Genomic DNA, 72,089 nt, shown 5'->3' with positions numbered 1-72,089 from the left:
AAAAGGAAGTTTCTCCTGAGAGATGAGAAGAACATGCAGCCCAAGGAAAGCAGTATCTTCGGTTCTTAATCATGAGTGATTGAAAAAATGGAATGCGAGATCACTAGGTGGACTAGGGTGGCCACTGCTTCAGATGCTTATGATGAAATCTCTAGAACTCTCACAAGCTCCTAATTTATCAGTTGTGCAACCTTTAACAAACATTAACCTTGCTTCAGAGTCAGACTGCACAGACAGTCTGTGTTTAGCCTTTAACCAGTATGTTAAAGTTCTTTTGGCATATCCATTTTTGATCATGGTGGCCACAGCAGATCCCTTATGGATCTGCATGTTGATGTGGTGCACATTTTATGCCATATGCCCTTCCTGTTGCAACTCTGCATGGAGAATAGGCACAGGGGGTCTTAAACTGGGAACCTTCTGTTTTGGAAGGAAGTACAAGTGCATGTAACTCATAAAAATAGCTTGCTGGACTCATGAATATTTCCATAACTTATAGTAAAGGGATGAAAACTTATGCATGTAGCTACACATTTGTGTTTTACATTTGCAGTATGGGAAAATTCAGATTTAAAACAGCAATGTACTACAATACATATGCCTTTGTCAACTAATTTTCAACTTCAGAAGAAAAGCAAAAATGTGTCATAGTGCATCGCACCATCCACAGATTTTACCATACAGGTTAATGCGAACAACAATTAATGTAATCGATAGTTATGCATTAAACTGACACACTGTCAATGCTGCACGGTCATGTGACGGTGAAAAAGTGAGCTTGCATGAAACATTTCCAGCTATTTAAATAATTGCAGAGGCAGATTTTTATTGTAATGGCTTGTTTCCTTTTGTGTTGCATTTAAAGACCTGAACTAAAATGATTCATTTCACTGATATGAAATGCAGACGTGCAGTCTATATATTATTTTTAATTTCGAGCCAATCTGCAGTGAATGTCACGTTGTGTTTGTTTGGGCTGATGATACCTTGCATGAGTGATTAAGTTCAACATGGGTGTGTTTAGAGCAAAATACTTTGTTCCCTTTGAATGCTATCACCTTGTAAATGGTAAACAGACTGCATTTCTATAGCACATTTCCATCAGCATCAGAAGCTCAAAACACTTTACAATTATGCTTCACATTCACCCATTCAAACAATGTCAGGGTGCTGCCATACAAGGTGCTCAACACAAACCGGGAGCAACTAGAGGATAGGGCCCTTAGTGATTTCCTGGTCTGGCTGGGTTATGAACCGAGGATCGTCTGGTCTAAAGCCCAACGCTTAACCACTAGATCATCACCTTCCTTCCCAAATACAGAATATACAGGACCACTGACTGTGACTTTGTGGGCTTTTATTTGCATGAACTGCTTGACTCTTTACAAACACAAACCACATAAGCCTGCACAACACTGTTTTGTTTTTGTACCGTTTGAACGCCTTCTAATTAACAATGACAGAGCAAATAAATGCGTGTAAATTACTATTTTGTCAACGTGGTCTCCTTTTAGCAGTCCACACACGTGTTCATCAGGAAACATACCACTCATCCATCCAACAAACTGCTTCCCAACCCCATCTAATATCTGTAGTTTGAGGTAGTTACGGAAATAAAACTGTAGATTTAATTCTAAACTAATATTGTCGTGGAAACGTCTGGGCACAAAACGACATTCAAAAGTTGCTGTTGTAAATAACATTAAACGTTTTGTTTACATGACGCGGTTCGAAATGCCTTATGGTAAATATAGTCCTGAATGGAGGGCTAGCACTGTAGCCACAGCTAAAATGTGTTCAAATGATGGTAGTTTCTCCCATAGCATAGTGGCAAGTTGGCGATTTAGTAAACCTGGCACACGTCAACTTTAATAACAGCTCAGTTAACGAATAGTTACACTGTGCTGTCATCCAGCTGACAGAACTACAGTTAGCTTAAGCATGTGAGTAAATGACTCACAGTACGCCAACAACAAACCACGACTATAAAAATGTTCAACGCCCAGATATGTCAGCTTACTGGCCAAAATTGTTCTTCAACCACAGTTCAGACACATTCGCTAAATAAGTTACTGCACCACATTACACAGCCATGTGGCCTACCTAACTAGCCTGTCAAAAATGACGCTAGCGTCAATCAATTGATTAGGTAGCACGAATTGCTAACCGTGTCTCGCCCACACACGCGATCGCTCGATATCATTTCCAAACTCTAACGAGCTGGCGGAGTTTTGTATTCCGACATACACAACGCAAAACACTATCACCGTCCGCCCGCGACATCTGGAGTTATAATTCACGCGTCCCTACTCGGAAAACGGAAAACATTGGCCTGCTTCTCTGGCTAAGGGAAAAAGAACGGATTTTAACAAAGTGGCACACTTGGCTGTGACGTTCAAGGAGCTTACCATTTGAAGTATCCTTCTGAGCATGGCCTAGATGATGTTTGTTCCCACTCAAAATTTTAAAGCCGTTTTCCAAACGTGGAGTTTAGGTCGCTGTAGACAAGCACCTGACCAAGCCCAGACAGCAGCAGAATGGGCGGGGCCAGAAAGAGGCCGTTCGATCAAGAAAGTCTGTTTCTACACATTTTAAACAAGTTTCACTCTTAAAATAAAAAATAAATAAAGTACAAAAACTGACCTGTGTTCAACATCATACATTTTAAACAAACAAACAAAAAAATACACTTAAAAAACACACATACAAATAAGACGCACATATAAAACACTCAAGTCCTAGTAGCGTGGATGGTCTTTTTTTTTTAATCATTGGAAGACCTCATACACAAGATTGTATAGAAGAGCCGTTTCATCTTAACAAAAACCGTCAGTGACTGAATGGTTTAAAATCCCTATAAAGCTACAGTGTGCAGGATTTAGTGTCATCTAGTGGGAGGTTGCAGATTGCATTACACTGTCACCAATCACAGTTTTGATTCCCTCACATTTTCACTTCTTTGGAGACATGGAATCAGGCCCAATTGTCTTCCATTATTTTAAGCAATATGTATGATCTGCCATGCCACAACCGTGAGCGTTCTCTACCAGAAGTTACGGCTGACTCCGCTTCTTTTATGTCTGTTTTCCAGCTGTCATGCAAAATGTGAATGAGGCCCGCTCCCATGCAAATATGAAGAGCTCATTCTAAGAACACACATTGAGCCATCGTTACAGGTTTCTGTTAATAAAAAGTAAGTCCCTTTGGCTGCTCCATTGTTTTTGCACTCAGGAATTGGCACAGGTTTTACACTGGATGCTCTTCCTGACGCAACTCCACTTACATGGAGAAATGTGGCAGGGGTGGGATTTGAACCCGGAACCTTCTGCACTGAAACCAAGCGTATTAGCCACTTGGCCACCACCCCTGCTTACATGTGATGTCTTAGTTGTTTATTTTTAATAAATTAGCAAAAAAAATGAAATTTATTTTTTATGTTGTCATTATGGGTTGTTGTGAGTAGAATTTTGAGGGGGAAAATGAATTTACTCCATTTCGGAATAAGGCTGTAACTTTACAAAATGGGGAAAAAGTGCTGTGGTTTCTGTTAATGAACACCCCTAAATTCTACACAGTGTAGCTTTAAGTAATTTCAAAAATGGACTTTAAACCAAATGGTGCCAGTCTTTGAGGTTAAAAAAAAAAGACTATATTTAAATAATTATGGTTCAAGGCTTAAATCAGCTTTTTATGTTGGCTACAACTGCCATCAACATCTACTATAGATATATAAAGTTAAATTTAACAAACACTTAAGCACCTGTGTGTTGGATCATGATCAAAGAAACATACCACAAAATGAAAATGTATAGCTGATGTTCTCTCACAATGCAAGAGATACACCTTATCTGAGTGACCCAATTCAATTCATTACATTTATACAGCGCCAAATCACAACAAAGCTGCCTCAAGGCGATTCACACAAGTAAGGTCTAACATTACCAACCCCTAGAGTGACCCAAGAAGCCTTTTCACTTGACAGTCATTCCAGCAGCACCAAAGGATTCTCCAAAGAGACCTAGTATCAAAGACATCCCACCGTAGCCTTTGGTTAGAGCCCGAGTCTCACAACCACAGAGTAAGGCAAAAAACACCAGGACAATAAAGATTTGGACCTCCATCCATCAACCTAAATGGTCAATGCAATATTTTTCTTAAGTCTGAATTAAAGCTAAATTTCAACAGTATGCACACTTCTGAATTCTTTCAACTTTTTGTGGTGTAGAGGTAGTTACAGTAACTACTATTCAAACTACCAGTGGACCTGACATTTTTTTATTTTTTTCCAGAGACGCATATTCTTTGCCACTGTTGCAAGTAAGCACTTCCTCTGAACATATGAAATTCATTTTTAATGCAGCTCATATATGATGAAGCTTACATGAATTTTAACTGCCAAAGAGTAAATGTAAAGTCTCTGTGACTACAAGAAAACTAACAGATGCGGAATATATAGAAATAGCACTCCACTGGACATTCGTTTAACACGCACTTTAACGTGATGCTCGCTTTAATCCAGCAGATGTCACTATTGAGCAGTGTTTTAAAGCTTCGAACACGGAACCGTTTTTGGACAGACTTTAATAACCGGAAGGGTGCTAACTAAACATTTAACATTAATCTTAAAATTCTAAAGAGTGCTGCTTGTGTTCACACAGAATACATTTACTCATCAATAAACACGCACAGGCAACCATATAACATATTTTATTAACATAAAAAGTACCTTTCCCATAACATTCTCAGAGCGGGAATTAATTTGATCAAGAGATAAAATATGGATTTGTGAATTGAAATACAAAAATAAAACAGCAATCATGATAGACGAAGAAAAAACAAAACAAAACACATTGATTGTTACAGTATGGCTGTAGTAAATGTGGATCAGCCCACCACCACCCACATCAAACCATGAACACTTTAAATATGTCTATGTGAACCAAATGCTATGGAAAGGACAAACCACTGTCTTGTAAAACTTTAATATAATGACAGAAATTCATATTAGTAACGTTACAACAAGTCACATGTAGATTTTTAAAATATTTATATAGATAACCACATGTACATGGCAAAAATAAAAAGGGAACACCAAGCTTTTTCAACCTAGTCTCTACTTTAAGATGTTTGGGGGTAATATTTTCACTCAGAAGAAAAGCAAATCTGTGCAATATCGTCTGAGAATGCAAACAGTCACAGGCGTTTTTTTTGTGGACGAAATGCCAATATGATACAAAAGTTTTACAGATCCGCCTAAACCTGTGTCCAATTGGACAGGGTCTAAAGCAGGGGGGTGGGCAATCATGTGCCATGAAGGGCCAGACACTGCAGGTTTTCCTTTCTACCAATCACCTCAGCAGGTGATTTCAATGATGATCAGGTGTTTTCAATGATGATCACGTGTTTATGTTCAGGCGAGAAGCTTATCAGCAACCCACCTGCTGAGGTGACTGGTAGAAAGGAAAACCTGCAGTGTCTTGGCCCTCGTTGCCCACCCCTGGTCTAACCTATTGTATGTTATTGGGCAGGGCAATTTATAAAAACAGGTAGACCACTTCTTGGCACCTCTGCAAATGAATGGTTCTATAAGACACATTGCAAACTGTAATGCTTCAGTGGACAGCAGTGAGGTAAACATTCATGTTTACCTGTAAGGATCCCCTCCATACTGCCAGACACTTCTAATGGCATTTTCAATTTGGTGTATCGATGGTTTGGGTCACTGAGCATATTTAAAATGTTTTATTGCGCATTTAACAGAATATTCACATTTCTTTATCTACCATTTAATATGGGCAGAAATGCTCTGGATACAAATATTTTGTCGTACATGGCCAATTCATAAATGGGTAAAGGAGTAGCGCATAGGCAAGCCCCTGTGTGTCCTGGGCAGGACAAATGAAACCCAAACACATCCTTTACACACCTACTCATCAGGCTAACCTGGGTTCAGGTGTTTTATTATTAAAGTATATTATTTTGGACTGGGTGATTGTTTTCATGAAGGTTTACCTGGATGTGGGTATTAAAAATCATGACCTTCTTATTACCTCACTATGGAGCGTTAGGCTTAGTTTGGAGTTAGCATCAGCTAAGCTACAGCACCTGGTAACACTGCGAACAGTTCAAACAACACAAAAATTTCACTCAATGCAAATACTGTAGCACATTTTAGATGATTATATTAGGACACTTAACTGCACAATAAGCTATATTATTACATATAATTGTAATAAAATGCTTATAAAAGGACAGACAGTTGGTTCATAACAGCTAGCAGCCATTGCTAGCAGTCTGTGCAACTGAAGGTGGAGTTTGGAGTCAGCTGATAACACACTGTCTACAACATAACGTGACCATGCCCCATATTATACATAACTTTACAGCTTAAAACATCTTAAACTAAATAGTTACAATAAAAAAAAATAATAATTCTAAACTCACCCAACTGACAGTAGTCATGGAGTAAACTTAACTAGAGAGACAAAAATACATTTTTGTTTTGTATTTCACCAGGCAATAAACATGTATCCTTCTAAAGTTGGACATTTTAACATGAAATTCTGGCAATGTGCTCCTTTTGCAGCCATTCATGAAACTGCAACTTTTTACATTTCTGGGGGCTTTGTGTATATCAGAAATGTCTATGTAATCTCATGCCCAGGCACACTGCTAGTAATATACAGCCGATGAGCCAGCAATGGTGCTTGCGTTTTAAATCAACATCGCACCCATTAATTTTGTTTTTGTTCCTGATGAAAAGAGGAACCCCAAAACATCTATAAATACACTTTTGTTGAAAAATTCTGGATATCCCCCTTTAAGAAAAGGTCCAAGCAGTCACACAACACACGTGACAGCACAGGCTAACTTTTGATTGGTCAAAATTGTATTTAATAAAGCCAAACACAATTACAAAGATTTGTGATTGTTGATGTGGCCTGTTGTGTCACCTGTACAACTTCAAACTGTATTGTATATATACAATAGACCAATAGGATGTAGCCGTTTAAATAAACAGCAACACAAAGAACAATATTTAAAATAAAGAAAAATGTCATATTGCCCACATCTACCCAGTCATTCCTCAGCACCTTACACCTAAAATATGGAATGTAGAATACTCCCTCAAAAAGCACTTTTTTGATGCAGTAGTTGAAAAGAGCTCTTGGTAGAACAGGGAACTGATTTTACACTCAGTTTCCACATGCTGGTCCTTTTTGCACTGCTCTACTTCCAGCATACTTTCTGGTCCATTCCCTGGCTGCAGAATAAAAACCAGAACATGAGTTATGTAATGTCTCTGAATCACAGTTATATGGAAACCACTTTAGTGGCTGTGTGCAGGAGAACCTGCGCCCGCTCAGTTGTGTCTCGCAGCAGACTGACGTGTGCTCAGTCCGTGTGGCGCTCGTCAACACAAGGTCACTCACAAGTAAGACTTTCATTTTGAATGACTTTTTCTCCAGTCGTGATCTGGACTTTCTCCTGTTAACGGAGACCTGGTTGAAAATAGCGCCTTTTCTGAGCTCCCCCCCGCCCCCGGCTGCTCATTTTTCAGCTCCCCGCGAGCATCACGTCGAGGCGGGGGTGTGGCCACGGTTTTTAAAGACAGCTTTAAATGCCGATTTTTATCTTCTAATGCCTACTCCACTTTTGAACTTCAGTTGTTTGTGATGGAGTTCGACTGTCCTGTGCTCTGTGCTGTTGTTTATCGTCCACCAAAATTTAATAAGGATTTTATTCAGGAGTTTTCTGAGTTTCTGGCAGATTTTATCCCAAAATATGATACATTTTTGGTCTGTGGTGATTTTAATATTCATATCTGTTGTCCTTCTAATCAGCTGGCTGATGATTTTAAAAGCCTCCTGAACTCTTTTGGTCTAACACAAGTTGTGGATGGACCAACACATAATCTTGGACACACCTTGGACCTGGTTATTTCTTTTGGGCTCTCAGTTTCACTTAAGGATATATCAGACATTGCTATTTCAGATCACTTTCCTGTTATTTTTGAATTTATTGCTCCTCCATCTGCTAGTAAGCCACTTGTTCCTGTCTCTCGCCACCGTTTGGTCACCTCCTCGACAGCGGGGGACATTACTGCTGCCTTCACGGACTCTCAGTTTTATGCCATGAATGGACTGGTTTCTCCATTACTCCCAGATAACATCCTCTCTTCTTTCCACTCTACATGCACAGTAATTTTGGACTCTGTTGCACCGATGCGTTGCAAATCCAGGAAATCAAAATCCGACCCCTGGTTAAATGCCACGACCCGTGCCCTCAGGCAACGCTGCAGACAGGCGGAGAGAAAATGGAAAAATGACAAACTACAGGTGTCTCTGGGTTTTCTGAGGGACAGTCTGACTGACTATCAGAAGGCTGTGAAGGAGGCAAAAGCACAGTATCTGTCTCATATTATTTCGAGCAGTTGTCATCGTCCCAGTGTGTTATTTCAGACTATAAACTCAGTTGGAAATCCACACACCTCTGTTTTGATGGACGCTACAACCACAACCTGTGAGGAGTTTCTTCAGTTTTTTATTGATAAGGTTGATAAGTCAGACAGAACGCTGATCAGAACTGTAATGCTGAGTTGTCTGCTCCTCGTGCACATTCTGCTGTGCTCGAACAGTTTGAGTCCATTTCTTTTGCATCTCTCGCTGATGTTGTAAAACACATAAAATCTACAAGTTGTCCTTTTGATGTTGTTCCAGCTAAGGTGCTGAAGGAGGTTTTTAATACTGTTGGGGCGGGTCTCCTAACTTTTATCAATGCTTGTCTTAGATCAGGGTCTGTTCCAGCTGCTTTTAAACATGCTGTGGTTCGACCTCTTCTTAAAAAACCTCACCTGGACTCATCAGTTTTATCCAATTTTAGACCTGTGTCTCATCTGCCATTTCTATCTAAGGTTTTAGAAAAGGTTGTCTTTTTACAGTTACAATCATTTTTAGAAGACAATCTCATCCTTGAAAAATTCCAATCTGGGTTTAGATCGCGACACAGCACTGAGTCAGCACTTTTAAAAGTTCATAATGATATTACTCTGTCGGTGGATGCAGGGAATCCTGCTGTGCTGGTTCTGTTGGACCTCACAGCAGCCTTTGATACTGTGGATCACACAGTACTTGTTTCCCGGTTGGAACATTTTATTGGCATTCATGGTACTGCACTTAAGTGGTTTAGATCATATTTGGCTGAAAGGAGCTTTTCTGTCATGATTGGGGACCTTTCCTCATCAACTGCTCCTCTGTGCTGTGGAGTGCCGCAGGGATCTGTCCTTGGGCCGATTCTATTTTCTTTGTACATTCTGCCATTGGGGTTAATTATAACCCAGCACAAGCTGTCCTTTCATTGTTATGCAGATGATCTGCAAATCTATCTGCCAGTGAGGACTAATGGGAGTGATGCTTTGTCATAATTATTTAATTGTATTCGTGATGTAAAGCAGTGGCTGTCCCAAAACTTCCTTTACCTGAATGATGGTAAAACTGAGATCGTGGTGTTTGAGCGCACTGGCATACCAAATGTGGTAACACCAAATTTTGGTGCTTTGGCTAACTATGTAAAACCAGCTGTCAAGAATTTGGGAGTGATATTTGACAGCTGTTTGAGGTTCGATCAACAGATAAATTCTGTTGTCAAAGCTATTTTTTTCCAACTTCGCCTTTTGGCTAAAATAAAGCACTTTCTCAGTAGACGTGATCTTGAGACAGCCATTCATGCTTTCATCGGCTCCAGACTTGATTATTGTAATGCACTTTATTCGGGCATTAATCAGTTGTCTCTTGCACGTCTCCAGTTGGTGCAGAATGCTGCTGCTCGTCTTTTGACAAACACTTTTAGACGTGAGCATATTACGCCGGTCCTGTACTCACTCCACTGGCTTCCAGTTCGTTTTAGAATTGATTTCAAAATTTTAATGTTGGCCTTGCACCTCCCTACTTGTCTGAAATTTTAACTTTGCGCACCTACAGTAGGACATTAAGGGCGTCTGGCCAGCTTTACTTAGATGTTCCAAGGTCAAGATATAAACGCTGGGGTGATCATGCTTTCGCGGTAGCTGGCCCGAGACTGTGGAATGAGCTACCTCTTCAGTTACGTACTATTCCTGACCTAGCACTTTTTAAATCTAAGTTAAAGACTTATTTATTTAAACTGGCTTTTAACACTTAGTGGGGAGCTGACATGTTCTGTTATTTTTATGTTCTTTATGTGTTGTTTTAAAATTTTATTTTATGTGTTTTATTTTTTGTAAATTTGTGTTTTTAATGTTAAGCACTTTGGACACCAGTCGGTGCTGTAAAGTGCTTTATAAATGTTGATTGATTGATTGATTGATTGACTTTATGCCTTTAAGTGAATTCAAGAAAACCTTTGATGCAAGGTAACTGGAAAAACAACCACAGTAAAACTTGCCTAAAACGCCATCGTATAAACTGGATATTTGCACTCACAGGACAAAAGCAATGCTTTTGAATGGTTTTCCATGTAATAAACACTGTATAATCACAGATTTTGTATAATGCATTTTTGCTCACATCAGACAAAACATCACGTCTGTTTGCAATGTATTTCCATTAAAAATCCCTCAAATATACCGGACAGAGCAGTTTGGGCGTGCCCAGTAACAAAGGTACGAAATGAAGTTCAGCACACACAGTCGCCGAGTCGAGGAAAGTGAGTACCATATTTCCATGATTAAAAGGCCAGGCTTTTTTTTTTAAAACCGTGCTCAGACCGCACCTAAACAAGGCAGGGTGCAATTCAAGGTCGGCGATTATTAACAAAATGCTGCTTGCTGCTTTCACTGTAATATGGTGGTAAGTTTCACACATAATCCTGAGTGTGGTGAACCAAAGGCAGCCACTTTAGATCAGAGCCCTCTGTAGCGCTGTGAACTAGGGCTGCCACGACTAGTCACAACTACGTCAACTATTGAAACTGTTGACAATTAATTTAGTAGTCGATGAGTCATTTATTTTATTTAAGTCTTTGTTTTTCTCTCAATTCATAGTTTTAGGCAGCGAGCCATCCTGCGGTCATTTGGACGTTCAAATTTTGAGAAAGATGGCCAATTAAAAGGGCCATCAGTGGCCGCCTTGTTCAAAGTCATCTAATGAGCAGTTTACCGAAGGAGCTGTTTGTCTATGTGTATGTGCGGAGTCAACTAGCTGCAGACTGCGAGGGATGGAGCAGATGGGGGAGGGAGATTCCAGAGGCACGAGATGTTACATTCTGCTAAGAACCATCAGTGAACGTGAGACAACGAGCGCGGAGCGGAGAGAGAGGATTTTAACCTGAGTGAACATGTAAAAAAAAAAAAAAAAAGTGGAGCTGCCTTTACTTGTCTCTGCTCTTTCTCTACCGGTGCGGGTCCGACGGCACCGCCCTGTTCACACCATGTGTGTGTCGTATACTGAATTTATGAGATCATGAGATGAAATAAATGGTCAAATATCCTTCAAAAATGACAATATATAAATGAACTGAGCAAAAATTACGCATACACGGGTTTAAAAAAAACCTGCTGTGGAGAAGCTGTGCAGTGATGTTCAGAGGCACAGATCACTAAAAGCAGGTGAGAACTCCGAACTTTAACAGCTGTTATTTTCCAAAGGTACGCATTTGCTCAGTCTTGAGCTTAAGGTAGTGTTCAAGCACAAAACGTGACTGATGAGGAGAAAAAAAGGATGACTTTATAAAACTAAAACGAACTCGAGCCAATAAAAATACAAGCTGCTGATTTTTGTTATTTTTCAAAGTTATTAAGCTGCAACTATATGTTTTAATTATTTCAAAGTCAGTTACCTCTTTTTTATTCTGATTTATTTATACAAAAAATACGGGGATTCAAATCAACCTGCATTGTTCTGTTCAGTTTATATCAAAGTTTTCCTGCACATCTGTGTATTTTTCCTTCTTTATAAGAGTTTGGTGTTTGCTTTTGCTCCAGAAAGATTTAAAACAATAAAATGTTCACACTTTTCTTTATAGCAGTTCTGTAACTTCAGAAATGCAACAGAAACAACCACAAATCAGAAAAAGTTGGAACTATATGTAAAATGAAGATAAAAATAAAAATGTTGCACTATTCCCAGTTTCTCCACTCACAGAAGCCAATAGTTCTTCCAGAATTGTGCCTTGGTGGCTTCCCTCACTTGTCTCCTTCCAGCATGGACATTTAGTTTTTGAGAACTGCCTACCTGTCACAGATTTACTATAAAGTACCACACTGTTTGTATTTCTGAATGAGTGATGTAAATGACGTCTCAGAAATAGTCACTGATTCGGAAATGTTTAAGTTTTCATCGTCTGACTTCTCTCGGAAAATGCTGCAGGCCTTAAATTTAGGAAATTACGTATGATCCGACTAGTCGACTAAACGCAAAAATAATCATTGACTAGTCGACTATCAAAATAGCCGTTTGTGGCAGCCCTACTGTGAACCCTTCTTGTAGCCCGACGAGCACCTGCTAAACTTACCGAAACCACAAAGGGCTGTGATTTTTCCGTTTTACATTTTCACTCCTTCCTCTCCCGTCATATTTTAAAAGTTTTTGCAGTGTGCACGCTGATTACATTTCGATCATGGATCAAAAACGTTTGACATTAAAGTCTACAAAAATGATCTACTTTGCAACACAGAGTCAGAAAAAGATGCTCAAATGACCCACAATTCATGGAGGAAATTGTACATACCTTACAGTTAATTTAGAGGTTGATGATTGTATAAAGAAGTGGCGCTTGAGGGACAAATTAATCTAGAAAAAGCATCTGTTCCAGTGGCAAATTGCATAAAGACGTGACAGAGAACTTTAAAAGGGTCACGCGCACATTGACGTCATTGAATGGCCACAGAGTTATGGAGCTGCAGAAGCAAAAATCTGGTTTTAGAATTTTATGGTCCCACTCGGCAGTGAACTTAGAAAAAAAAGAATAACTCAACAAAATGTAATCTTTTTTAATGCACATAATGTCCGGAGCTTATTTAAGGTAGGCGTTTATTTTTTTCAGACAAGGTTTTAACCCGGTCATTACATGAGGCAGGTCCCATTTCAAAGTCAGGCTTTTAATCATGAAAATATGTAAGCCTAATTGGTGCTGGGGATTGCCTGTAGATCATTCGGCGCCTCCTGAATGTAACTAATCTGTTAAATACATATAACAGATTTTGTCCATTTTACACGTATAATGGATTTGCCCGGTTTATACATAGAACAGATTTAGATTATAATGGACAAAATTCACTAGACCATCACTGGGGGAGGTGATGGTCTAGTGGTTAAGAGTTGGGCTTGAGACCAGAGGATCCTCAGTTCAAATCCCAGCCTGACTGGAAAATCAGGGCCCTTGGGCAAGGTCCTTAATCCCTTAGTTAATCCGGGTGTGTAGTGAGCACCTTGTGTAGCAGCACCCTGACATCGGGGTAAATGTGAGGCATTATTGTAAAGCGCTTTGAGCATCTGATACAGATGGAAAAGCGCTACATAATTGCAGTCCATTGACTGGTCCACCTGAATCCATTATATGTGAGTTTTATTGTACATAGTATAGAAGAGGCATTATACTCTAGCCTTATAAATATGCTCAGTTCCATTTCTCTCAGTATTTGCAGTTTTCTTGATGCAAATTTCCTCACGTATGAAGTGCAAAAGTCAAATGGGACCCTTCAATTTTCTCATTTCATTTGATAAATACTGGACATATACAAAAACCTATTTCTAACATTTCTAGATGTTCTTTGAGTCACTCCTGTTTAACTGCGCTCTGGTGCAGTACAGTGGATATGTAGAAAGTCTACATGTCTTTGGGCTTTTACACATTATAATTTATTTATGCCATTAATTAAAAACAAACAAAAAAAAACCCAAATGAGAGTCTTGTCAAAAATTTCCAAACAGGGAAGTATTATTATTCGTATTATTATTATTATTATTAAGTATTATTATTCGTGACGCTCACAGACAGTTTTCTTTAGACATGTTCGGGGATGAATATGCTAACATTTCCAAGTCATTGAAAGTGTCCCTCCATTGTGCCCAACCAGACAAAAGCAGTCTCTCACCTGTCATAATGGCTCTGGCTTCATTGTGTTTCCACATATCTGCGACATCATTGTCTAGGGGATCATCAGGGTTGGGTGCGCTTAGTAAGGCCTGGATTGATAACAGCACAGTTCGGATCTGCAGAGCTGGAGACCATTTATCTGTCAAAAATGGCAACAGAGAAAGCAATTTAATGAAATACAAAGCTGACCAAGAAAAGCAGGAACTTAAGACAGAAAGCATGCTTAAAAAAAAAAAAAAAAAAAAAAAAAAAAAAAAAGGAATGGTAAGAAGACTGTGTATTTTAAGTACCAATGGCAATAAAACAATGGTGTCATGAAGGGAGCAGTACAAATTTTCAATGAGATGTTAAGTGAAATACCAATGAAAAATTTTAAAAGCACAAGTGAACATGAAGTCTGCCATTCCATTCACAGATCAAACACGACATTTCAACGCCCACAAGAGCCTCAATTATGGACTTGGTCCCAGCTACGCATAGTATGACCCTTCAACACCACCCTCCAAAGAAAATACCCTTGGTGTCTGTGGTGGTTTATTGTTTTCTAGAGATGAGGATCCAATCAGCTTCCCCACTCTCCCCCTTTATAATTATACAGTCTTCCGATGGAAGGCAAATCAAAGTTCCAGTCCTGCCACCAGCCCCCCAAACAGATGGTACCTGCAGGCTGGAGGTACGCCTACCATTGCTCTAAGTGTCTTCACATTTACTTCTTCAGCCAAAGCAGACACCCATTTTTACAGCTGGGTGGACTGGGACAATGCAGATTAAGTGTCTTGTCCAAGGATACAGACAGGTAGCATGAGCAGGTCTCAAATACAGGTCTACATATTGGCATACCAAGCAGTCATGCACTGCAAATGGGCTGCAGTGTTCAACAATTCATCATTATAGGTGGTGCATATTTGCTTTCACAAATCCTGTTTTATAAAGTATCCCATAAGCTACAACCCCAATTCCAATGAAGTTGGGACGTTGTGTAAAATGTAAATAAAAACAGAATACGATTTGCAAATCCTCTTCAACCTATATTCAATTGAATATACCACAAAGACAAGATATTTAATGTTCAAACTGATAGACTTTGTTGTTTTTTGCAAATATTTGCTCATTTTGAAATGGATGCATGCAAACACATTTCAAAAAAGCTGGGACAGGGGGAACAAAAGACTGGGAAAGTTGATGAATGCTCAAAGAACACCTGTTTGGAACATTCCACAGGTGAGTGTCATGATTTGGTATAAAAGGAGCATCCCCAAAAGGCTCAGCCGTTCACAAGCAAAGATGGGGCGAGGATCTCCACTTTGTGAACAACTGCGTGAAAAAATAGTCCAACAGTTTAAGAACAATGTTTCTCAATGTTCAATTGCAAGGAATTTAGGGATTCCATCATCTACAGTCCATAATAGTAAGTCCCCTCGGCTGCTCCCTTGTTTGCACTCGGGGTCACCACAGCAAATCCAAGGTGGATCTGCATGTTGAATTGGCATAGGTTTTACGCCGGATGCCCTTTCTGACGCAACTCCACATTACATGGAGAAATCCATAATATAATCAGAATATTCAGAGAATCTGGAGAACTTTCTACACGTAAGTGGCAAGGCCGAAAACCAACATTGAACACCCGTGACCTTCGATCCCTCAGGCAGCACTGCATTAAAAACCGACATCATTGTATAAAGGCTCTTACCACCTGGGCTCAGGAACACTTCAGAAAACCACTGTCAGTTAACAGTTTGTCGCTACATCTACAAGTGCCAGTTAAAACTCTACCATGCAAAATGAAAGCCATACATCAACAACATCGAGAAATGCCGCCACCTTCTCTGGGCCTGAGCTCATTTGAAATGGACAGACACCAAGTGGAAAAGTGTGCTGTGGTCTGATGAGTCCACATTTCAAATTGTTTTTGGAAATCATGGACGTTGTGTCCTCTGGACAAAAGAGGAAAAAGACCATCCAGACTGTTACCAGCGCAAAGTTCAAAAGCCAGCATCTGTGATGGTACGGGGGTGTGTTAGTGCCCATGGCATGGACAACTTACACATCTGTGATGGCACCATCAATGCTGAAATGTACATCCAAGTTTTGGAGCAACACTTGCTGCAATCCGAGCAACGTCTTTTTCAGGGACGTTCCTGCTTATTTCAGTAAGACAATGCCAAGCCACATTCTGCACGTGTTACAACAGCGTGGCTTCATAGTACAAAAGTGCGGGTACTAGACTGCTTGCCTGCAGTCCAGACCTGTCGCCCATTGAAAATGTGTGGCACGTTATGAAGCGCAAAATACGACAACAGAGACCCCGGACTGTTGAACAACTGAAGTCGTGCATCAAGCACGAATGGGAAATAATTCCACCTACAAAGAGTGTCCTCAGTTCCCAAATGCTTATTGAGTGTTGTTAGAAGGAAAGGTGATGTAACACAGTAGTAAACACATCACTGTCCCAGCTTTTTTGAAACGTGTTGCAGGCATCCATTTCAAAATGAGCAAATATTTGCACAAAAACAATTATGTTTATCAGTTTGAACATTAAATATCTTGTCTTTGTGGTGTATTCAATTGAATATAGGTTGAAGAGGATTTGCAAATCATTGTATTCTGTTTTTATTTACATTTTACACAACGTCACAACTTCATTGGAATTGGGGTTGTACACAAAATGTTCAGATGAAGAAAAGATGAGAAAAAAAAATATAATATAACATTGTTATCATAAAAGTGACCTGACATCTTAACTTACCTTTCAAAATATCCAAACATATTCTTCCCAACTTGTCTACATTGGGATGATATATTTTGGTTAGGAAGCGCACTTTTGGAGCCCCCATGGGATACTCTTCTGGTAAAAAGAGTTCAAGTTTAAATGTGCCCCCCTCAAATGGTGAGTCCTGAGGTCCGGCAATAACCACATGAAAGTAACGGCAGTTGAACTCATCTGGCCTTGCTATAATACCCGGGGCAGGCTCACGAATCAAACGCTGTGTTTCCTAGTGAGGTGGGGGAGGGGGGGATAAAAACAACAAAAGTTAAAAAAGAAAGAATACAATTAAGTATACAAATACAAGGCATTCCACATTTGATAACAATTGAAAAGCAGTGCCCTGTGTGAAGGTCATTTAAAAAAAATTTCCTTGATAAAATAACCGATTACTGTTTTGTGGAAGTAAACGGTTTGTCTGCCTCTGATAATAGTTTAACAGCTGTACTAGACCATGAGCTTCCAGTGTAATGATTAATTGTACATTTAGTTACTTATATACATGACTGAGAATATCATTAACAAAAGCCATTTAAAATTACAGTAAATTATGTGAAAATAAAGCAAGTCCCCAATATTATTTGTGACCTGATCATTTTGAATGTAACTGTATGACATTCCTGAAATGTTTCTCATACCCTGCAAACAAAACCCTGCAGTGAAAACACAGACAGGAGAACCCCCAAATCCACCCACACAGGGGGCTCAAAGGAAATGAAATGAAAATATCTTAACTCTAATGCTTTTATTGGCATTGAACATACATCAAAAATTCTCGACACAATCCAAGGACCAGTGAGCAGCCATAGTCCTGTACCTGGGGACAAACTCCAGCTGCAAAGGCCCCGCTTTGGTCAAGAGCAGAGAAAGGAGCAGAGCCTAAATGAGCATGAGCACGAGCAGTGCTCATGCTCATGCTCATGTGAGCATGAGCACTGCCACATACAGTTCCCAGCACTACTGCCTTTTCCCACCAACACCAGGTTTATGTCCCGTATCAGCTAGGCTGGGACTGGGGATATGGAATCGTGCTCCGTCTGAAGTCACATTTTTCTTTTAACACCATTACGAAACATCTCGCTGATGTCAGCATGCAGGCACATCACATGCGGTCAAAGGTAACTTCTGTTCTTTTCAAAAGCTCATGTATGAGTACACACACACCCTCCTGCAGACGGCATTAAAATGCAAATAAAATATTGTTTATGACTGACTGACTGAATTTATTCTGCAACATCATTATAAACATACAGATGTGAATATATCAATGATACACAGATAACACAATAAAGCATAAACACTTATGTCTATTGTGGTCCTTGTGAAATTATGTGACAAAATAGAGGGGCTTGATTGAACATGTACAAATTGTACATAATAGGATTTTAATAATTAATGTAAATAATGAATTGGTGATACATAAATGAAATAAATTGAAATTGATATGGGCAGGAAATGGGGAAATAAGTAAGGAGACTATACATGAATCAAAGTGATCATTTTGACATGTTCATCAAATTCTCTAATGGAAACAATCAACCCTCTCCTTAGAGATGGTGAATGGAATTCTTAATTTAAACAACTGCTCCATGATAGGCTCACACACACCTGGTATTTCTAATTATGAAGCACAACTTGAGGAGCTGACATAGAATTTTGTTACTGGCATGAGAATTAAACAAATGCTATGCCTAATGCTATGGCATACCTAAACCTGTAAACTGGCAATACGGAATTCATAAGTCATAAATTTGTGTGCTATAAAGTTTCACAATAGTACATAAAAAGGACACTTCATACATAAATAGAAAGACAAAAATGGTCATAATTAATTTTAAATCAAACAATACCAGGTGAGAGAATCGCATGACTTGGAAAATGATTCCATATACGTATTGACCTGTTTGAGAAACTATACTTTTTGACATTAAGTCATACGATCATTCGTAACCTCTAAGGCTCTTATACGTTCTTGTAGTGCAAACTTGGCTCAAATGACTCAATTCCAATGATAACTAGGTCAACCCTAATTCTTGTATCTATAAATGCATGTACATTCCTAGCTCTCATTTCATCTGACTTAAACCATGCATTTCCTGCTTGGGCAGTGTTGTAGTGTAATATTCAGGACAGTGAACTTTGAATACAGTGTCTTGAGTTCAAATCTCAGGGAAACCTAAATAAGAATTTGGCGTTTTAAGGGCGCACTCAAAAGGTAATTTTGGCCATATATACGGATAGAAAAGTTAAGAGATTACCGTCAAAATCACGACCTATACGGCTAAGCTACCCGGCTAGCTCAATTAGCAAACCCAAGCCTGAGCTAGATTTTAATCATGCTTGAAAGCATATTCAATGAGGTCAATTCGTCACATACCAACTTTAACTGGCATTAATAATAATAACAAATTTGTAATCAGATTTCAGAGCATATTACAAGTACCAACAAAACGGAAGTAGCGATAGTAAGTGCAGGCTAAGTAGCTGGGCACAAAACTGTTGGCCACAACTTAGACTTCGGTGTATGTACGATCGCTGCGCTCCTACAGAAGTCACAAATACTACTATCTGAAATGTCAAACACTCACCTTTACAATTCTGCGGGGTAATGCTGCCATTTTTATTTCAAATACAGCCTTTTTGCACTCTCGGTGCCGCTTAGTTCTTTAGCATCGACAGCAGCGCTCCCTCAACTTCCGGGTTTTTGCATCATAACTGAATGATCATGACGCTCACTTTTTTCTTTTTTTAAACACACAACTAAGGGTTAGGGTTTCCATGTTTTTGTTTTTGAAAATAAAATTATTAATTGTGGCTAAACAGAACTGTAACTGCATAATTTCGAAAACATAAAAGACAGGAAGTGGTGACCAAGTGGTTTCTTTATGTAATGTGGAGTTGCCTCCGGCGTAAAATTTGTGCCAATTCAACATGCAGATCCACCTTGGATTTGCTATGGCGACGCCGAGTGTAAACAACGGAGCAGCCGAAGTTTTTTTGTTTGTTTTTTGTTGTTTTAATGGATGTAATTTTTTTCTAAAATGTTAATCAGATTGATAGTTTCAAGTTAACATCATTAAATTGTGTAAAATGTCAGCCAATGTAAAGGAACTCTCTTTCCTGAACATTCTGTTCCGTTTTCTTCGTAAATGAAACCAAAAAGTAGTGAAATGTGTACTATTAGTTGGAGTACTAATACTACAATATACTAAAATGACTAATGTGATGAATGACTAATTTGACATACAAACCACCAATCAAATGACAAGGATCTATTCAGATGTTCTGTTATGGTAAATACTGCACGACCAACTGAACAAAATGAAACCACTGCACAAACACATACTCAATAGTTTCCTCCTCAGTTATAAAAAGTGCATCTATTGCTTACCTTTGGGAAGCACCAACAAGCATTTGCTTTATCTGTGTAATATCTGTGGACAGTTTAGTACAATTGTAAAAGAAAATATAATTACAAACATGTAATTTACATTGTCAAATTATAATCAGATTCTTGTTGGCTCTCAGAGGTGCTACGTGACACAAGCAGCAGCAATGACGACAACAACAACCATAACCTGTGCTTTGACTGTGTGGATTCGAGAAGATCCCAATTGAATTCAAGCTCATGCACCCAATTCTTGTTTTTTTTGAGACATGAATGATGTACAATGTACAATCATTCAACTCTGGCAAATGAACAGTTCAAAGATATCACTAAAAGCCCAAAATTACTGTGACATTCATCCCCATAATGAGTATATGAAAATTCGGACCACAACTGTATATGTATATTCCTACACACCTTAACAAAACACACACACACACACACAAAACTAAATAAATCAAATCCCTATGCTAATTCGGGGAAACCGGGTCACGGTAAATCAAGGGGCACAGTGAATCAGTAGCTATATCTGCAAAACTACATATATATTTGCAGCAGATATGTCATATTTTTATGCATAAAGACATCCCTTTTATAAATTAGTGTTTTATTTTTAGATCCATTAAGGGTAAAACTAAGTGGCAAGTGAAGTCAATTTTTTCTATCAAAAGTAAATTTTGTGAATGTCAGTGTCAATGTATTTATTTCTCACAACAAAGGAAAGGTGGCCCAAAAAAAATGTTATTAGTTAGAAGACTACCCCGTCCAACTGATGAGCATGTGTTATGTCTTCTCCAGACTATCAGCTATTTGATAACATGACTCATGTGTGTCACATGCAGCCGGGGCACAGTGAATCAGGGCACAGTGAATCAGTCTAGAAAGTGATTTACTAAGCCCCAGTATCAAGTGGATGACAAATATTACTTGTTGAAGCTTATACATTTATTTTTCCATTAATTATTTCTATAATCTGTGTATATAAACAACTGTTTTCATGTTTGAACAAACATTATGACAGTTGTATTTATGATAGTTTCTAAAGGACTTATATTACTATATAAGACACTCACACATTACATAGCTGGTTTGCTGGATTATAGTTTGTATATGCATCAGCATATATTTAATAATTTTGAAGAATCTTTATAATCATGTGTTTTTCATTACATTATAAGTTGATTCGCTGTTCCCCTTGAATTAGTGTCACAGTGAATCAATAATTTAAAATCGATTTTAAACACCTGTAAATTACACTTGGGAGACAACACAGCCTTATAAACAACTAGAAGCACTCAGAAAGTGCAAACCTCCGCCAAGGCCACAGAGTCACTGACGCCATAACATCTACATGCCGTGGAATCATTGAACCTAAAAAAGTCTAACACTGATGTTTGCTCAGTAGTAAAAAAAGTTTCATCTGCTGTGACTGGATAGCATGTATCCTTAGCGCTTGGCATCACAGTTTATTGCAACTTGCACCTTTCCCAGAAGCTACTGTCATCTGAGCACTGATATTGATATTGCATGTGCTTATAGACAAAAACAAATGAGACAAAATTCAATTTATTATTCAACTAAACTGCAAATATATGAATTTTTTAACATTTATGAAACACTTCTCTAAACAAGGCCATAGGATCACTGACCCTAAAGAGATTCCCTCCTTGGCACAGTGATCTATTCAACAATTCAGTGTTACAACCAAAACTATGATACATACACTTTTCTTTCCTTTATATTTGACATCCTTAACTATGAAAACATACCACTAGAACTTGGAATCACTTTTATGTCTTTATTAGTTCAAAAGTTATTGTATAAAAACGATTTTTCGGTAATGGCGGTTTTCGTCTGGAACATTTGAAGCTACATCAAATCTGATGACACCTTACTGAATCAGTACAGATTCAGCGACAGTTTGGTGTTAGTTGTGCATCTCTAGCTTCATTTGTCACCTCACACTGACACATTTTCTATTTTCCCTATATTTTTGCATCTTCTGGATCACCAGATCCGGAATCCGGATCCGATCATCACCAAACGTTGTTGTTTGATAGAACATTTGACTATGTTACACCGTAATTTTTTTTCAAGCCTTTCTGCCTTGTTTTTGTGGAGTTAGAAACTAGAATGTCAAAATTCCCCCTATCCCGCAATGGTGAAGAATCCTTTAAAAAATTCCTGGATCCGGATTGTGATCCGTACGATCACCTGGGAATTTGGGACTTGGCGGCTCCAGTATTCACCAGGTTCTGGGGCGGTGGAAATCGTGTGGTTCCGGCTCTTCTTAGGACAGACGTCTTCTATCCTCGAGCCTGCCCACACGTCACCTTTGTGTATTGACTGTTATGATATTCTGAGATTGTCTGTATGTTCGTTGTGCACATTCACAACATTAAATTGTTATATTTTGGCTCATCTATTGACCGTTCATTTGCGCCCCCTGTTGTGGGTCCGTGTCACTACACTTTCCCAACAGGATATCTCGGCCAGCGTCATGGACTCCGAGGGGCGTCACCCGGCTGTTGAACGACCAATGGGAGAGCAGGGAGCGCAGGCGTCTGCAGGAGACGTGATTGGTGAGCTGCAGCACATTCTCACCGCCTTTACAGCTAGGTTGGATCAAATGACTGAGCAAAACATCCTCCTGAACCGCAGGGTGGAGGCTCTCTCCGCACAGATGGCGGCGAGCGCTCAGGGCGCTGCTGCGGCTCGTCCTCCTGCCGACCCTGTGCAGGATATAAATGTTCCAGTGGTGGTTCAACAACCCCTCCCACCATCCCCTGAAGCATACATAAGCCCTCCTGAGCCGTACGGAGGGTGTGTGGAGACGTGCGCGGATTTTCTTATGCAGTGTTCGCTCGTCTTCGCACAACGTCCCGTCATGTACGCGTCAGATGCTAGTAAAATAGCTTATGTGATTGCTCTGCTTCGGGGTAAAACACGCGCCTGGGCTACGGCGCTCTGGGAACAGAACTCACGGTTGTTATCAGCATACACTGGGTTTGTGGGGGAGTTCAGAACAGTGTTTGATCAACCTAACAGAGGAGAGACCGCTTCAACCGTGCTGCTGTCAATGAGACAGGGACGCGAGAGCGCAGCCGCTTATGCAGTCAACTTCCGCATCACGGCTGCGAGGTCCGGCTGGAATAACGTTGCGCTCCGCGCCGCCTTCACAAACGGACTGTCGTTGGTTCTGAAGGAGCAGCTGGTAGCTAAGGAGGAACCGCGGGATTTAGATGGGCTTATCGATCTCGTTATACGGTTAGACAATCGGTTGGAGGAACGCCGTCGGGAGCGAGGCGAAGGACGTGACCGGATACGCGCCGCCCCTTCCGGGTTCGAAAAGGGGCCGCCCTCCCCACGCTCCACAGCCGCAGCGCTTTGTGGGGCAACAGCTCCCCCTGCTGACGTTGTTGCACAGGGCCAAAATGGGGAGGCTGATCCGTGGAGAGTGTTTTCTCTGCAGCTCAACTGAGCACACACAGAGAAACTGCCCCAAACGGCCAAAACAACACTCGCCCTTAGAGACTGGGCTAAGGGGGGGTCAAAACATTCAAGTGAGACACACACAAATTGCCACACGACTCCCAGTCACAATCCTGAGCGGGGATTTAACCCTTCAAGCCCGAGCACTGGTGGACACGGGGTCAGAAGGGAATCTGCTAGACAGCAGATGGGCAAGGGAGGTAGGGCTCCCTCTGGTGGCGCTTCCTTCGCCGTTGCAGGTGCGGGCACCAGATGGCACCCTCCTCCCTTTACTCACACACAAGACACAACCAGTAACTCTGGTGGTGTCTGGAAACCATCGGGAGGAGATTGAGTTTTTTGTAACTCCTTCTACCTCCCGCGTGATTTTGGGCATCCCATGGATGTTGAAGCACAATCCCCGGATTGATTGGCCGTCTGGGGTGGTGGTTCAGTGGAGCGAAACCTGCCATCGGGGGTGTTTAGGATCCTCGGTTCCTCCCGGTTCACAGGCTAAGGAGGAGGTCAAAGTCCCTCCCAATCTGACGGCAGTGCCGGTTGAGTACCACGATCTTGCTGACGTCTTAAGTAAGGATCTGGCACTCACCCTTCCCCCGCACCGTCCGTACGATTGTGCCATTGATTTGGTTCCAGGCGCTGAGTTCCCATCCAGCAGGCTGTACAACCTCTCACGACCTGAGCGCGAATCAATGGAGACCTACATCCGGGACTCATTAGCTGCCGGGCTGATCCGGAACTCCACCTCCCCGATGGGGGCAGGTTTCTTTTTTGTGGGCAAGAAAGATGGCGGACTTCGTCCATGTATTGATTACAGGGGGCTGAATGAGATTACGGTTCGCAACCGATACCCGTTGCCATTGTTAGATTCCGTGTTCACCCCCCTGCATGGAGCCAAAATCTTTACTAAGCTGGATCTTAGAAATGTGTATCACCTGGTTCGGATCAGGAAGGGAGACGAATGAAAGACGGCATTTAACACCCCATTAGGTCACTTTGAGTACCTGGTCATGCCGTTCGGCCTCACCAACGCCCCTGCGACGTTCCAAGCCTTGGTTAACGACATCTTGCGGGACTTCCTGCACCGATTCGTCTTCGTATATCTGGACGATATTCTCATCTTTTCTCCGAATCCTGAGACCCATGTCCAGCATGTACGTCAGGTCCTGCAGCGGTTGTTAGAGAACCGACTGTTTGTGAAGGGCGAGAAGTGCGAGTTTCACCGCACGTCTTTGTCCTTCCTGGGGTTTATCATCTCCTCTAACTCCGTCGCCCCTGATCCGGCCAAGGTTGCGGCGGTGAGAGATTGGCCCCAACCAACAAGCCGTAGGAAGCTGCAACAGTTCCTCGGCTTCACTAATTTCTATAGGAGGTTCATTAAGGGCTACAGTCAGGTAGTTAGCCCCCTGACAGCCCTGACCTCTCCAAAAGTCCCCTTCACCTGGTCGGATCGGTGCGAAGCCGCGTTCAAGGAGTTGAAACGACGGTTCTCTACTGCGCCAGTTTTGGTGCAGCCCGACCCTAGCCGCCAGTTTGTGGTTGAAGTGGACGCCTCTGACTCAGGGATAGGAGCCGTGCTGTCCCAGAGCGGAGAGACCGATAAGGTTCTTCACCCGTGTGCCTACTTTTCACGCAGGTTGACCCCGGCTGAACGGAACTATGACGTCGGCAATCGAGAACTCCTTGTGGTGAAAGAGGCTCTTGAGGAGTGGAGACACCTGTTGGAGGGAGCGTCTGTGCCATTCACGGTTTTCACTGACCATCGGAACCTGGAGTATATCAGGACCGCCAAGCGGCTGAACCCCAGGCAAGCCCGCTGGTCACTGTTCTTCGGGCGTTTTGACTTCCGGATCACCTATCGCCCCGGGACCAAGAACCAGAGGTCAGATGCCTTGTCCCGGGTACACGAAGAGGAGGTCAAAACTGCACTGTCGGATCCACCGGAGCCCATCCTGCCTGAGTCCACTATCGTGGCCACCCTCACCTGGGACGTGGAGAAGACCATCCGGGAGGCCCTGGCACGGAGCCCAGACCCAGGAACAGGTCTGAAGAACCGTCTGTACGTCCCACCAGAGGCCAGAGCTGCAGTCTTGGACTTCTGTCACGGTTCCAAGCTCTCCTGTCATCCAGGGGTGCGAAGGACCGTGGCAGTTGTCCGGCAGCGCTTCTGGTGGGCGTCTATGGAGGCAGACGTCCGGGAATATATCCAGGCCTGCACCACCTGTGCCAGGGGCAAGGCAGTACACACAAAGGCCCAAGGACTCCTCCAGCCGGTGCCTCATCGCCCCTGGTCCCCCACATCGACCTGGATTTCGTCACGGGCCTCCCGCCGTCCCAGGGCAACACCACCATCTTCACGATAGTGGACCGTTTCTCCAAGGCGGCCCACTTCGTGGCCCTCCCGAAGCTCCCAACAACCCAGGAGACAGCAGACCTCCTGGTCCACCACGTTGTCCGTCTGCATGGGATACCCTCCGACATCGTCTCAGTTCGTGGTCCCCAGTTCTCCTCACACGTCTGGAGGAGCTTCTGCAGGGAACTGGGGGCCACCGTGAGCCTCTCGTCCGGGTACCATCCACAGACGAACGGACAGGCAGAGCGGGTCAACCAGGAACTGGAACAGACCCTCCGCTGCGTCACATCCGCGCACCCGACGGCCTGGAGTAACCATCTGGCCTGGATCGAGTATGCGCATAACAGCCAGGTGTCTTCGGCCACTGGCCTCTCCCCATTTGAGGTGTGTTTGGGGTATCAGCCCCCGTTGTTTCCCGTGGTGGAGGGAGAGGTCGGTGTGCCCTCGGTCCAGGCCCACCTGCGGAAGTGCCGTCGGGTGTGGCGCTCTGCCTTGTTGAAGGCCCGGACGAGGGCGAAGACCCATGCAGACCGCCGGCGATCCCCGGCCCCTGCTTACCAGCCCGGGCAGGAGGTGTGGCTTTCCACGAAGGACATCCCCCTCCAGGTGGACTCCCCGAAACTCCAGGACAGGTACATTGGCCCCTTCAGAATCCTCAAAGTCCTCAGTCCTGCCGCAGTGAAGCTCCAACTCCCGGCTTCACTGCGGATCCATCCGGTTTTCCACGTGTCAAACCTCATCACACTTCACCTCTCTGTGCTCCCGGACCGGCGCCCCCTCCTGCTCGGATCATCGACGGGGGGCCGGCTTGGACGGTGCGCCGGCTCCTGGACGTCCGTCGGATGGGTCGGGGGTTCCAATATCTGGTGGACTGGGAGGGGTATGGACCCGAAGAACGCTCCTGGGTGAAGAGGAGCTTCATCCTGGATCCTGGCCGACTTCTACCGCCGACACCCCGACAAACCTGGTCGGGCGCCACGAGGCGCCCGTTGAGGGGGGGGTCCTGTTGTGTGGGCCGCCAGAAGAGGAGGTACTGCTGGCCCACCACCAGAGGGCGCCCTGCCTGAAGTGCGGGCTTCAGGCACGAGAGGGCGCTGCCGCCATGGACACAGCCGGGGGTGACAGCTGTCGCTCATTACCTCTTGACAGCTGTCATCCATCTACTCAACATCTCACTCCATAAAGACCAGACGTCATCTCCACCTCGTTGCCGAGATATCATACTTCATTGGAGGTAATATCCTCAGCCGTTTTGTAATTGCAATATTTGTATATTGTGAGTGTTTGCAGGAGTACCAGTTCCTCCGTCGGTGGAAGCTGTGAGAGCGCTGAAGGCACTCTTTTCCCCTGAGGACTCTACAGAACTCTGCAAGTTATTGAGTGAGAGGTGGAGGTGGCATTCCCACCGTTGTTGTTACTGGGTGTACACACACCCACACTTGACTGTCTTTGTTCTTCGCCAGCAGTACCAGATGCGACAGTCGGGGACGGTGATCACCTGGGAATTCGGGACTTGGCGGCTCCAGTATTCACCAGGTTGTGGGGCGGCGGAAATCGTGTGGTTCCGGCTCTTCTTAGGACAGACGTCTTCTATCCTCGAGCCTGCCCACACGTCACCTTTGTGTATTGACTGTTATGATATTCTGAGATTGTCTGTATGTTCGTTGTGCACATTCACAACATTAAATTGTTATATTTTGGCTCATCTATTGACCGTTCATTTGCGCCCCCTGTTGTGGGTCCGTGTCACTACACTTTCCCAACATCACCACTAAAATTTAATCACTTGTTCCTTTTGTCATTTCCAACCACTCCACAAAATTTCATCAGTCTGTTCAAAACTTTTTGAGTTATCCTGCTGACAAACACACAGACAGACAAACAAGCGCGACCGAAAACATAACCTCCTTGGCGGAGGTAATAACTTGCTGTATTAAATCCACAAAAGAATTACCTAAACCTATGCATAATGTGTTTATGCTGCCACAAAACATTTCTGATCCAGTGTGCCACGGCTTCCCCTATAAGTAGCCAAAAAAGGTGTGTTTTGAGGTAGGATTTAAAATTTTCCACAGAATTTGACCTTCCAACATCAACTGTCAGATTAGATTGCAAAACCAAAAGAAAAGCAAATGCTCTGCAGAGTCTCCATAGTAAAATTGGCAGCTGATAGCGACGTCTGTACCATCCACACATCATCACTTACACAGCTTCATGGTTCAGTGCTGCAGAGGATTTTTCAAGGCATATTCAGTGACTTGGAAATGTTCACGTACTCATCTCCTGACTTGTTAAAAGAAAACGGGCTGTAAAAGTGATGATTTGTATACTTAGTTTGTCCATTTATTTTTGGCTTCTGAAACTGAAAGGACTGTGTATAAAAATGGCTGTCATTGCTAAATGGTCAATGTGATATTTTTGTTCACACACTTGAATAAAAGCTGAAAGTCTGCACTAAATACACATCTTTGTGTCATTTCAGTTCCATTTTTTGTGGTGTACAGAAGTAAAATAACAAATTATACCACTGACTCTAATTTTTTTTTCTTCTTCTTTCTTTCTTATAATAGTACACTGGCTTAAACTGGTAACATTTGAGAAACTGGCTTGACTGGTTGTAGTATTTTCTTGGAATGTTGACTGAACAAAACTTACTGTAACTTGTAGTGCAGCAGATAAATGAATATTTACTGAGGGATCCTTCAAATGGTGATGCAAGCACCAAATTTGGCACACGTACTCCTTAGACAATACTCTTTTGTAAAAGCACATTAGCCACCTACATTTTCAATAAGCAGCCAGGTAGGGGTCAATTGAAGAATTACACAGGGGTCAAAATTTAAAAATGCTCCAGTCATGTTGAAAGGTATTCCATATTATTTGTCTGATCATAAAGATTCTAAAAAGGTATAGTTTGGACTATCTGTGAATGAATGTTATGGAGTTAAGAGGTAAAAACTGCAAAAACACTGAGAAAGGTCAATTTCAGTTTGTACAGGGGTCAAAATTTAAAGTTGCTCCAATTTTGGTAAAAAGTGGTGCAAATTACTGGTTGAGCTAATAGGATTAATAAATGGAATCGTTTTGACTGCGTTGCGTGCTTGGTTTGCAAAGTGAAGGATAAACAATGTCGGCATCCATTGGATTCTATGACGTGACATATGCTACCCTGTAACATGATAACTAAGCATGATACATGATGCAAACTATTCCTTTTTAAAACCATATTCACTCAACTAATAATTTGCATCACCTTTTACAAAAATTTGAGCAACTTTAACTTTTGACCCCTGTACAAATTGAAACTGACCTTTGTCACCATTCTTGCTGTTTTTACCCCATAACTCCAGAACATTCATTCACAGATAGTCCAAACTATACCTTTTTGGAATCTTTATGATCAGACAAATAATATGGAATACCTTTCAACATGACTGGAGCGTTTTTAAATTTTGACCCCTGTATAATTCTTCAGTTGACCCCTACCTGGCTGCCTATTGAAAATTTAGGTGGCTAATGTGCTTTTACAAAAGAGTATTGTCTAAGGAGTACGTGTGCCAAATTTGGTGCTTGCATCACCATCTGAAGCTTTTTGTCAGTTATATGCTGCACTATTGTGTCCCTGAGAAAAAAAAAAGCAATGTTATGTACTAGCCATAAACACAAAATGATTCTGTACAAATAATCTATGGCTTGTTCGTCAATGATAATTGTTATCTGAAGCCCTAATCTTATTTTTTTAATTATTATTATTATTACACAAGCAACCTTGAAGAGTTTATAGACTGCAGTGGCTGATTAAGCTGGACCAATCTTGACTGATGCTGCTGCAGTGCTTGTGGCTTTCTCACACATTTTATTTATGCACATTCCAGGACCTGATTATCTTTGAATGAAAGCTTATTTGGATTCAGAAGTTTGCAGAAAGTAGTAGGGGTGAACATTGTTTCCCCAAACGTTTACTTTTAGACAAAACAAAGCATGACTTAATCTTATGCCTTCTACAGACTGATAACAAACCTAAGGTACAGCTGTATTTTAACTTAGAAAAAAATTATTATTATTTTGTCGCTTTCGGCTGAGCGGAACCTGTTGACCGGGCAAAGTTTTGGAGCTCCTCCTCTGAACATTTGTCTCTGGTCACATGAAAGTTTGAGTGTCAGGCCTATTAGGTGGGCTTTTTTATTGCAGCAAACGTTAATAACTTTTTGGAAAAAGATGAGCAAAATGAGGAAATTTAGCTTGGAGTACCTGCATAAATACGACCCAACAGGTTGGTACAATATTTTGTGTGTGTGTGTGTGTGTGTGAACACTTAAATTTATTTGTACAAAGTCTGCAGAGAGGAAATAAGAACTGTTGTTATTTAAGCTATCAAGGAATTTTATTGATTAGAAAAATATTTTTTCAATAGTTTGATATTGATGTGGGGAATTTCTTTTTGATTTTACAGCATGTATGTGTTTCTCACACAAAGTAAAATATTTATGTCACAATGCATACTATTTTAAAGTTTTATTTTAACTTAAATGCGGTAACTAACTCTTACATACTATTCTTTTTTTCACTCCCAATGAAAATGATTAACCCACGTTAGCGGTATATGTTCATTACTGCATTTTGGTAAATACTAGAAGAAACAAAGGAAAATGTTCTATATAAAGTCCCTTAATGTTATCGATGCCTTTAAAGGCTTGCACTCATGTAATCTGACATTATACACTCTAAAAAACTGAAATACTATATTTACTTCAAGTAGTTATGAAAATCAGTGCCACAAAACAGTTGTTTAAATAGGAAGTATAAGATACAATTAATTTTAACTATTTGACAATTTGCTACAACCAATTTTTGTAGGTCTGGTTGGGATAAGTAGATTAGTAAATATAGCATTTTCCCCCCTCAGAGTGTAGCGTTTTAAACAGTTTTAGTTTTACATATGCATCAACACACTACACTGCAAAAAAAAAAAAAAGGGGGGGGGGGGGGGCATTGCTTAAATATGACCACTGGTTGCAAAGAATGTGTCCAACTAACATGATTTTCTCAATGGACATTTTTAAATTGTGTTTCCTTTTTTCAGCGTAGCATGTAAAATTGCTACTACTTGTGAGTTTTATGTTGTTAATGTGATACTGATACATCATTGTACTCTATTTTAGTACTTATAATGAAGATTTATTTATTTAGTGTCAGAGCAGTAGACACCATGCTCCACTTCACTGGACTTTTCCATTGTTACCTCACACAGTGTCAGATGAACCAGCAGCTAATTTTGTCCTTGTCAGTGCACAGACAGAACAGACAATATCAGCTGAATTATGGATCAGGGGCATCCCTAATCGTGTTGATGTGAGGCGCAAGAGCTATCCCGACAGGGCTCAGACAGACATCATTGTCAGACTTTGAGTATACTCTCTGTGCTGTTACACAAATGCCTTTGAGTTTATTATTCAGTTTAAGGATATTAGATGGTGTAACTTATATTAACAAATTTAGTCAAAATGTAAAGTGTGATGTTTGCCTAATTTAAAACTGCAGTTTAGATTCACTCACAATTTCAAGTTCAGTCTACCCTAAATTGTTCCCATAGTCCAGCAGTTAAGGGATAGAATCGTGCACTTTTTTACAAAAGCTCCAAACTTTGTCCAGGGACTCTTTAGGTTATATTAAGTCATGTCAAAGCGGGAGACATTTGATTTTAGCCCTGTATCCTGCTTTTTTTAAAAGGGTGTTTGCATGGTTATAATACAGTGTATATTTTGCTATTCATATGACAATACGATTATTATGGTTATTATGTAGGGGGCCAGTGATCAAGATTGGACATTGTTAAGCTGTAGAGAATGGCTACTGCAACTAGTGCAAAGCTATACTGAGCTTATGTGATCATGTATCGTCCATCGTGCGGCGTCATACGTCGTCGTACATCCTTATACATTAGCAGGGTGGTATGTTTCAAAATGGAAAGAGGTACAGGACTCAGGGATCTTTAACAGGCCTCTACCTCTGAGACATAAAATTAGGTCACTGTGATCTTCCTAGCATGAAAGCTGTAGAGAGTAGTTCATTAAAAATATTCATGAGGAAGTTTGCCAACCAGGTATTTACAATGTTTTCAGTTAAAAAATATGGTGATAATCGTCTTAATGCCAATAACATAAAATAATAATGATAACAACAACAACAACAACAACAATAATAATAATAATGGTTATGGCCATAAAAACAAAATTGATTTCTTGTAATTAATAAAAAAGCATTTCTTTCCGTTCAAACACTGTTGTTATTTTAGAGTGTAAATATGTTAGAGTGCATGAGAAGCATCTTTCCTTTGCCCTATGCTCGCAAACAGCTATATTGCATAGGTATATTGATATTCACAATGAGTTAGACAATATTTAGTCACTTTCCCTAGATTAACGCTTTTTCTAAGAGTGTAAGCACACTGAAGTACATTTGAAGCATCCCTACTTAGCCTTAACACATTTTTCATAACCTTCAAGTTTATATTATGAACTTAAAAAGACATTTGGATAAGAGTTTGTCATGAATTATATGCTGTAGAAGGCTGAAAATGGTTATTCTCTTAAACCTGTTTTTAGAGTGTAGAAGTTTATGGATTCAATGTCTCCCGATCTTATACGAGGGCTGTCAATAAAGTTACGGTCCTTTTTATTTTTTTCAAAAACTATATGGATTTCATTCATATGTTTTTACGTCAGACATGCTTGAACCCTCGTGCGCATGCGTGAGTTTTTCCACGCCTGTCGGTGACGTCATTCGCCTGTGAGCACTCCTTGTGGGAGGAGTCGTCCAGCCCTTCGTCGGAATTCCTTTGTCTGAGAAGTTGCTGAGAGACTGGCGCGTTGTTTGATCAAAATTTTTTCTAAACCTGTGAGACACATCGAAGTGGACACGGTTCGAAAAATTAAGCTGGTTTTCAGTGAAAATTTTAATGGCTGATGAGAGATTTTGAGGTGATTCTGTCGCTTTAAGGACTTTTCACAGTGCGAGACGTCGCTCTGTGCTCTCAGGCAGCGTCATCAGCCTGTTCAAGCTGAAAACCTCCACATTTCAGGCTCTATTGATCCAGGACGTCGTGAGAGAACAGAGAAGTTTCAGAAGAAGTCGGTTTCAGCATTTTATCCGGATATTCCATTGTTAAAGGAGATTTTTTTAATGAAAGACGTGCGGACGGGTCCGCGCGTCAGGACGCAGCCGACGCGACGCTCCGCCACAGGAAAAACACCTCTGTTGAAAGCCTTAAGGACAAGTTGGAACATGTCCTGCCTGTTAAACAATTTCTCATATACTCACTCCACTGAAAGCCATCAAAAGCCGCCTGGATTTTACAAATGGTTATCAACACGGAGGTGTTTTTCCTGTGCCGCCGCACCGCGTCGGCTGCGTCCCGACGCGCGGATCCGTCCGCACGTCTTCGTATACCTAGACGATATACTCATCTTTTCTCCGGACCCTGAGACTCATGTCCAGCATGTACGTCAGGTCCTGCAGCGGTTGTTGGAGAACCGGCTGTTTGTGAAGGGCGAGAAGTGTGAGTTCCACCGCACATCTTTGTCCTTCTTGGGGTTCATCATCTCCTCCAACTCCGTCGCTCCTGATCCGGCCAAGGTTGCGGCGGTGAGAGATTGGCCCCAACCCACAAGCCGTAGGAAGTTGCAACAGTTCCTAGGCTTTGCTAATTTCTACAGGAGGTTCATTAAGGGCTACAGTCAGGTAGTTAGTCCCCTGACAGCCCTGACCTCACCAAAAGTCCCCTTCACCTGGTCGGATCGTTGCAAAGCCGCGTTCAAGGAGTTGAAACGGCGCTTCTCGTCTGCACCTGTTCTGGTGCAGCCCGATCCTAGTCGCCAGTTAGTGGTTGAAGTGGACGCCTCGGACTCAGGGATAGGAGCTGTGCTGTCCCAGAGCGGGAAGACCGATAAGGTCCTTCACCCGTGTGCCTATTTTTCCCGCAGGTTGACCCCAGCCGAACGGAACTATGACGTCGGCAATCGAGAGCTCCTTGCGGTGAAAGAGGCTCTTGAGGAGTGGAGACATCTGTTGGAGGTGCGAAGAACCGTGGCAGTCGTCCGGCAGCGCTTCTGGTGGGCGTCCCTGGAGGCCGACGTCCGGGGTTACATCCAGGCCTGTACCACCTGCGCCAGGGGCAAGGCTGACCACCGCAAGACATCGGGATTGCTACAGCCGCTGCCCGTGCCTCATCGCCCCTGGTCTCACATCGGCCTGGATTTTGTCACGGGCCTCCCGCCGTCCCAGGGAAACACCGTCATCCTCACGATAGTGGACCGATTCTCCAAGGCGGCCCACTTCGTGGCCCTCCCGAAGCTACCAACGGCCCAGGAGACAGCGGACCTCCTGGTCGACCACGTCGTCCGTCTGCATGGGATACCATCAGACATCGTCTCCGATCGCGGTCCCCAGTTCTCCTCGCACGTCTGGAGGAGCTTCTGCCGGGAACTGGGGGCCACGGTCAGTCTCTCGTCCGGGTATCACCCCCAGACCAACGGGCAAGCAGAACGGGCCAACCAAGAGATGGAGCAGACCCTACGTTGTGTGACAGCCGCGCACCCGACGGCCTGGAGTACCCACCTGGCCTGGATCGAGTACGCCCACAACAGTCAAGTATCATCAGCCACCAGCCTCTCCCCTTTTGAGGTGTGTTTGGGGTATCAGCCCCCGTTATTCCCGGTGGTCGAGGGAGAGGTCGGTGTGCCCTCGGTCCAGGCCCACCTACGGAAGTGCCGTCGGGTGTGGCGTGCCGCCCGTTCTGCTTTGTTGAAGGCCTGGACGAGGGCGAAGAACCATGCAGACCGGCGGCGGACCCCGGCTCCTACGTATCGTCCTGGGCAGGAAGTGTGGTTGTCCACCAAGGACATTCCCCTACAAGTGGACTCCCCAAAACTACAGGAACGATACATTGGTCCGTTTAAAATTCTCAAGGTCATCAATCCCGCCGCAGTGAGGCTTCAGCTTCCGGCCTCACTGCGGATTCATCCAGTGTTCCATGTTTCCAGAATCAAGCCTCATCACACCTCACCCCTCTGCACTCCGGGTCCGGCACCACCTCCTGCCCGGATCATCGACGGCGAGCCGGCTTGGACTGTACGCCGGCTCCTGGACGTCCGACGGATGGGCCGGGGTTTGCAGTATCTGGTGGACTGGGAAGGGTACGGCCCCGAAGAGCGCTCCTGGGTGAAGAGGAGCTTCATCCTGGACCCGGCCCTCCTGGCCGACTTCTACCGTCGCCACCCGGACAAGCCTGGTCGTGCGCCAGGAGGCGCCCGTTGAGGGGGGGGTCCTGTTGTGTGGGCCGCTGAAGAGGAGGTACTGCTGGCCCACCACCACCAGAGGGCGCCCTGTCTGGAGTGCGGGCTCCAGGCACCAGAGGGCGCTGCCGCCTCACAGGAGCAGCCAGGGTGACAGCTGTCACCCATCACCTGAGACGAGACAGCTGATATCAATCAACAGGGAGGTATATCAGCAGGACGGCATCTCTACCTCATTGCCGAGATATCGCTCTACCAAGGAGGTAACGAACTCAGCCAGTTACTCTATTCTAAGAGTTAATACTTTTTGCTTGTGCTTAAGGTCAGCTGAAGACAGTGTTGGACGTGACTAGATAAGTACTCACCTTCCAATCCTTCAGTGTTGTTTTTGAGAAGAGGTGGAGGTGGTGTTTCCACCCTGTGTGTTGCTGGGTGCAGCCGCACCCACACCTGACTGTTTCTGTTCCTTGCCAGCAGTACCGGATCCGACGAGCGGAGGCAGTGGCCACCTGGGGTTCGGGACTTGGCGGCTCCAGTATCCCCGGGGTTCGGTGGCAGAGGAAATCGGGTGGTTCCGGTTCGACTCGGACAGACGTCTCCTATCGTCGAGCCTGCCCACACGACACGTTTGGAATTCGGTTACTGCTGTATTTGTAATCTGTTGTTTGTTGTGTGAGTTCACAACAGTAAAACTTTGTGATTTGACTTTCTCCATTGTCCGTTCATTTGCGCCCCCTGTTGTGGGTCCGTGTTCCTACACTTTCCCAACAAAGTGTGCATCAATAAATTAGTTTCCTATCAACATAAATAACTCAGAAATAACTAATGTTGTAACTCAACATATGAAAAGAACACATAATACAGTGCCTTGCAAAAGTATTCAACCCCTTGGTATGTCACACATTTTAATTTGTTTATGCCATTACAAATACAAAAAGTAAATCAGGCTTCTCTCTCTCTCTCTCTCTCTCTATATATATATATATATAGAAAATTATCTTTCAAAACTCAATGATGGGTTGCACAAGTAATGAGCCCTTTTTGTATAATACTTGTAAATAACCAGTTTTATTGCCAGTTTTCTTCAGACAGGTTAGTGGATGGATACGTGAACATTTCCAAGTCACTGAATATATCTTGGACTTTATTTATATAAAGTCCCTTAATTTTATCGATGCCTTTAAAGGCTTGCACTCGTGTAATCTGACTTTATACACTCTGCATTACACACACTGCAAATTACTAATTGCGTTAACATGGTTTTAAAAAGGAATAGTTTGGACCATGTATCATCCTTACTTATCACGTTACGGGGTAACATATGTCACATGTCATACAATCCAATAGACATAGACCTTGTTTGACCTTTACTTTGGAGACCAAGCATTCAACACTGTCAACACTATTTCATTTATTAATCCTATTAGCTCAACCAATAATTTGCATTACTTTTTACCAAAATTGGAGCAACTTTTAACTTTTGACCCCTGTACAAAATGACACTGACCTTTGTCACCATTTTTATTTTTATATTTTTATCCTGTAACTCCATAGAATTCAGTCACAGATAGTCCAAACTATACCTTTTTGGAATCTTTATGATCAGGCAAATAATGTGGAATATTTTTTCAATATGATTGGAGCATCTTTTAATTTTGACCTCTGTGTAATTCTTCAATTGACCCCTACCTGACCACCGATTGAAAAGTCAAGCGGCCAATCGTTTTTTCAAAAGAGGAGTGTCTAACGAGTATTTCTGCCGAATTTGATGCTTTTATCACCATTTGCATGATTGTTTCTGTTATCTGCTGCACTATGAAGATATACAAACAGTATGGCACTCTATGGTAAATCTGTGTGGAGTAGACAGTTCTCAAAAACTGAGTGACTGTGCAAGAAGGAGAAGAGTGAGGAAAGCCACCAAGACGCCCCTTGGTACCAAGACTGCCGAATACTTTTGCTAAGTGACCAAATGGTGGTTAACTTTGATCTACCACATTCATCAAAAAGCAAGTTTGTTTTGCCTGTGCAATATCCAGTAAATGTGTCTGCCATCTGTTGGATGTGTGCAAATATACAACTGCACGGGAATGCAAAACAGGAATTAAAGAACTGACAGAAGGTGTGGCTGTGGAAGATACCAAATATTTTCATCAGTGCTACAAATTAGTGACAGCTAACTTGAAACAGTTTTGCAACATTATAAAACCTGTGAAAAACCCATGTTTCAGAACACTGTTCTGGTGTCTGTATCGAAATGAATATATGCTGAACAGTCACCTACTCAGCATTTACAAATATTCTGTCACATCAAATTATAAATTTCACACTCACAGGGGCTGTACATGTTCTGTATATATATTATAGCTTGAAGTCAGAGCAATAGAAATGTGTAGCGCATCAATGATAATTGTGGATGGAAAAATGTAAATGCAAACAACACAAACACACCTTGAATGTGAGGAAGGTAAGACTTTACCACACCATTAAAAGCTTAATGTAGCTTAAGTACACATAACTGATATATAACTGGAAATTGTGAGAATATATGAATAGCAATTTTAATTCACGCAAACTGCTGACCAACTTTGACTCGAAAAATGGACTCAAGTTGAGTAAACTCAAAAAAAAATGTGCAGCTGGTTGCCTTAGATTTTAAGTTTTTCTCAGCTGTTTATTTTTTACAGTGTGTAACCTGTGACCATCAGTCATTTGTTGGTATAATTTATCCCCCCCCCACCATTTCAGCTCAGGTGAGGACACACTGCTTCCTGTCACGTCTGCTCATCCTAATCACCTGTTTCGGACCAGTTTTCCCGCTCCATGTCCCTCCAGTGACAACAGGTCTCCACTCTGCATTCTCAGCCACACGAACCACCAGTGTAGTGGGAGGCAAGCAGAGGGCGGTGACCTTTGACAAGCTCCTGGTCAACATCGGAGGAGATTTTAATCCGGACAGCGGTCTGTTCCGTTGCCGTATCCCTGGAGCTTACTATTTCTCCTACTCTGTTGGCAAGTTCCCAAAGAAAATGCTCTCTGTCATACTGGTGAAGAACAGAGGGGAGGTGCAGGCGATAGCATTTGATGATTACCGCAAGAAAGGAAGGAAAGTTGAAAGCCAAAGCATCATGATTAGTTTGAAGCCAATGGATACAGTGTGGTTGCTTTTACAGCAAAACCCCCAGTTTGCTTTGTACAGCAACGCCGGCCCGTACATTACCTTCTCTGGATACCTGGTCTACCCTGATAGCTCCCCAACCACCTATATCAGCAACCACCTGTCCCCACCAGACCTGTCCTACCAGAACTGTCCCCCCCAGTCTGATCCCTACTACAAATGGGAAAGAGGTCAGGTATTAGAGCCGCCACGTTCTGCCTTCTCCATGGCACGGACCTCCCCAGTCCTGGGTGAAAGCAGCTGGCAGCAGGTCAAGCTGCCCCTGACATTTGATGTTGAATATGTCAATGTCGGAGGTCATTTCAATAAAACGTCAGGCCTCTTTACCTGCCGCTTCCCAGGGGTCTACTACTTTGCTTTTACTGTGGGTAAGCACCCACGCAAGGCGGTGTCGGTGAAGCTGATGACTGGGAAAGGTGAAGTGCAGGCCATGGTGTTTGATGAAGACACGTCAAAGCGTCGCGAGATGCAGAGTCAGAGTTTGCTGCTGTCACTCCGCTGGGGCGACATTGTGTGGTTGTACAGCCAGCAGGACGAGCATTTTGCAGTGTACAGCAACCAGGGTAGGTACACCACCTTTTCTGGTTTCCTGGTATATCCTGAAGCACAGGCACTCTCACCTTCCACCGCACAGGACAGAAATCACCGTTAAGCTTCTCAACCTATATCTTATGTTCAGATAGGATGGAAAAGAACACACAGCTTGTGTTGATGATTTTAGTAGGTTACTTCTATGTAGAATAGGCAGAAACCATAAATAATGGGAATGTGGTGTTTGTACTTTGAATGCATTTTTATTGTTGGACTGGATAACAGTTGCTGCCTAATGTCTCCACTAGATGGAGGTGTTAAACAATTATTACCTTGTTTCTTAATCCAACAGAAACACTCATTAAAGGACAAGTTCACTTTTTTGACAACCTTGGTGAACAAGCAAGCGTCTGAGTGCTCTACTCACATTTCACAATAACTCCATATGAGAGAAATCCCTTTTTGCAAAAATGGGTAAATGCTGATCATAATGACGCCTGTCACAGAACTCTATATCAATCAATCAGTCAATCATGTCCAAACAGTAGGGCATACATTTTGTCCACTCTTTTAACATTGTCATTATGGGGTATTGTGTGTAGAATTTTTTAGGAAAATTTTTTTTTTCCTTTTTGTAATAAGGTTATAACATAACAAAATGTGGAAAAAGTGAAGTGCTGTGAATACTTTCTAGATGCACTGGATAAGATCTGACGGGATGAGGTGTACTTACAGTATAATGGCTGCACAATAATAAATTATATATTATGAATTATATAATATATTGTAATATATAACATTATAATTATATATAATGTTGCACCCTGGTGGAACTATTACCTTAAACATTCACTGCTGATAATTCAACATCCACCATTGATGTTCATTGTTCAATTAAGTTTTGGGATAGAAAAATCCCTCTATATGTTAGTTTGTTTCGCTCGTAGTAAAAGTGTTACTTCTGCCCGTGCTAGCTTCCCTGAGATGCTTACAGTGTATTATATGTTGTACTTGTGTTATTTATATTAACAGTTTTCTATACTGCACATTAAATATGCTATTAAAAATGTTTAAAAAGAAAAGAAAAAGACTCAGAAGGCTCATGCATGTTGAGCATTAAAGAAGCTATGTTCAATGGCTGGTGTCGGGTTCATATATAATGGTATGTTATAGAAAATGTACCTAGCTAGCCATATTTCTTCAAATGTTGTACATCTAACTTACATAAGATTGCAAAATAAACCATTTGTCTACATTTTTCATTCTGCCTTTCACATGCTGTGTCCTGCATTTGGGTTCATATCACCAGAATATAACATAGTTACATTAGAAGAACCTTTTTAATGTTGATCTTGTTCTTTATTAGGGTACCATGTTCAGACTCTGATGTACTGACAACAAGTTCATTACGCAGATAGAATTTTACAAACAAAAATAAATATCCACTACGTAATTTAAATGGAACGCGCACCAGAGATTACCCACTTTGAATAAGTTCCAGTGTTTTACTTATCTGATTTATCATGTCAGGACTTTAATGTGTCAGTTATTAAAACTAAAAGAGTATGTATACCATTGCCATGGTAATAACAGATGACCTTATTACCTCACCAACTGACACAAGAGGGCAGTTTGACTTTTATCTCCAAATGTTTTAGACTGCATGAGGTGAGAATGCAAAAGAATGACACACCATTTTTTTGTTTGGTTGTTTTTTATGTTTTTTATGTTTGTTTTGTTTTTTGTATACATGTAATATGTTATGTTAATATAATATATAATGTTATATCATTATATATTATATATATTATATATATATTATATTATATATATTCTATATTATATCATGTTATAACATTATATATGTTATATAATGTTACAGATAAATGGAAAAAATTTTGATGCAGATACGATCACCAAAAGATGATCAAATGTCTTTGACCCCAGGAGCCTGTCTACACAAATGTAATCAGAATCCATAAAGGCCTTTTTTGAGTTTTAGCATCCGCAATCGGATACAGACAGGTTTGGATGGTGGCAGTAGCAACACTGACAAATCATAACTTTTGAGCTTTTTTTTTTTTTTTTGCTCCAATAATCCTGCCATATCAGATTTATGTGGACAATGATGGTAAATAGCTCTGATGTGAGTCATGGAAAAAAAAATCCTTGTGTAGAATAACCTTGTTAATTATTCATTAATCCCTGACTAATGTGGACTCACTGTTATTGAGGACAGGAAACATTTTCAATCTTTTAACAGGCTTTAATTCCATAATCATATACTGTAATCCAGGGTAAATATGCACTGGGGTTGGACCATGATTTTGTTATTCAAGATGAAATGTTCAGGCTGTCACTTAAAAACTATCACTTCCTTCCTTTTCTCATGATGTCACTGCACATCCCAGATCTCGCAGAGCAGTGGGGTAAATTTGTGGTCATTCGTTCTCCAAGACATGAGCATTTCTGCGTGGTAGTGGCTGAGTGTTCTCAGCTCAGTCAGGCGACCCAGAAGACAAGCAAAGTACTGTGGCTCCTGCGGATGCTGCAGAGCACAGACCTTCTGCAGCACATCCAACATGGGCCCCTGAAGCCTCTCCACAGCCTGCTGATCCTTCACATAAGGTCGCTCTGGAAAGGTAAAAAGGGCAGGAAAAACTGTTTAATGGGATTGGTCACCTGTGGTGTGTAGATGAACATTAAAGCTCACCTGGTGTGAGGATGGTTATGGCAGTGAGGAGCGCCTGTTCCTCCTGCATCATGTGGAGTTCACCAATACTTCTATAAAAATTGAACATGGGTGTTATGAATTCCTCCGACATGCCTGCAGGAAAAAAAAAATTCTCACTTCACACATTTTTCAAAACACCGTGTGCTTTTTCAAAAGCAATCGTTACTACTGAAAAAATGAAAGGGGTCATATACAACTTTTCATCAAGCTACATTACTTACGTATCCTAAAACAGACTAACATTTGCAACTAAAACACATCTAGAGATACACAAGTGATGCATTCCAAAAATACATTTTCAGCTCGCCAAGAAACAACCCATTTTTGTGCCTGTTGCTTTGAATGGAAATAGTCCATTGGCTATTGTCTACTATTGTCTACTTCCTGAGTATTTTCTAGTAGCCACGAGTCTCCTCTTCAGGAAAAAGCATGTTAACATTAAAAAACTTGTTCCCGAGGCACTTGCTACAAGCATTTTTAATGTTGCGTGACACACTTTTTTTACACAAATTTTGGGGGTAGGGGAAACAAATGTGGTAATATCTCCTCACCTTGAAGGTCCACAGCAACAAGCCACCCCTCAAAATGTTGGTATTTAAATGCTTTTTATAATGATATATGCATGATATATAATAAATGCAAATTAGGTCAACAAGTAGGTCACCAGAGGTCAAAAGGTCACAGAATTTAGTCAATCCCCAAAATCTAACCCATGCCTCTCCTCTTTCTGTCAGTGTCCTGGTGCTAAATGGGGAATTTTGTCAAGTTAACACACCAAGAAGTGACCCATGGTGTCCCTGCAACAAATCAAAAGGTCTAATGTTCAATTATTTTGCCAATTGTTGCTTCTATTACAAGTGATGTAAAGGTATTTGTCAAAGCTGAAGAAAAACTGCTATTTTAGGGTAGGGGCAATTCAGTGTCGTAACATCATCTCACTCTGTCAGTCCACAGGAAAGAATTACCACTCAGAATGTTGGTATTTAAGTACACTTTTGGATGGAGTATGCAAATTAAGTCTGTAAGTAGGTCCAGAGGTCAAAAGGTCACTGAAGCTTGGCCTTGCATAAAATCCTGTATAGGTGTGCTAACTGTATGTCCTTGTTTTCACCCCCAAATGAGTTTACTCCTGTATGCATTTCATTTCACATCAACTATCCACTAGCTTTTTTTTATATCATAATATGAAGGTTAGTGTGCTACCACCTGGGGGTTGAGTAAATTACTAGGGCCTAGGCCTACTGCTGATGTTGCTCTATATCACAAGTACCGATTCTCTGAAAAGATCTCATAAAAATGGCATAATCATCTACAAAAGCTCTGATATTACGACATGTAAATGTTTAATCAGGGTACAGGTAGGTACAGAACATTATAGACCTTTATTAGGCCCATAGCCTTTGAATATTAAATTCATAAACATGTTTTATTCAGAAAGTGAAAGTGCAGACCAACTCAACGCACCGGGCCCTACTGTGATCAGTGTTGTTATCGGTTTACACCTGTAGACTAATTCTTAGGGAAAATTTCCCAGTGCTGAATAAGTCATGGAATAAGTCACAACAAATCCAAGATGGCCATTCAAATTAGTTTTGTATTGTTTTTACACTCCCCATTTATGACTTTGGGTTCCACAAGAATGCCACCAACTTTCTTTCATGAGTCCGTCTTGACATTACATTGCTTGAGCATGCATATTTAGGTGATCGTACTGATGTTCACTGTCCATCCTAGTGTTAATTTCGTCAGACGAGAAGTGACGAAACCAGGCTAAAATGTTTTGCATGAAATAAAAAGCTAATCATTTTTCGTCTTTATTTTCATCAAGTGTTTTACTGGATTCAGAATGTTGCTGCAGCCATCAAGGCAGACAGCTCTACTTCCTGTACTACTGCTGCCACATTGTGGCTACAACATGAAACTACATGAAGGGAACAGATCTTGTGGAAGAAAAGGCTTGATATCTTCTCACATTTTAACTATCATGAGACTGACAAGAAACCGAATGTTTACTTGTATCTGAAGGGAAGCTTTGTGGATTCGAAATATTGGGGAACAACACCACAAAACTTCAATAATTTAACAAGTGTATTTTATTTTTACAAAATAGAGCCTTCCTCGTCAGACTAGGAGCAGTCCAGCCAATTATGATATGGTGGTCCAGTTCAGGATGCACTGTAATTGTGTCCTTGCTGTGGCTTGACTTCTATGTCTTGAATGGAAATAAATACAATTTTTCGTACTACCGTGACCTTCAGACTGTAAATATGTAAAATCCCCCCCAAAAAGTGATCAAATATGGACTTTTTGTTCAATTTATCCTTTAAATTGTTCTCAAAATCCACTATTTGGTACCCCACCTATGTATAGGTGCACTCCTCCCACACCCTCCCCAGAGTTGGCGCTCTCAGTCCAACAGTTTCAGATTTTTTGACCTCATCCTGCTCACATGTGTGGAGATCAGTGAATTGATCTACACGTTCAACACCACATACAGATAAACCTCTGTCCAAGAATTCATTGATGTTGTGTGGGCCGCTGAAGAGGAGGTACTGCTGGCCCACCACCACCAAGAAAGAGTATTGATCCTGGACAACCACAAACTCAGGCACTCCAATTCCTCACTCATTTTCTCAAGTGCTGCAATTAGGACATCCATTATATCATGTCTTAATTAATTGACTTTTGATCCTATTTTTCCTGGTTACACATTTGTGGAAATGAAATGGTGGAATGGCAGCAGACGAGATCTATTACCATGAAATAAATATTAATGTTCTGAGTTTGTTCTTTGAAGATGGCAGTACTGCCTACTTCTTTCAGACTAGTGGAGGACGCCTGTCAACTCGGACACATCGTCGGGCATTCACAAATGGCGGTGAGGCTCAGAGGGAGAGGAGGGAACAATAGCACTCCTGATGCTTTGATAATGAACAAAGGTCTTTTCAGACTGCTTTGCTCCTTTATTTTATTCTCCCAGGCTGGTCTTTAGTGTGAATATCTCTGATGCCCACAGGAGCTGCACCGAGGTACCGAGGGACCCAAACACAAACACGCCACTGACACTGTCTGTCTGACTGTCCAACCTGACTTGACATCATGACACTTTAAAAATATAGAAATGACTATTTAAACCATTGGATAGGAAAATACTATATTTATCTCTGCCAAGGAGGTTATATTTCACCAGATTTTGTTTGTTTGTACGTTAGCAGGCTTAAGCAAAACCTAATGAGGGTGGAGTTTTGGCCAGTGATGCTGGTGAACCCTTCCATACTGGTATAGAAACAGATCAAGGATGAATTATTTTTGTTAAAATTGCAAGATAAGGACATCAGACTCAAAATCAGGATTGATGGTCAGCTATCAGGATCACATTCTCTCTGTGGTGATCAAACATCTGTGATTAGGGCTCAAAAGACAACAATTACTGTCAAAGGTCAGGATTTGGCTCAGAAGATAGCAACTGGAGAGACTTAATGATCAACAACCAGTAATCAAAATTAAAGAGCAGCTACCATAATCATAAATCAGTGGTCAGGATCAAAGTTCAGCTATTGTGATCAAATATCTGTGATTAGGGAACAATATTAACATCATTGCCAACTGATATCAACAAATACTATGAATGGTCAGGGTTGGGATCAAAGGGCAGCAATTACTTTCAAAAGCTAGGTTTATGATCAAAAGGCAGTATTAATAATCAAGTGTCAGCATTAAGGATCAAAGGTCAGTGATTCAAATCCAAAAGCAGTAATCAGGGTAAAAGATCAGTAATTAGGATCAAAGTTCAGCTATTGTTATTGAGTGTCTGTGATTACAGATCAAAGAACAGCATTAAGGATCAAAATTCAATGATCCAAATCAAACAGTGGGGATCAGAATAAGAGATCAGCAATCAGGATCAAACTTCTGCTATTGTGATTGAATATCTATGATTACAGAGAAAAGAACAACATTAAGGATCAACGTTCAGTGATCCAAATGAAAGAGGTCAGGATAAAAGATCAGTGAGCATGATCAAATATTAGAGATAATGATCACAAGTCATAAACATAAAGATGAGTGATCAGGATCAAAGATCAGTAATCAGAATTTAAATCATGCATCTAGGATAAAAGAATCATTAATCAGGGTCAAAGGTCTATAATCAGAATCAAAGCGCAAGACTCCCAATCAAAGCATCAACCATCAGCATCAAGGTCCAGCTATTAGGATCAAAGATCAACAGTCACCACAAAAAGCGGAGGTATGCAGGTCTAGTTAGTGACTTCCTATTTCAAAGTGCCACAACAGAGTTTCACTTTCAGTTCAATCACGTTTGTAACCTAAAGCATATAGAGAACATTGTTTTTGACTTATATATATATATAAAAAAAAATTCAAATCATCCCAATGCCACTCAAGATGATAGTGCAACAGATTTAGAGCTTTCCTTTCCAGATCCTCCTGTGGGCAAACCTTCACACACACACACAGATCCAAACGGAGTGAAACTGTACCCAGGGAAGGTCTGTTTGCATGTGTAAGCTACACCTCTCCAGTGATCACCAGTGATCACCAGGTCAGCCCCACAACACGCACGTCAGGGGGTTGAATTATGCATGGTGAAGTCGACTCGATTTAGCTGCTTCTACAAATGTCATGTTGATGCATGAGCGACAGGCTGCTGCGTGCTCCAGAGAAAGGTGCCTGAAGGTCGCTAATTGGAGGTCATTACAATTTCAATTTATTCAATTTATTTAGTTTGTATAGCACTAAATCACAACCGATAATGTGCAGCATCTGACGATAATGTGCAACATTCCATCCCATAATGTGCAATATCTATAATTTTTAACAATGTATATAATAACATACTTATTCTGCAATGTACACCATCCAGGACCGTGCATCTTACCTTCTAATGTTTACATGGTATATATACTTTTTGATACTTATTATTTGATATTTCTGCTTTTCTTTCTTACTTGCCTGCACTGATTTTGGAGTTGGCTTTTAATCTCGTTGTACATCGTATAATGACAATAGAAGGCATTCTATTCTATTCTGTTCTATTCTACAAAGCTGCCTCAAGGCACTTCACACAAGGTCGAACCTTACCAACCCCTAGAGCAAGCACACAGGCGACAGTGGTAAGGAAAAACTCTGATGATATTGAGGAAGAAACCTCAAGCAGACCAGACTCAGAGGGGTGACCCTCTGCTTAGGCCACATTACCAAAAAGGTTTAAAATACACAACACAACAGTTGATGAGAGTCCATGCAGGCGTCCAGTCCACCGTAAGGAGTGTATGCATTACACTGTGCATATGTAGTTAGGTTCAAATATATTTGGACAATTTTACAGCATATTGAATTTGAAAGCAGATCGTGTCTGTGGGCTGACTGTGTAGCTTTAATTTGGGGTATTTGTATCAAAATGACAGGGTGTGTGGGGAGTGGGGGGGGGGGTGTTTTAAATTTTGTGCAGCTTTTTTTTGGAATCTTCAGAGCTCCCCGGTTACACTGGCGGAAAAAAAATATGATTACATGACCACAAGTTACTATAGCTGCATCTCCATGCTGTTTTTTTTTTCTTTTTTCAGAGTGATACTCACCGCTCTTGCGTATCCTCTCCTCCAGAACCTCTGTGTGTCCATGAGGCATCTTTTGACTGAAAATCTGAGCCGAGCGCAAAAACATGGCTTCCACAGCTGAACCCTTCAGCAAAGCAATCTGATCTTCATGATCCAGCAATAGAAACCCTGTCAGAGACACTTTGCATTGTAATGGCATCGCTGGATCAGTGCAGTATATTTGTTCATTAAGATCTTATAGACTCTTCAAAGTGTATAATCTTAACAGAGTGGAAGCAGAACCTGGAATATTTTTGGTAAACTCCACCAGAACTTTAACTTGACTTGTTGCCATTTCTGTTAATAAAAGGAAGTTTTCCTCTGCGCTGTACTGCTCCTGCAACTGGAGGTGAGAAACAACAGGAGCAACTCAGAAAGACGAGGTTTATGCCATGTGTTGTACAATATGCCCAGCAGTCACATGTCAGCAGAGATTTTCTGTGGAATCATTATCAAGACATTTGAAGATAAGTTAGAAGTGATGTAATGGCACTGTACCAGTTTTCTGGCCACATCTTGAGGAATTTGGTGTCTGTTGTAAGCATCAGCGATAACTCTCATGAGCACTTGCTGTTCTTTAGTGATTTCAACCTTTTCCTGGATTAGAGAACATAATTATGCAGTGTGTGTGTGAGAGGGACAGTTCATGAGGCAGAATTTTGCCCCTTTCCCTGTTTGCAAAAGTGAATTGAATGATAACTTTTCTCATGTAAAAAAGTCTTAATAACACCACAATCAATCATCATCCCACAAGCTCATGCTTCTTGCTTTGCGACAGGATAATAAATGGCAAATACTGACAAAGGTGAACTAGATATCTTTATCTTGTACATGACAGTAACATATTTCAGAAAGTATGACAAATAAAATTTTGCATTCTATAAATTAAAACATTTCTAAACACTGGAAAGCTATATATATATATATATATATATATATATATATATATACAACCCCTGGCAAAAAATTATGGAATCACCGGCCTCGGAGGATGTTCATTCAGTTGTTTAATTTTGTAGAAAAAAAAGCAGATCACAGACATGACACAAAACTAAAGTCATTTCAAATGGCAACTTTCTGGCTTTAAGAAACACTATAAGAAATCAAGAAAAAAAATTGTGGCAGTCAGTAACGGTTACTTTTTAGACCAAGCAGAGGAAAAAAATATGGAATCACTCAATTCTGAGGAAAAAAGTATGGAATCACCCTGTAAATTTTCATCCCCAAAACTAACACCTGCATCATATCAGATCTGCTCGTTAGTCTGCATCTAAAAAGGAGTGATCACACCTTGGAGAGCTGTTGCACCAAGTGGGCTGACATGAATCATGGCTCCAACACGAGAGATGTCAATTGAAACAAAGGAGAGGATTATCAAACTCTTAAAAGAGAGTAAATCATCACGCAATGTTGCAAAAGATGTTGGTTGTTCACAGTCAGCTGTGTCTAAACTCTGGACCAAATACAAACAACATGGGAAGGTTGTTAAAGGCAAACATACTGGTAGACCAAGGAAGACATCAAAGCGTCAAGACAGAAAACTTAAAGCAATATGTCTCAAAATCGAAAAATGTACAACAAAACAAATGAGGAACGAATGGGAGGAAACTGGAGTCAACGTCTGTCACCGAACTGTAAGAAACCGCCTAAAGGAAATGGGATTTACATACAGAAAAGCTAAACGAAAGGCATCATTAACACCTAAACAGAAAAAAACAAGGTTACAGTGGGCTAAGGAAAAGCAATTGTGGTGATGAAATCATTTTTCAAGATGATAATGCATCTTGCCATAGAGCAAAAACTGCAAAAACATTCCTTGCAAAAAGACACATAGGGTCAATGTCATGGCATAGGGTCAATGTCAATGAGCAGATCTGATTTGATGCAGGTGTTAATTTGGGGGATGAAAATTTACAGGGTGATTCCATAATTTTTTCCTCAGAATTGAGTGATTCCATATTTTTTCCCTCTGCTTGGTCTAAAAAAGTAACCGTTACTGACTGCCACAATCTTTTTTTCTTGATTTCTTATAGTGTTTCTTAAAGCCAGAAAGTTACCATTTGAAATGACTTTAGTTTTGTGTCATGTCTGTGATCTGCTTTTTTTCTACAAAATTAAACAACTGAATGAACATCCTCTGAGGCCAGTGATTCCATAATTTTTGCCAGGGGTTGTATATAGACAGAGAGAGAGAGAGAGAGAGAGAGAGAGAGACGAGAGAGAGAGAGAGAGAGAGATGGAGAGAGAGAGAGAGAGAGAGAGAGAGAGAGAGAGAGAGAGAGAGAGAGAGATGATTACATCAAGGAAAGCAGGTTTTAATGAATGGTCTTGCTGCATTGTAAACCCAAAAATGTTTACACAACTAAAAAATAAAAATAAAAAGACTGATATAACATTGCATCAATTGTTTAAATTCATGTCAATAGAATTTTAAAATATTAGGTACCAAGAACACAACTCATATTCAAATAACTGCAAAGCAGAATTACGGATTCATCACAAGTACTGTATTTAACGGAGTATAAGTTGCACCTGTTAAAAAAATGCCTCTTGAAGAGGAACAACCCATATATAAGTCACACATTTTTTTCTGTATTATCAGACTTTTAATTGAGATTGTTGTGCACTGTTGTGCTGTACTTTTTTTATTATTGGTATTTATTCTTTTATTATTAGAGTTTATTTTGTTTAGTGCTTTGATTTCTGGGAAAGTCCTATGCAAATAGTCATAATAAAAATTGTTATTAATAACAAATGTGTGATGTTTTTGAATCCCATCTGAGTCTGCCTTAATAAACCAAACAACCAACCAAAAAAGCAAATCCTCCTAGATTAAGGGTCAGTCTTGCCAGATATTTTATCCATAAGGGAAAATAAGATGGTTAAAATATACGAAATATACTTGCATGTTAGCACAGTGATATTAGTGCCTGTGGCTCAGTTGGTAGAAGTAGAAGGCCCCTAGTTCAATACCTGACCGCTTCCTTGTGTCATAGTGCAGCATGCTTAAATTTATACGACAGTACATTATTATACTTGTTTAAGTTGATTTAACTCAAATTTACCAAGTTCATTTACGTTTGTTCACAATACGATTTGAGTTTTGAGTTAAGATGTTCAATATTATAATGTGGTCTACGTCACAGTAATAAGTTCCTGTCACCCAGCAGAAGTTGTTACCTTTGACAGTTTTGTGGTTGAAGTGACCTGTTTGCTGTCTGTGTTGTCTACAACCTCTGTCTCATCTCCAGTCTCCTGTCCTGGGGAGCCCTTGGTGTTCTTCCGGAGCCTTTTAGATTTACACTGGATATCTGTCAGCAGACCTAAAATTAGAGTTAGAAATTAGAAATTAAAATTTAATCATACCTATACATCTGTCCGCATGTGCTTCCTTGGACATTAAATTTCTCAAAGACACCAAGTTTCTATTTCCTTGAATGGAACATCTTTCTTGAAAATGATCAGCGATTCCTATTTGACCTGTCACCCCAATGAACTCCACCATTTCTCCAGCTCAGTAACAGGTCAGCAAAATTGTTACATTGAAGAATTAAATTGAAGAGAATGTAAAGGTCCGCAGCTGGGGACGTATCTAATCTTACACTGAAAAAAGTGAAACACAGTGCACTTCATTCAAAGTACTTATTTACATTGGTCTAATGGAAAATTGTGGTTTCCAGTTTAAATCCGCTGGAATCACTTTACAAAATCAGAAATATACATTGTGAGAAACTAAAAAAATTAGCTGTAACAAATTACATCAATTTTTTTAAGTTGATCCAAAGTATCATTTTTTTTCAGTGTATTTGAGGACAAACCTGACACCAAAATCACTATTATACAACCAGTTTGGAGCACAGCTTGTTACGCTATGTTTTATGCACTGTGGGAAAAATGTCCCTTTTTTAACCTTTCATGACTAAAAACAGTGTGTCATTTTTCTGTCTTTCTTTTGCACCAGCAGAATACATGCTACCTTGCAACATTAATCACAGGTTCTTTGCACTATTCATGAGCATTCAGAGTCCAGTTCATCATCCTGTTCTGTTCAACTGATGGCAAGACCCAAAACCTAAGAATCCCCGCAGTGCAACTGGAAGTCTGTGTGGTCCAGTAACACTCAGCATCTGGCAATACTGGTGACATGTTCTTAAAATATTAAAAATATAATAAGAGTCACCTTAACAGGCTATGTCAGAATAAGAAACCGCCGCTCTGATTCTACTCTGAGTTCAAACTATAGAATGATTATTGGGTGTGTCCTAAATTAGAAAGCAACTACTCGTAATGTGAGAATTCAGCCAAAGACACTTGACAGAATCTAACTCATAACCTCTGAAAGGAAGAAAGTAAAGTGCATTAACCATGTTAGATGTCATGGTTCATGTTTTTGGTCATATCCCATGTCTTTTTTTTTTTTTTTGGCCCCAACACTGGGGGAGAGGCACAGTACACCTTGGAGAGGCCACCAGTCTATATAGACAGACAAACACATACACTCACTCACCCACAGTCTATTTAAAGTTTTCAGTTCACCTAACTTGCATGTCTTTGGAGCACACTGAGGGAACAGACGCAAACACGGGGAGAACATGCAAACTCCACACAGACAAGACAGGACAAGATCGGAAGTGACGTGGTTACTGTAAGGCAACAGTGCTAACCACTAAACCCACTTTAGGGGTGTCCAAAATCATATTACAACCCCTGACAAAAATTATGGAATCACGGGCCTCGGAGGATGTTCATTCAGTTGTTTAATTTTGTAGAAAAAAAGCAGATCACAGACATGACACAAAACTAAAGTCATTTCAAATGGCAACTTTCTGGCTTTAAGAAACACTATAAGAAATCAAGAAAAAAGATTGTGGCAGTCAGTAACTGTTACTTTTTTAGACCAAGCAGAGGAAAAAAATATGGAATCACTCAATTCTGAGGAATAAATTATGGAATCACCCTGTAAATTTTCATCCCCAAAACTAACACCTGCATCAAATCAGATCTGCTCATTAGTCTGCATCTAAAAAGGAGTGATCACACCTTGGAGAGCTCTTGCACCAAATGGACTGACATGAATCATGGCGCCGTTCCAATGAGATTTATAAAGATGACTGCCTGAAAAGAACATGTAAATTTCCACAGTCATTGATGATATGGGGCTGCATGTCAGGTAAAGGCACTGGGGAGATGGCTGTCATTACATCATCAATAAATGCACAAATTTATGTTGATATTTTGGACAATTGAAAGGATGTTTGGGGATGATGAAATCATTTTTCAAGATGATAATGCATCTTGCCATAGAGCAAAACTGTGAAAACATTCCTTGCAAAAAGACACATAAGGTCAATGTCATGGCCTGCAAATAGTCCGGCTCTTAATCCAATTGAAAATCTTTGGTGGAAGTTGAAGAAAATGGTCCATGACAAGGCTCCAACCTGCAAAGCTGATCTGGCAACAGCAATCAGAGAAAGTTGGAGCCAGATTGATGAAGAGTACTGTTTGTCACTCATTAAGTCCATGCCTCAGAGACTGCAAGCTGTTATAAAAGCCAGAGGTGGTGCAACAAAATACTAGTGATGTGTTGGAGTGTTCTTTTGTTTTTCATGATTCCATAATTTTTTCCTCAGAATTGAGTGATTCCATATTTTTTTCCGTCTGCTTGGTCTAGAAGAAGACCCCACTCCCATCTCTGGATGGAGCAGCACAATACACAGCCACCCTGCTCTGTGTTCACCTGATCCAGTCAGATCTCAGAAGTGCAGCAGTGTAGGTCCTGATTAGTACTTGACTAAGAGATTGGTTGGGAAGATCAGGGGCTGTGTGTGTCTCTCCATGCAGAACTAGAGTTGAGTCAAGAAGAATATCCAGTGTAAAACGTGTCACATTCTAATGCAGATCTGTACGCAATCTGCTGCAGCTGGACAACTTTGTAATATTTTAAATGAAAGGTAAGGAGCATATACGAGGTCTATTAGAAGAGTATCCGACCTTATTATTTTTGTTCAAAAACCATATGGATTTGAATCACGTGTGATTACATCAGACATGCTTGAACCCTCGTGGGCATGCGAGAGTTTTTTCACGCCTGTCGGTTACGTCATTCGCCTGTGGGCAGTCTTTGAGTGAGGAGTCGTCCACCCGCTCGTCGATTTTTTTTTCATTGTTTAGGAATGGCTCAGAGACTGTTGCTTTGTTTGATAAAAATTTTTCAAAACTGTAAGGCACAACTGAGTGGACACCGTTCAATAAATTCAGCTGGTTTCGGTAAAAATTTTAACGGCTGATGAGAGATTTTGGTCTGTAAGTGTCGCCGTAAGGACGGCCCCCCGGTGCCTGATGGCGATCTGTGCTTCGAGGCGGCAGGTCTCGCTGTTTCAAGTTGAAAACTTCCACATTTCAGGCTCTGTTGACCCAGGAAGTCGTCAGAGAACAGAGAACTTTCAGAAGAAGTCGGCATGAGGAGTTTATTCGGACATTCCATTGTTAACGGACATTTTTGTAATGAAAGAACGTGCGGGCAGAGTCGCATGTCGGGCCGGACCCGACCGCGGGGGGTCGCGACAGGAAAAATACCTCCGTTGGAAACCTTAACGGGCAAGTTGGAACATGCCCAAGCTGTTAAACAATTTCTCAGTTACTCACTTGTTGAAAGCCATCAAAAGCCGCTTGAATTTTACAAATGGTTTTCAACACGGAGGTGTTTTTCCTGTCGTGGCGCACACAGATTTGCCGAGTCGTCACGGAAACGACTCGGCGAATTTGCGCGCACGTCTTTCATTACAAAATGTCCTTAAACAGTGGAGTGTCCGCATAAAGTCCTCATGCCGGCCTCTTCTGAATCTTCTCTGTTCTCTCATGATGTCCTGGGTGAATTAAGCCTTAATTAGGATGTTTTCAGGTCGAAACAGGCCGACGACGGCGCCTGGAAGCGCTGCACGACGTCCCGCTCTGTGGGAAGTCCTTACACCGACAGAAACACCCCATAATCTCTCATCAGCCGTTAAACTTTTCACCGAAAACCAGCTTAATTTCTCGAATAGTGTCCACTCGGATATTCCTCACAGGTCCAGAAAAAAATTTTGATAAAGCACTGCGCGCCGTCTTGAGCAGCGTGTGAAACAAAGGAATTCAGCCGAGAGGGCGGGACCACATCTCACTCAAGGCCTGCCCACAGGGAAATGACGTCACCGACGCGTGAAAAAACTCACGCATGCGCACGAGAGTTCAAGCATGATTGGTGGAATCGCACGTCATTCAAATCCATATAGTTTAAAAAAAAAATAAAAGGGTCGGTTTATTATCTAATAGACCTCGTATAAATATTTCTACCCCCCAGCTGTTGTTGTTTTCTTTTCTTTTCTTTTTTTTACCTCTTTTGGGGGAGACCAATTCTACTAGGAGTTTCAGACCTTCCTCTAGTGCCCCCCATAATTTGAACCAGTATTCTTCTACAGTAGTTCCCTATTAATTAATTTCATGAATATTTGTTTGTTTTTGTGTTTTTTGTTCCGCTGCTGCTTCAAGGTCCAATTTCCACCAAACGTAGGTTCGCCCCAGAATTTCTCCTTAAAGGGTTTTTGTTGTTGTTGTTGCTGTTTTTGATAGGTCAAGGACATGAAGGTAAAAAAAAAAGTCCTTTGACTGAATTCCACCAAACTTGATATATGGATAACGGTTGTTGTTGTTTGTCTTTTGCTACCCCAACCATGTTTTGGTTTATTTTTTAGTCAGGGTCACCACAGAGCCAAATTCCAATGCAGTACAGATCTATATTGATATTTCACACATTTTACAGCAGATGCCCTTCCTTATGCAACTCAAATTTTACTTAGAGAAACACACACAGCTACAGGTCTCCCAACCAGTTACTATTCAAGACCTACCCTACATAGCTTCAGAGATTTGACAGGATCAGGCAAACACAGAGCAGTCTGGGATATAAGTATATCCATCAAACCCTTACCCTTTAAGGGTTTGTTTTGACAAATACGTACCAAAGTCACTGGAGTCAAAGGTCAGAATTTGGATTTTTCACTCAGTGTCTATCAAATGTGGTATACACACACACACACACACACACACACACACACACACACACACACACACACACACACACACACACACACACACATATATATCTATATATATATATATAGATATATATAGGCTCTGGAATTGCCCAGGCATCACCAAATTTATCAACAGTCAGTCACTGAGGTCATAGTCATTGGAGTCCAAGGTCAAAACTGAAGTTTTTCACTCCAATTTGCTCCAAATCTGCCACACATATGGAGGGTGGTCTTGGAATTGCCTAGCAAGGTCACAGGTCACTGGGGTCAAGGTCATGTCTGTCTGTCTGTCTGTCTGTCTGTCTGTCTGTCTGTTGACCTACTCCTCCCAGTGGCTTTTGCTGAGTTATACCAAACATGGTAAGTCAATGAAGGTTGACCCCAAAACTGCCAGGTGGCAAAGGTCAAGTCTAAGGAATTTGTATTTCAACCTGATTTGGATCAAATATGGCACACACTACAGGTAGACTCCAGAATTCCTCTGACAAGGTCAGCCAGGGGAATTCCGGAGTCTAGCCAGTCATGTGAGTAAAGGTGAAAGTCTTTGGAGCAAAATGTCAGATTGCTGTATCAGTTAGTGTCTTCTTACCAGTGGGTACTGTAACAAAGTTCTTGAAATGACAGAAATGCAAAGTTATTGCCACCTCATACAGTAAATTATTAATTCTTTCCGGGTCAATGATCTCTCATAAAACAGTGATTCTTACATTCTGCCAGCATTCCCATCTCTTTGCACTTCCTAAGTCGACACTCCTGGCATTTTCTTCTCATATACATGTCCATCTCACAGTTTCCACCACTCTTACACTTGTATACAGCATTTTTTGTTATGCTTCTTCTGAAGAAACCTGGACAGAGTAGGAAGACCATGACAGTGTCAAATAGAGCTGGGACAAGACACAGCAAAGGTATTTTCTAATTTATGTGAAATTGCACTGCACATGAAATATCTATGAGGAATACAGCATATTTTGTGTTGCACACATTAAATAAAAGGAGGAAGAAAGAGACACACAATAGCTGCACACTACACTCTGTTCTAATAAAGTAGCAGAGAGAATCCAGAGAGCCCAACTGTCACTGTTTCATGTAGGGAGTTCAACACAGAACACACAGAGTAACTTTGGAACAGTTATTAGACATTCTGACATAGCACATTAAACACAAAGACATGCATTAACGTAACTGAGATCATGTTGCACTGGCATTGCATAGCAGAAAGCTGAGAGGGGAATCCAATCTGGTCAAAGTCAGGCAGGCTTTAAACCTGTTCTCAGTCAAATGGTAAAACAGGCCAGCTGCACTGTTGCACTCCTGGCACTGTCCATTCGTAACGTCTGGAATTACACCGGTAGCCATTCAGTCCATCATGGTGTCATGACAACATGAGAAGGAGATGCTAAAGGCCATGCTGTCTCCAGCTGGGGCATTTTTCAAAGCGCTATTAAAAGTGTTGGGCTTGGACAGCAAAATTATTGAGTGGGTGAGTGAGTGAGTTAGTTCATTCAAGACAATCTTTGTAGATTATAACTCAAAAACAATACATGATATCAGCTTGTAACTTGCCAAATAAAAAGACAGTATAATAAGGACAAAATCTACTGCATCTGGTGAATTTTAATGCACCAGATTGATTGAAGGGCAACCTTGTTTTGCCTTTGTAACAGCTCATGGATATACTACCACCTGCTAGATGGTTGTTAGAGGCATCTGCCTTCATGAGTGTCAGCTAATAAGTTATGTGGACATTAGATTAATTGTCAAAAATTCCCACAGGGAGAAACATGATGCACAGTACATGGGAAAATTCAAGAACAAATATACAAATGGGAATGGGAAAGTAAAATCTGAATTAAACAATAGATAGAATGTGTGGCTGGGGATAGCACCAGCCTTTTTTTTTGGTTTAAAAATAAGTAATTCTAACTCAAAACACTGCTCCAGAGCACAGTATTTCAAAACCTGTTGCAAGCATTGTTCTGGAGTCCATATTGAAAGGAAGACACCACAAGCGGTGTTAAACGGGGCCTCAGTATGTCAACAACTGATTAGAAACACATTAAAACCAATCCAGTTGATTTGGTCCTAATGGTGTTGATACTCTTTTTTCAAATTTGCATTTATAGCCTACAGTCTGTAGGCGCACTAGTATATGCACTACATGTGCCACAGTATGAAGTTAGGATAGTAATGGAAGTATTTTTAACCTGCTCTTAGTTCAAACCCACAAACTCTAGCTTTAGACTGGACTAACAAGTACAAAGAATGTGACAATAACTTCATCCATCCATCCATCCATCCATCCATCCATTTTCTTCCGCTTTATCCGGAGTCGGGTCGCGGGGGCAGCAGCTCAAGCAAAGCCGTTCAGACCTCCCGATCCACAGACACCTCCTCCAGCTCCTACGGGGGAACCCCAAGGCATTCCCAAGCCAGCCGAGAGATGTAGTCCCTCCAGCGTGTCCTAGGTCTTCCCCGGGGCCTCCTCCCAGTGGGACGTGCCCGGAACACCTCTCCAGCGAGGCGTCCAGGGGGCATCTGAAAAGATGCCCGAGCCACGTCAACTGACTCCTTTCGACGAGGAGGAGCAGCGGCTCGACTCCGAGCTCCTCCCGAGTGACCGAGCTCCTCACCCTATCTCTAAGGGAGCGCCCAGCCACTCTGCGGAGGAAACTCATCTCGGCCGCTTGTACTCGCGATCTCGTTCTTTCGGTCATGAGCCAAATCTCATGACTATAGGTGAGGATCGGAACGTAGATCGATCGGTAAATCGAGAGCTTTGCCCCCCTACTCAGCTCTCTCTTCACCACAACGGTCCGATACAGCGACCGCATCACTGCAGATGCTGCACCGATCCGTCTATCGATCTCACGCTCCAGCGGTCCCTCACTCGTGAACAAGACCCCAAGATACTTAAACTCCTCCACTTGAGGCAAGGACACTCCACCGACCTGAAGAGGGCAAAGCACCTTTTTCCGGTCGAGAACCATGGCCTCGGATTTGGAGGTGCTGATTTTCATCCCGGACGCTTCACACTCGGCTGCAAACTGCCCCAGTGCACGCTGAAGGTCCTGATTTGACGAAGCCAACAGAACCACATCGTCCGCAAACAGCAGAGACGAGATTCTGTGGTTCCCAAACCAGACCTCCTCTACACCCTGGCTGCGCCTAGAAATTCTGTCCATAAAAATAATGAACAGAACCGGTGACGAAGAGCAGCCCTGGTGGAGGCCAACGTGCACTGGAAACAGGTTTGACTTACTACCAGCAATGCGAACCAAGCTCCTGCTGCGGTCATACAGGGAACGGATAGCCCTTATCAAAGGACCCCGGACCCCGTACTCCCGGAGCACTCCCCACAGGATGCTCCGAGGGACACTGTCGAATGCCTTCTCCAGATCCACAAAACACATGTGGACTGGTTGGGCAAACTCCCATGAACCCTCGAGCACCCGATGAAGCATGTAGAGCTGGTCCAGTGTGCCGCGACCAGGACGAAAACCACACTGCTCCTGAATCCGAGTTTCGACTATCGGTCGAATTCTCCTCTCCAGTACTCTGGAATAGACCTTACTGGGGAGGCTGAGGAGTGTGATCCCCCTATAGTTGGAACACACCCTCTGGTCCCCCTTCTTAAACAGAGGGACCACCACCCCGGTCTGCCAATCCAGAGGCACTGTCCCCGATCGCCACGCGATGTTGCAGAGGCATGTCAGCCAAGACAGCCCCACAACATCCAGAGACCTAAGGTACTCAGGATGGATTTCATCCACCCCAGGAGCCTTGCCACCAAGGCACTTTCTAACCACCTCGGTGACTTCGGCCTGGGTAATGGATGAGTCTGCCTCCGAGTCCCCAGTCTCTGCTTCTTCTTCGGAAGACGTGACGATGGGATTGAGGAGATCCTCGAAGTACTCCTTCCACCGCCCGACAACATCCCCAGTCAGGGTCAACAGCTCCCCACCCGCACCGTAAACAGTGCTGGTGGAGAGCTGCTTCCGCCTCCTGAGGCGTCGGACGATTTGCCAGAATCTCTTCGAGGCCGACCGATAGTCCTCCTCCATAGCCTCCCCGAACTCCTCCCAGACCCGAGTTTTTGCCTCTGCGACCGCACGGGCTGCGGCACGCTTGGCCTGCCGGTACCTGTCAGCTGCCTCTGGGGTCCCACCTACCAACAAAGATAAGTAGGACTCCTTCTTCAGCTTGATGGCATCCCTTACTTCCGGTGTCCACCACCAGGTTCGGGGATTGCCGCCGTGATGGACAAACTGTGACTAGCACAGAAGTCCAACAACTGAACACCACTCGGGTTCAGATCGGGGAGGCCGTGCTTCCCGATCACCCAGGTCTCACTGTCGCCGCCCACGTGGGCGTTGAAATCCCCAGGAGAACAATGGAGTCCCCAGTCGGAGAGCTATCTAGTACCCCTCCCAGGAACTCCAGGAAGGTCAGGTACTCTGCACTCACACACTGCCTTACTTGCAACACAAAGGTGAATTTAATTAAGCAACGTTTCAGCCAGCGGCCATCATCAGGCAAAAATAGGAATGGGAAAGTAAAATCTGAATTAAAAAATAGATAGAATGTGCGGCTGGGGATAGAATCAACCTTTTTCTTTGGTTCAAAAATAAGTAATGCTAACTCAAAACGCTGCTTCCGCTGGCTGAAACGTTGCTTAATTAAATTCACCTTTGTGTTGCAAGCGAGGCAGTGTGCGAGAGTTTTTTTGTTTTCTTGTTCAGCAGCCTATGTGCCCTCTCTTACGCACCTGTCGCCAAGGGATGTGCGAAGCGATTTCTTTTTTCAAATAATAAATATATAAAAGTGTTCAGCAAAATTTGTAAATCAAGGCTAAGAGGTCTTTTATAACCTCCTGAATCAGACCACCATATCATAGATGGCTGGACTGTTCATAGTCTGAATCAGTCATACCCCTGTGCTTGATGTCAAGATCAGACTCACTATTGTAAAAATAAGGCTAATTTATTCCTTGCGGCTGTCATTCCTTGATATTGCATCAGACTAAGCAAGAGATGGTACCACAAATTATGTCGTGGTCAGTGCGCTCCCTGAATCAACAGTGATTAAAAAATGGACGTTTCATGGTAAATATATATGAATATTTAGCTGGAACTGTCTGGACACATATAAGGATATTTATATTTCTTTTTCAATGACTGAGCAGAATTTGGGAATGTTTGGGAAGATACAGTGAATCTGGAAAGTATTCACAGTGCTACACTTTTTCCACATTTTGTTATGCTACAGCCTTATTCCAAGATGGAGCAAATAAATTTTCCCTCATAATACTACTCACAACACCCCATAATGACAACATGGAAAAAGTTTATTATTATTTTATTAAAAATAAAACCTATGAAACCACATGAACGTAGGTATTCACACCATTTGCTCAATACTTTGTTGATGCACCTTTGACAGCAATTACAGCCTCAAGTCATCTTGAATAGGTTCCACAAGCTTGGTGCACCTATCTTTGGGCAGTTTTGCTCATTCCTCTTTGCAGCACCTCTCAAACTCCATCAGGTTGAATAGGAAGTGTCAGCACACAGCCATTTTCAAATCTCTCCAGAGATGTTTGATCAGATTCAGGTCTGGACTCTGGCTGGGCCACTCAAGGACATTCACAGAGTTGTCCTGAAGCCACTCCTTTGATATCTAGGCTGTGTGCTCAGGGTCATTGTCCTGTTGAAAGACGAACTGCCGCCCCAGTCTGAGAGTCCTTCAGGTGCCTTTTGGGAAACTCCATGTGGGCTGTCATGTGCCTTTTACTAAGGAGTGGCTTCTGTCTGGCCACTCTACCATACAGGCCTCAGTTTAGATGGCCAGCTCTAGGAAGAGTCCTGGTGGATCCAAACTTCTTACATTTATGGATGATAGGGGTCACTGTGCTCATTGGGACCTTCTAGGCAGCAGAAATGTTTCTGTACCATTCCCCAGATATGTGCTTTGAGACAATCCTGTCTCAGAGGCCTGCAGACAATTCCTTTGACATCATGATTGGTTTGTGCCAGTCTGTTCCTGTCCTTCAGTGTCAGACTGCCAAACTATGCCACCAAAGAAAAAGATAAAACAGATTCAATTAAAGCTCGATAAAATAGTGTTAACATGGTTCGACCGATGTGGAAGTAGGACAGCTTCCTGAGGCAGGACAAGTGCTGGTGACCCTTCCTGCACACCGCCTCACAGTTTGCCTCAAACTTCAGTGAATTATCAATGATAGTCCCAAGGTATTTATAAGTTTGCACAATTTCAACTGGTTGACCATTAATTATTGTGTTGTCAGGGGTGCTGGCATGCTTCCTAAAATCAGTCACCATATCTTTGGTTTTTAATGTACTCGTATTAAGCTGAAGATGTGAGTGCTCACACCATTTAACAAAATGGTCAGCTACAGGGCCGCGGCTGCTCTCTTAGTTTTTTTATTTTTAGCAAATTTGCAAAAATCTAAAAAAAGAAAAAAAATCATATTGTCATTGTATTGTGTGTACAACTTTGAGGAAAAAAATGAATTTCATCCATTTTGGAATAAGGCTGTAACGTAAAAAAAATGTGGAAAAAGCGATGCACTGTGAATACTTTCCAGATGCACTCTACATTTCATGTCACAATTGCACTTTAAAATACAACATATAAAATGAAATGGTGCCTCTCACCTTTACATCCCTCACAGGTGAGAGCATTATAGTGGTATCCGGATGCCTTGTCCCCACATACAACACACAGTTCCTCCCCTTTGATCCTTCCAACTTGTGCCATGTGCCGCGTCCTCTTGCAAACAGTGGGCACCACAGTGGACACCACCTCCATCTCCGCATCATAGTTGACTTCCAGGGGTCCTTTTCTGAGTTCATAAATCCCTGTGTGTGAGTACCACTCATCTGCATTGTACTGAGGGTAGTAGTTCTGATTGCAGTAGTATGGCATGGACGACATTGCCGTGTCCATGGATGGATACTGCATGCTGGGATAACCGGTATAGGGTAGCATGTCTGGATCCTGCAGAAGAGGACTGCCTTGATCTGCCAGAATATCTAGCAGGGACAGATCAGAAAAAGAAAAGCGTTTGCTGAAGCGTTTCTCTTTAATGAGAAGAGGGGAGTGTCAAATAAAAAAATAGCTGAGATAAAATGTTGAAGCAGTAAAATGCCAAAGAGGAAACCCACAAATTTCTGGTGTTGCCTCAAATATTATATTTTTTCTACAGAAACATGTAAATTCTTAAACATATCAGTGAAAAGAAACACAGCTGCCATCCTGTAATTTCACAAATAGAATAGAATAGAATAGAATAGAATAGAATTTATTTCAGCAACAACACAGCAGCATAAAGACAACATATCAAACAAATCAAAAAAACAAGACCAAATTAAACACAGTGTGCCTGAAAAGGGGGTGGGAAGAAGCAAAGCTTATAAATTACCCACCCCTCATACCCCATCCCAAAAGTCCAAGTCCAACATATAATTACACTTATGCTCACCCTCCTATATATACAAATAAGCAAATTAAATACATACATCCACAAATTTATACATCTTTTTTTTTATTTTTTTTTTATTTATGATTTTCTTTATATCCAGAAATTATTAATTTCTTATAATGTTTCTTAAAACAGACAAAAGAACTACATAATCTACTTTCCACAGGACATTTGTTCCAAATCTTCACCCCTTTAACTGAAACACAAAAACCCTTGACATTAGTACGTACGGGAGGCTTCTTAAAAACCATGCATCCTCGTAAACTGTATTCAGATTTCCTGATCTTGAACAGGCTCTGGACATAAAGTGGCAAGGCCTGGTTATTAGCTTTGTACAAAGTTTGTATGATGATATAATCCACTAAATCTCTAAATTTCAGTAAATTTAAAGTCATAAACAGAGAATGCGTTGGCTCAAGATAAGGTTTATTACAGATGATTCTGATGGCATGTTTTTGTAAAAGAAATACATGATTGGTATTTGATTTGTAAGTATTACCCCAGAGTTCGATACAATATGTCATATATGGTACAATTAAAGAATAATATAATCTAAGTAGCCCATCCTGGGACAATATGTCCTTGACCCTGTACATGATAGCGATAGATTTTGACATTTTAAATTTTATATAATTTATATGAGGTTTCCAGCTGAGTTTATTGTCAATTATAACACCTAGAAATTTGTTCTCAGTTACTATCTGTATTTCCATATTGTTAATGGTTACACTTTTACATTTAGGCACAAATTTATTTCCAAAAATCATACATTTGGTTTCCCAAGATGAAGTGACAATTTATTAGCATCAAATTGTCAAATGATTAACAACTCAGTTGTATAAACCACACTTTGTCAGTACATGTTGACTTACTCTGTATTGATACAGCAATCACAAATAGCAATTACACTAAAAAAATAGTACCGTACAGTCACGACGGTTTCCTCAATCACAGCAAAGAGTCCTTACGTATTCAGTAAAACAACAATACTGACCTAGTGAAGACTTGGTTTGCACCAGTTCCATATCTCCATGACCAAACTCAGACTGAGGTTTATATTTTTGATGCAAGATTGCCTCAAATTGAACATCTCCAATTATTTGCGTTAACAAGAAAACATTCCTCTACACGGGAAGTACCGATCAGTCACTGAATGAATGTATGCTTGAGAAATGCCAAGAGGAGCAAAGGTTGGATTCGCTACTCATTAACTTGAGCCATATTTCATAATATTATTACAGGTAGCTCAACAATCGATGAAGCAAGTGTTGTATTTGGTTGGTTAACTGACTGCTACTGTCTGATGTGTTTTGGAGCGTGAGCATCCAGAAGAGGCTAGAGTAGACTTACCAAACAAATGGGTGTTCTCAGAGATGGAGAATTCATCTCCGGGTGGGATTTGTAGCGATTCCACCACATTGATATCGGGGCCCACCCATTCATTCATTCAGGTGGATCGTTTAGCACCAACACAGATAAAACAGGACAAAACCACAACGAAAAGAGCCTCTGTTTACTTCTGTAATGAGCATACAAAATTGAAGCAGAAAAGAGATCAGTCATAAATTTGACTATAAAGTCTTGAAAATCACCTTTGACAGAGTTGCTTAACACTTTTTCAGTGTTTATATGGGTCAACATTTTCAAGAGATATACTTTCAACACTGTAAAGGTCAAATGTTTTATTCCAGAGAGTGTAGTTTTCAACATTATAGAGAACACTTTAACAGTGTACAGAATTAAATGTGCAGTTATTTGGGTATTGAGTCTGGGAACACTACATACAAAGGAATCAGGTTGACTTTGAACCATTCTCACTTGTGCCACCAAAAGTCCTGTATCTTATTCAATTCTTACACGGAGTTAAAATTACACCATTAGAGAGCTAACAACAACTGTAAAGAGCGGAATCAACACTGATACACCCAACTCCGTGAAATAGCTCCAAAACCTTACAAGATTCAACATGAACAATGCTAAAATAACATGTTAAGAGTTTAAATCAACTCTGTCAGAGCTGATTTGCATGAGGGCACTTTAACACTGTTTGGATTTAAATTTGTAATTATTTGGGCATTGACTGTGGGAGCACTATGTGCAAAGGCATCAGGCTGAGTTCGAACCTACAACCTTCTATCTAGGCAATAGAAGTGTTGTAACACTACCATCAAAAAACTCACAAGGAGTTTAGAGTTAAAATAAAACTATTAGAGAATTAAATAACAACTACAAAGAGCTGAATCAAGATGGATACAATCAACTCTGAGACAGAATTCGAAAACTTTACAAGATTCAAGTCCAAGAGTGTTAAAATAACACCTTAAGTGTTAAACTCACCTCTGAAAAGTTTGATTGAGTTTTTCACACTCCACTTTTTGATGTGTACTCAGGTCACCCCAGCTGGGAGGAGATGCTGCTGAGCAGAGAATTGTAGGATATAGATTTTGGAACCAGTTTCTTTACATATTTTTACATATTGTCTTGTGTTATGTTGCTTGACTTCTTTTTCATGAAGCACAAAGCTCATTTAATAATATCGGAAAAACCAGAATTTTAGGTCAGCTCGTTGCATTTTGTGGAGTTGTCACACATTTCTGTCACCTCGTTGATAAAGGTACAGTATATTCACATGAGAAATGTTAGTTTTACAGCCTTCATCTGTCACTTTTTAAAAAATGAACACGCTGTAATTTCCCATGAGGTCCAAAAGCAACCCACAAGCTCTGAGAACACCACAGTCTCTCTCACTCATGAACAGACCCTGCAACACACAGCAGTCATAAAAAGTCTGAAAAATGTTCATCCTGAGTCTAGATCTTACCGTATCCTTGGCGTTTTGCCTCTTTGATTGATATTCACACCGTGCACAATCAATATTTGCAAAAGAACATCAAGTTGCTTTTTGTCCCGACTCCAGTGAGAATATGTATGACCATTGGAAGTCAGGGAGGAATAGAAAGTGGTTATTAATTAAACTGTCCACGACCTCCAAACACCCACCCCCCGCCCCCCCACTGACACACTCACACACACTCCAAAAATCCCTATTTTATCTCACCAAGACAAGAGGCTGCTACATGAGGTCTCCAGCTCGGCAAAAATCCCACCCACATACATCACAACATGAACACCCTTTTCATCCAGACATCAGCATGTTACAAACCTCTGGTACGGACAAGCTAATTCAAAAATCATGGGGATTTCTGAAAATATATGTCATCGTTGATGACATCAGTTGAGGTTACCGTACTCTATACGGCACCATTTGCCACGTGTCCTTGAGATTTTGTCATGTGGCTTCATTATACAAGTCTACTTTGTAGTACTGCACTTTAATACTTCAGTGTATTAGAGTTGTTGTTACATATTAGAAGAGAATTAGCTTTTATACTACTTAATGCATTCAAAAACAATTGTTTAATCATTGATGGGTTGTTGCTCCATCTGAAGAGGTCTTTCTGAGTCAACAGACAGGCCCTCTGGAATAAACAGAACCTTTGCCATTGGGCTGCCGGCTGTTTGTGGACTATCTGCTCTGTGTTTGAGAGCATGTGAGGAATGAGCTGGCAGTGAAGGACTCTGAAAAGAGATGCACACAGCTCCATCCACTCAGTCAGCGTACACACACTGCAAGCTTTTCTGCCTTTAGGCATTACGGAGAAATGTTGGGTACTGGTTTTGTTTTTTCCTCAGCTATGCTGCTGGTTCCGATTTCAGAACTATTTCATGTCACATAATTGTTTAATAAACACATAATTGTTAAATCACACACTATAAAGTGACATAATCCTCTACATGTTCTCAAGAGCAATGGTGGGCGCAGTTTCGCTACTCTGCTAACTAGCATAGCTAACTTTTTCATTAGCTTATTAGCTTTTCAGCTCAAAAAAACATTAACCAGACCAATTAGTTTCCTCAAAATTTAGTTCAGAAAACTTTAAGTCAGCTAACTTTTTTTTTTTGGGATGAAGTTTAACTGCTAAAAACATTTTGTAAAATCATACGTTGGAGCACATAAATCCAGTCACCTTGAGGAGATGGCAAAGCAAGACAAGCCTCAGCAAATGTGTAAGTTACAGTGTTAAAATGATTTTCCATGTGTATTTTTATTTCCTAATATTTCTTATTCGTTTCATGCTTTCTGTACTGTGAGTAAACTATATGTTGAATGTAAATGCAAATGTTTAATTTTGTTTGTTCATCTGATCTTGGCATGCTTTTTCAGGAAATCTCCATGTCTATATCCTGCAGCATACAGAGTGAACACAAAAACACTCCTTGGTTTCAAATAATTATAATATCAAAAGTTACCTGAATAATTTTACAATTTTGAAGAAGAAGAATCTGCAAAAGAGAGCAAAACTTGATGAGTTTCTGCAACTGTAGATACCTTAAATGTAAAATTATTCAGGTAACTTTTGATATTATAAATATTTGGAACCAAGGAGTGTTTTTGTGTTCACCCTGTGCTCTTTGGGTCTGCTTTAAAAGGTTTTAGAAGCAATCCCCAAGGCCAAAATTCATATATTAAAAGTTATTAATTATTGTAGCTTCTGCTTATTGTTTTAGCAACTTTTTAGTTAGTGGCTTATCAAAGCCCACCATTGCTCAAAATGGAAAACAGTAACAAAGTCCTCTTCCCCTTCCAATTTCTATAACATACATATTAAAGGGAAATAAACTCAGGTCCAAACAAAGTATTATTTTACAAACTGCCAGGCATTATTTCAGGAATACTTCAGTTTATACATTTAATGTTTTATTTTAAAACCACTCTTGACCATAAATTTTCAGTTTAAAACAGCTGTCTGACATGACAGAGGAATATCCTGTCTTGTAATTATCTGTCAAAGTGAAAATGACAGTGGTGGATAAAAACAGATAAGACAAAGGATGTTTACCAAAGTTTGACATGAGACAGAGCTGTCTTTGGAACATTTAAAATGCACATGCCTAATTTGTGTCCACGAAGATAAACGAGCAGTTTGTCTTCACTCTGTTATCAACACTCAACAAACATAACAAACCAACACCATCCTTTCACTCCCATTTTTCACGAGTTGAAGTAAAAGATCTAAGACTTATTCCACGCACACTAAAGGTTTATTTCCCTAAAATTTCCCGGGAGTGACATGTTTAGCCGCATGTTCTCCTTGAATTGCTGGCTGTCTGAGTGGTGTCCAAAAAATGAGGTGGGCTTCATAGATAATTGGCAAAGCTTCTGGGGAAAACCTGGTCTTGTTAGGAGAGACGGCATCCATCCCACTTTGGATGGAGCAGCTCTCATTTCTAGAAATCTGGCCAATTTTCTTAAATCCTCCAAACCGTGACTATCCAGGGTTGGGACCAGGAAGCAGAGTTGTAGTCTTACACACCTCTCTGCAGCTTCTCTCCCCCTGCCATCCCCTCATTACCCCCATCCCCGTAGAGACGGTGTCTGCTCCCAGACCACCAATAACCAGCAAAAATCTATTTAAGCATAAAAATTCAAAAAGAAAAAATAATATGGCACCTTCAACTGCACCACAGACTAAAACAGTTAAATGTGGTCTATTAAACATTAGGTCTCTCTCTTCTAAGTCCCTGTTGGTAAATGATATAATAATTGATCAACATATTGATTTATTCTGCCTTACAGAAACCTGGTTACAGCAGGATGAATATGTTAGTTTAAATGAGTCAACACCCCCGAGTCACACTAACTGTCAGAATGCTCGTAGCACGGGCCGAGGCGGAGGATTAGTAGCAATCTTCCATTCCAGCTTATTAATTAATCAAAAACCAAGACAGAGCTTTAATTCATTGGAAGCTTGACTCTTAGTCTTGTCCATCCAAATTGGAAGTCCCAAAAACCAGTTTTATTTGTTATTATCTATCGTCCACCTGGTCATTACTGTGAGTTTCTCTGTGAATTTTCAGACCTTTTGTCTGACTTAGTGCTTAGCTCAGATAAGATAATTATAGTGGGCGATTTTAACATCCACACAGATGCTGACAATGACAGCCTCAACACTGCATTTAATCTATTATTAGACTCTATTGGCTTTGCTCAAACTGTAAATGAGTCCACCCACCACTTTAATCATATCTTAGATCTTGTTCTGACTTATGGTATGGAAATAGAAGACTTAACAGTATTCCCTGAAAACTCCCTTCTGTCTGATCATTTCTTAATAACATTTACATTTACTCTGATGGACTACCCAGCAGTCAATCAATCAATCAATTTTTTTATATAGCGCCAAATCACAACAAACAGTTGCCCCAGGCACTTTATATTGTAAGGCAAGGCCATACAATAATTATGTAAAACCCCAACGGTCAAAACGACCCCCTGTGAGCAAGCACTTGGCTACAGTGGGAAGGAAAAACTCCCTTTTAACAGGAAGAAACCTCCAGCAGAACCAGGCTCAGGGAGGGGCAGTCTTCTGCTGGGACTGGTTGGGGCTGAGGGAGAGAACCAGGAAAAGACATGCTGTGGAGGGGAGCAGAGATCGATCACTAATGATTAAATGCAGAGTGGTGCATACAGAGCAAAAAGAGAAAGAAACAGTGCATCATGGGAACCCCCCAGCAGTCTACGTCTATAGCAGCATAACTAAGGGATGGTTCAGGGTCACCTGATCCAGCCCTAACTATAAGCTTTAGCAAAAAGGAAAGTTTTAAGCCTAATCTTAAAAGTAGAGAGGGTGTCTGTCTCCCTGATCTGAATTGGGAGCTGGTTCCACAGGAGAGGAGCCTGAAAGCTGAAGGCTCTGCCTCCCATTCTACTCTTACAAACCCTAGGAACTACAAGTAAGCCTGCAGTCTGAGAGCGAAGCACTCTATTGGGGTGATATGGTACTACGAGGTCCCTAAGATAAGATGGGACCTGATTATTCAAAACCTTATAAATAAGAAGAAGAATTTTAAATTCTATTCTAGAATTAACAGGAAGCCAATGAAGAGAGGCCAATATGGGTGAGATATGCTCTCTCCTTCTAGTCCCCGTCAGTACTCTAGCTGCAGCATTTTGAATTAACTGAAGGCTTTTTAGGGAACTTTTAGGACAACCTGATAATAATGAATTACAATAGTCCAGCCTAGAGGAAATAAATGCATGAATTAGTTTTTCAGCATCACTCTGAGACAAGACCTTTCTGATTTTAGAGATATTGCATAAAAAAGCAGTCCTACATATTTGTTTAATATACGCTTTGAATGACATATCCTGATCAAAAATGACTCCAAGATTTCTCACAGTATTACTAGAGGTCAGGGTAATGCCATCCAGAGTAAGGATCTGGTTAGACACCATGTTTCTAAGATTTGTGGGGCCAAGTACAATAACTTCAGTTTTATCTGAGTTTAAAAGCAGGAAATTAGAGGTCATCCATGTCTTTATGTCTGTAAGACAATCCTGCAGTTTAGCTAATTGGTGTGTGTCCTCTGGCTTCATGGATAGATAAAGCTGGGTATCATCTGCGTAACAATGAAAATTTAAGCAATACCGTCTAATAATACTGCCTAAGGGAAGCATGTATAAAGTGAATAAAATTGGTCCTAGCACAGAACCTTGTGGAACTCCATAATTAACTTTAGTCTGTGAAGAAGATTCCCCATTTACATGAACAAATTGTAATCTATTAGACAAATATGATTCAAACCACCGCAGCGCAGTGCCTTTAATACCTATGGCATGCTCTAATCTCTGTAATAAAATTTTATGGTCAACAGTATCAAAAGCAGCACTGAGGTCTAACAGAACAAGCACAGAGATGAGTCCACTGTCCGAGGCCATAAGAAGATCATTTGTAACCTTCACTAATGCTGTTTCTGTACTATGATGAATTCTAAAACCTGACTGAAACTCTTCAAATAGACCATTCCTCTGCAGATGATCAGTTAGCGGTTTTACAACTACCCTTTCAAGAATTTTTGAGAGAAAAGGAAGGTTGGAGATTGGCCTATAATTAGCTAAGATAGCTGGGTCAAGTGATGGCTTTTTAAGTAATGGTTAATTACTGCCACCTTAAAAGCCTGTGGTACATAGCCAACTAACAAAGATAGATTGATCATATTTAAGATCGAAGCATTAAATAATGGTAGGCTTCCTTGAGCAGCCTGGTAGGAATGGGGTCTAATAAACATGTTGATGGTTTGGATGAAGTAACTAATGAAAATAACTCAGACAGAACAATCGGAGAGAAAGAGTCTAACCAAATACCGGCATCACTGAAAGCAGCCAAAGATAACGATACGTCTTTGGGATGGTTATGAGTAATTTTTTCTCTAATAGTTAAAATTTTGTTAGCAAAGAAAGTCATGAAGTCATTACTAGTTAAAGTTAATGGAATACTGAGCTCAATAGAGCTCTGACTCTTTGTCAGCCTGGCTACAGTGCTGAAAAGAAACCTGGGATTGTTCTTATTTTCTTCAATTAGTGATGAGTAGAAAGATGTCCTAGCTTTACGGAGGGCTTTTTTATAGAGCAACAGACTCTTTTTCCAGGCTAAGTGAAGATCTTCTAAATTAGTGAGACGCCATTCCTCTCCAACTTACGGGTTATCTGCTTTAAGCTACGAGTTTGTGAGTTATACCACGGAGTCAGGCACTTCTGATTTAAAGCTCTCTTTTTTAGAGGAGCTACAGCATCCAAAGTTGTCTTCAATGAGGATGTAAAACTATTGATGAGATACTCTATCTCACTTACAGAGTTTAGGTAGCTACTCTGCACTGTGTTGGTATATGGCATTAGAGAACATAAAGAAGGAATCATATCCTTAAACCTAGTTCTAGTGTATCTCTAAAATTAGAAAGGTCTTGTCTCAGAGTGATGCTGAAAAACTAATTCATGCATTTATTTCCTCTAGGCTGGACTATTGTAATTCATTATTATCAGGTTGTCCTAAAAGTTCCCTAAAAAGCCTTCAGTTAATTCAAAATGCTGCAGCTAGAGTACTAACGGGGACTAGAAGGAGAGAGCATATCTCACCCATATTGGCCTCTCTTCATTGGCTTCCTGTTAATTCTAGAATAGAATTTAAAATTCTCCTTCTTACTTATAAGGTTTTGAATATTCAGGTCCCATCTTATCTTAGGGACCTCGTAGT

The 72,089-nt window shown here is 41.3% G+C and overlaps 4 protein-coding genes, 1 long non-coding RNA gene and 1 pseudogene across 7 annotated transcripts in view; 3 read left to right on the top strand and 3 right to left on the bottom strand.

Moving 5' to 3' along the window:
• Nucleotides 1-2,557, bottom strand: part of eea1 (early endosome antigen 1) — a 47,416-nt gene extending 44,859 nt beyond the window's left edge. The window contains exon 1 of one of the 2 annotated variants that reach the window (XM_034176789.1): nt 2,409-2,557. In XM_034176789.1, coding sequence (XP_034032680.1) covers nt 2,409-2,432 — 24 coding nt within the window. In that variant the 5' untranslated portion in view covers nt 2,433-2,557. The remainder of the gene's footprint in view (nt 1-2,408) is intronic. The other variant, XM_034176788.1, reaches the window with a different exon arrangement.
• Nucleotides 1-10,906, top strand: part of LOC117515966 — a 16,140-nt gene extending 5,234 nt beyond the window's left edge. Inside the window, exon 3 of the long non-coding RNA XR_004562270.1 lies at nt 10,896-10,906. This is a non-coding gene — a long non-coding RNA (uncharacterized LOC117515966). The remainder of the gene's footprint in view (nt 1-10,895) is intronic.
• ube2na (ubiquitin-conjugating enzyme E2Na) lies at nt 5,776-19,571 on the bottom strand. Its single transcript, XM_034176793.1, has 4 exons — nt 19,426-19,571; nt 16,820-17,066; nt 14,072-14,212; nt 5,776-7,264 (listed from the first exon to the last, which is right to left on the bottom strand). The coding sequence occupies exons 1-4, from the start codon at nt 19,453-19,455 to the stop codon at nt 7,197-7,199; spliced, it is 486 nt and encodes a 161-aa protein (XP_034032684.1). The 5' UTR covers nt 19,456-19,571; the 3' UTR covers nt 5,776-7,196.
• An 18,337-nt stretch (nt 19,572-37,908) lies between these two features.
• Nucleotides 37,909-39,501, top strand: si:ch211-219a15.3 (uncharacterized protein LOC563077 homolog). The gene is made up of 2 exons (XM_034175509.1): nt 37,909-37,975; nt 38,109-39,501. The coding sequence occupies exons 1-2, from the start codon at nt 37,909-37,911 to the stop codon at nt 39,188-39,190; spliced, it is 1,149 nt and encodes a 382-aa protein (XP_034031400.1). The 3' UTR covers nt 39,191-39,501.
• Nucleotides 39,502-40,964: 1,463 nt separating this feature from the next.
• Nucleotides 40,965-64,510, bottom strand: nr1h4 (nuclear receptor subfamily 1, group H, member 4). 2 transcript variants are annotated; one of them, XM_034176786.1, is made up of 9 exons: nt 64,348-64,510; nt 62,171-62,548; nt 56,201-56,341; nt 50,602-50,744; nt 47,920-48,018; nt 47,665-47,764; nt 47,404-47,550; nt 41,783-41,896; nt 40,965-41,703 (listed from the first exon to the last, which is right to left on the bottom strand). In XM_034176786.1, the coding sequence occupies exons 1-9, from the start codon at nt 64,442-64,444 to the stop codon at nt 41,465-41,467; spliced, it is 1,458 nt and encodes a 485-aa protein (XP_034032677.1). In that variant the 5' UTR covers nt 64,445-64,510; the 3' UTR covers nt 40,965-41,464. The 2 variants fall into 2 exon arrangements, with proteins under 2 accessions (XP_034032677.1, XP_034032678.1); XM_034176787.1 differs by lacking the exon at nt 64,348-64,510 and adding an exon at nt 63,992-64,164.
• LOC117516418 lies at nt 53,131-53,249 on the top strand (annotated as a pseudogene).
• Nucleotides 64,511-72,089: the final 7,579 nt, after the last annotated feature.

The sequence above is a fragment of the Thalassophryne amazonica genome, chromosome 8 (genome assembly GCF_902500255.1).
Source record: "Thalassophryne amazonica chromosome 8, fThaAma1.1, whole genome shotgun sequence".
Lineage (NCBI taxonomy): Eukaryota > Metazoa > Chordata > Actinopteri > Batrachoidiformes > Batrachoididae > Thalassophryne > Thalassophryne amazonica.
Note: the sequence above shows the minus strand (reverse complement) of the source record. Positions and strands in the feature narration are given on the sequence as shown.

What these genes read in the sequence shown, in the direction of transcription:
- si:ch211-219a15.3 (XM_034175509.1), top strand. Translation starts at nt 37,909, where the DNA reads ATGAATAGCAATTTTAATTCACGCAAACTGCTGACCAACTTTGACTCG. An exon ending in GAAAAATGGACTCAAGTTGA is followed by an intron (nt 37,976 to 38,108) that starts GTAAACTCAAAA and finishes CCACCATTTCAG; the next exon opens with CTCAGGTGAGGACACACTGC.
- nr1h4 (XM_034176786.1), bottom strand. Translation starts at nt 64,444, where the DNA reads ATGAATGAATGGGTGGGCCCCGATATCAATGTGGTGGAATCGCTACAA. An exon ending in CACCTGTGAGGGATGTAAAG is followed by an intron (nt 56,342 to 62,170) that starts GTGAGAGGCACC and finishes TACTCTGTCCAG; the next exon opens with GTTTCTTCAGAAGAAGCATA. An exon ending in GATGGGAATGCTGGCAGAAT is followed by an intron (nt 50,745 to 56,200) that starts GTAAGAATCACT and finishes CTCTAATTTTAG; the next exon opens with GTCTGCTGACAGATATCCAG.
- ube2na (XM_034176793.1), bottom strand. Translation starts at nt 19,455, where the DNA reads ATGGCAGCATTACCCCGCAGAATTGTAAAG. An exon ending in ATGTTTGGATATTTTGAAAG is followed by an intron (nt 14,213 to 16,819) that starts GTAAGTTAAGAT and finishes CATTTTTGACAG; the next exon opens with ATAAATGGTCTCCAGCTCTG. An exon ending in AGCCAGAGCCATTATGACAG is followed by an intron (nt 7,265 to 14,071) that starts GTGAGAGACTGC and finishes TTTATTCTGCAG; the next exon opens with CCAGGGAATGGACCAGAAAG.